This window comes from Schistocerca gregaria, chromosome 1 (assembly GCF_023897955.1).
Source record: "Schistocerca gregaria isolate iqSchGreg1 chromosome 1, iqSchGreg1.2, whole genome shotgun sequence".
NCBI lineage: Eukaryota > Metazoa > Arthropoda > Insecta > Orthoptera > Acrididae > Schistocerca > Schistocerca gregaria.
The window spans coordinates 92,718,765-92,790,853 of NC_064920.1; positions in this window are offsets into that span (position 1 = coordinate 92,718,765).

Here is a 72,089-nt window from a genome sequence, read left to right on the forward strand (position 1 = left end):
CGACATGCCCGTGACAGTGGTCACTCTACATCTGACACTGCTCATATCCATTGTATAAACTACGAGTTCTGGTATTAAAACTAAACACCAATAATACTAATGGACTCTGGTAGCCGTTCATTCATAGAGGCTTGATGTTCTAATCGTTTACATACCAGCCGATAGTGTGTACCTATACGATGATACAATGACTAGAGGTCTGCATCGCTCGATTATGCTCGCTCGAATTGCTCTGTGCATGCAGTTCCGCTTACGTACGACAGATGTCAATACAGCCGCTTTGGAAGTGGGGGGAGCTTTCATTAGCAACGGATAATAACGTCGGCTACATGTACTGTGGCAAGTGCTGTGCTTGCCTGTCTTACAGATCCACCACCACACATGTCTGCAGAACACTACAGTGTGTAAGTCCTGAAGCATTATCAGTTTCAGTGTGAACTATGGCAGATAAAATTATGTGTAGAACTGAGTGCCAGAGATCTTTGTGCATCTACATTAATATCACATGTATGGGTTCGCGCTTCATGTTAAGAGTTTGTAAAGGTCGGTTCAGCATTTGGTCATGAAGACGTCTCTAACATTTTGCCTCATCCTGCGACAGAAGTGCGAACACTGGAGGACAAGCAGGGTTGGCGCACAGTATTAACTGGGCGTGAGTGCATGCGGAAATACAGCGGTAATGTGGATCCATATTTCTCGAAAAGTGTGTTTCATACTTGCTACTGCGCAGTTTCTCTAAGAAGACTGTAAAATATGGCATTCGTGATAACTCAGTTTTCAGAGACGAAAAGTGTTGCTTCCTGCCCACTCGTCATATATGGGGTGACTAAGAAACTTGCTTTCTCTGAACGCTAGACAACAATTCAAGCAAACTTTGTTAATGAATTTTCATTGCAATAAGGTAAATGACAATACTTAACTTTGAGAATTTACAATGGTTTGTCGCAAGCAATGAGTCACAGACAAATCAAGAAGTCTAATCAGCGTAGACAATACCTAACACAAGTGAAATTATACAGTTGCTAAGGTAGAACTGGTAGAATGGCTGGTCTTCATCAACTAGGAAGCGGCAAGCCGGAGCTGCGCTTATGCTCTCTTCCCCTAGAGGCGGTTGCTGTCTAGGTATCGTCCTAGAGAGACGTCGGTGAGCGTACTGTTGGCTGACATCATCTTCGCAGCCAACTGTTCTCTACCGTGGCTGACCGTCGTGCTGGTGCTTGACTTTTACCCCAGGACATTCCTCCCCCACAAAGCGACGGGCCGTCGTCGTATTAGGAGCTCGACAATGGCGCTGGTGGCACGGGGGTGAATGCTTCAGTCTGTCTGTAAACTGAAGAGCGAGCAGCGCTTTTGGTGGGGGAAGTGGCCATACCGGCCAAAACCGTGGCACCGGCCTACAGGGACCTGTCTAGCGGTGTAGATCGGCGTGCAGTGATGCACGTCGTTTCTGTCCGTGGAATCATAGTTGCCAATGTCAGTTTGTATACTTACTGATATACTTAAGGTATCCGGAAGTGATAGATAATCGTCTAGCATTGCAATAAAATGAGCAGAATACGAAGAAGAGGAGGTATTTCCGGAGTAACGAGCGTTCGGTCGTCTCTAATGTTATTACAGCGTGTATTAAAGAGGTGACCCTAAAATAACTGTTGGCTGATATTACCACTCCCAACCAAATGGTTGCAATTCATGCAAACGTCAGCCTCGCCCAATAGGACGCATAAGGAAGGGACGCGAAAATAAACAGCATGGTTTACTGGAATCGCCACGAAGGAAAGCTAATAACCTTGGGAGGAAACCCATAGACAGTTTCAAAACCTCGTAAAACCTTTTATGCTGATGGAACACTAAATCTCTATCTCGGTCACTATTCACCTGATTCTAAGACATATTGCTTAAATCATGTGCACAATACGTATTATAAACACTGCTGAAATTTCCCTCGAAACACGAACCCCGATTCTGAACTTCGAAGCAGAAAGCTTGACATACGAAGTGCGTTTACATACTAACTTTGATTTTTTGGTAAGAATCTTATTTGTAAGTCTACAGCAATGCTATACTCTACAAAATATCCCCCATTACATACTATACGCTTATGCTACTCCTTTTACCGACTCCCGAAAAACCCTTGGGTTTCTTCGGGACAGTTTATAAAACTTTTCACCGTGCATTTTTAATCTCATCCGTACTTGTAAAACCGCTGCTATTCAGGACGTGCTTTGAAATGTTCATACCACTTGTACGTCCTTGGTTTATTCCTAAAAGGCTCACCAAAAGTAACATTTAACATTTCTAAAAATTTCATACACTTTATTCCATTCTTAAAACACTATTTAATACAGATTCTCTCATAAATTTTTATACAAAACAAATAATCGTTGATGCTACCAAAACACGTGGAACCTTTTTGACAGCTGACAACAGAGTAAATATCCGTTACGCATAACGAAAAATGGCTTTGAGCACCATGGGACTTAACATCTAAGGTCATCAGTCGCCTAGAACTTAGAACTACTTTAACCTAACTAACCTAAGAACATCACACACATCTATGCCTGAGGCAGGATTCGAACCTGCAACCGTAACAGTCGCGCGGTTCTGGACTGAAGTGCCTAGAACCGCTCGGCTACCGCGGCCGGCATATGCATCACATTGTACACATACGTTTCAGACATGTTTACGAAGACAGTGACAAAAACAAACAAAATTATAATTTTCTGCTTAGTTTTTAAACACTCTTCGTGTTGCAAGAATTGTTTAGCTTCGATACAATCCTTCAAAGAAAACTTCTACCTTTCAGTAGGAACACAAGCCTTAAATTCTACAGATTGATTGCATCATATGGGGTTCGTTTTACGAATAGCAATATAGCAACATACATTGACATGAACAGGCATTCAGTTCTATGTTTATAGTAGAATCTGGACTTCCGTTATTATGTTAATATTGTTTACTCTATAATGTTGCGTTTCGGAAGAAACTATAGTTTTTTGTATTCCTTATGGTCTTAATGCATTTGTCTAAAAATAAACGCAGCCGAGACGTATCTGTACACGACGTCGCCACAGATTTAAAGCGCGCGCCGCAGCAGGGCGGGTATTGCGTTGTGAAACAGCCTGTAGAAGCGCCTCGTGACGTAGCCGGGCAGGGAGAGAGGGGACTCGCTCGCTCGCTCTTCAGTTTACTGGCAGACTATATCCGAAAGCCGCAGGTGCAGGGGTCGTCAGGCTTCCCGTCGTACAACGCCATCTGGCCTTTGTTCTGGCGGAAACTTCCCGCGTCTACCTCCTGAGTCGCATAGCCAGATGTGGAAGGCGTCGGCTGCTGCGGTGTGGGCTGCTCCGGTGTGGGTGGGTCCAGCTCCGTCACTACGACGAGAGGAGGTGGAGACGGCGTAAATTCCGTCTCCACGGGGTCATCCCGCAGAATCGTGATCACACGCCCTGGCAGCTGCTCTGCCCGTGCGGTCCTCGGGATCCGTAAATCTGGGGGAGAGATACAGAAGGATCACTGTGCACATGACAGTGGCGAATTTGATTGTGATGTCAGCGCTGCAATTCGTCTGGGCCTGAGACACATCCATGCATCAAGTCGATGAAGGATCTCTCCTCCCGTCCACTGTCTGCTGCAGCTAAAAACTCTGAAAAGAAAAATATCATGTGATGCGAAGCGATACTTAAGGCCTTCCTTTGGCGCCGGAATCTGAGGACGATGGGCCAGGTGGAGCAGTGTGGGATGGCGGCGACCGTGAAGCGTTTCAGCCGGCGATAGTCCATCTCGTGGGTGCGAACGATGGGAGGCGGAAAACAGTTGCAGTGCTTGATCCCTGGTGTGTGAGGTGTGAAGTTTGGCTGCTTTGAGGTTCTGAAAAAACGTTCGCTTCGCCGTTTGACTGTGGATGGAACGGTGCGCTTGTTAAATGCTGTATGCCATTGCGTTCACAGAATGTTTCAAATTCATTTGACGTGATCTGCGGTCCGTTGTCCGACACTATGACTTCAGACAAAAAATAGACGATAACACCTGAATTGCGCTACGTCACGTTGTCGAAATCATTAGCACAACAAAGGGAAACTTGCTATAAGAGTCTACCGCAATCAATGTGTGTTCCAAAAAGGTCCCGCAAAGTCTATGTGCACACGTTGCCATGGTGATTGCGACCTAGGCCAAACAGAGAATTTTTGACATTAAGCATACCGATTTTTCGCAAGTGCGTGACTCTGACGTCATCTGTTCTATCTGGGTGTCCATACCCTGCCAAGTATAGTGGTGGCGAGCTAACGGTTTCGTACGAAAAATCCTTCTGTGTCGTTGGTGAAGAAGTTGCCACATTTCTTTTTGCAAAGCTTTTCGGATCAACACACGTGACTGCCCACTGTCATTTTGGGCAACAACCACACCATTCTGTATGCAAAGTATCTTCGCTCTACAGAGATCTCTATTCTATGCAATGAGAGAGGCCAAGATGTGCCAATGTATTGTAGCAAAATTTTCAAATATGAATCAGCTTCCGTGGCCTGTGCAATTTTGCTCTAGTTCAGAGGAAAGGATTGCAGCAATTCAGAATCGTGAGCATCGACGTTGCAGCAAGATGCAGCAAAAACGTCAGTGTCTGTATCTGGGTCGATCGGAAGACGTGAAAGTGCGTCTGCACTACCACGTTTAAACGTCGGATGATACACAATCTCATACTGGTATTGAGACAACAACAAAGCCCATCGGTACAGTTTTGGGGCCGTTCGTTTAGGAACCGGTTTCGGTTGCAATGGCTTGCGATCCGTTACTAAGTAGAATTTTCTACGGTAAAAATAGTGGTGGAATTTTGTGGCACCATACAGAATAGCTAACGACTGTTCTTAGTTTGTGAATAGTTGCACTGAGCTTTGAATAACTCTTTTGATGCGAAAGCAGCAGGCCTCTCTGTATCGCCATTTCTGTACGAAAGCACTGCACAGAATCCGTAAGAAGAAGCGTCAACATGCAACTGGTTTGTGAAGTATGCATCGATTTTTTAGTCTTTAAAAAGCCTTTTGACACTCATCTGTCCAAACAAAGGGGACATTCTTGCGACACCAGCGATGAAAATGAATGGCGCTTTGTGCAACACTCGATATGAAAATAATATAATCACTTTCCCTGAAACTGATTGCAATTATGTGTGAAAGCGAAGAACTGGCAGGTATTGTTCGGCTAACAAATGCGCCAGAAGAGGATGTACACCTTGACTGTTCATGACTTGACTAAAACATTGCAATCAGTTTTTAAAAAATCGCACTTGTGTGGTCTAGTCCTGCATCAGATAACACATGGATCAAAGCACGCAAATTGGCAACGTAATCTTCAGGTGTACGACTCGATACGACAGTACCGTCTAAATAGTTTCAGTAGTATTGGACCTGAACAGTCAGCAGTTCGAAAATACTGTTGGATAATGGCGGGTGCGGAGGCACCACCAAAAGGCAAACGAAAATATTTAAAGATGCTAGTGCACGCGATATATGACAGGCAAAGTACATTTTCTGAGAATGGGAATGTCTTGTCCATTATAAGCCGTCAGGTGCACGCTAGTTTTAGACCTAACCTTTTTAGAACTTACAGTTTATGTGTGTTTTAATTCAGCAATGTAACAAAGGCTCCTGTGCTCAACTATAATGTCACAGATGGTTTTCACTAATGAGCAAATCTACAAATGTTTGTTACACTGGCATAGCACTGAAAAAAAACTTTTTGCTGCTAGTTTTGCTAATGCCTGTAGTAGGCTTTGAATGCACTGCATGGATGACATGTGTCTTCTGACTAGATCTTTGTGAGTGGGCAGAACTCTTATGGTTGTTCCGTTGTAAACATAAGGATTGCACATGTCCTTTCTTGTCACAAGCGTAACACTGTGCTTATCGGGATGGGCAGTTTTGGCGTTTGTGACGTGAATAGCACGAAGAGCGTGACTTAATTATTTTCGCCCGTGCAGCCGCCCGGTGAGAAAACTGCTTACGCGGCATGAAGAACTGTTGATGCGGTTGGCACATGTAAACTGCCGCTGCTTAATGGGCCGGTCGGGAGCAAGGCTGGCTGTTTAAGTTTGTCGGCCGACACGGCACCTGAATCGTACAGATCTACAATTTGCGCTGTGTGTTGGACTTATGGATCAGACTCTTCCAAAATCTGTTTGGCATCAGTTACACGATCGCATCATGCAACATTAAATCTGAATATAAAGCACCACAAGCACATCTGAATTGGCATTTCCTCACTATACGCTGCAAATTTGTTACCCACTCGCGTTAAGTTCGTCCTGACAGTTTCTTGCAATTAAGGAATTGGTACCTAGGGGCCACCACATCCACTTGTTGGTCATAATAGTTAGCGAATCTACAACATGATCATATGAAAGTTCACTCTGAGTGGCGTTAGGAAATAACTTCTGAATGAGTCTGAACACTGCTAACAATAAATAGGGAAGTTTCACAGTACCTCGTACGTTGTTAGCAATTACATGGGCTTCCAACTGTTGCAACCACTCGAGCCATTCCTCTTCTTGTTCATGAAACAGGCAACAGTTGCTGCACTGTCTTTAGTAGGGTTGTAATTTGTTGACTCTGAAACTGAAATATCTGCATTATAGGTGGAGTGGGCATATTGGAAGAAACTAATGCAGACAAGGCAAGCAATAACAATAAGTACAAAAGCAAAGAAAATTTCTGCATCTCCCACATGAAAACATAGATTAGAGACAACGCTATAATAGACTGTTAACACAAGTAAATACAACCCTGCAAGTAACAGACAAGACAGAATTAAGGTGCCAGCGAAACACAAAAGCCCACGAAAAAGGAAAACACCGAATCAGTGGTGGCTCTCGCTGTGAAATCCGTTGACCCCCTCGTCACCAGTGTTATGTACGGCCAAATACTAAAACATGGGGTGCCTAAGAAACCTGCTTTCTCCGATCGCTAGACTACAATTTAAGCAAATTGTTTTAATGTAACGTTAACGACAATAGTTAACTTTGAGAATTTATAATGCCGTGTTGCAAGCAGTGGGCGAATAACAAAATAAGAAATCTCATCACCATAGACAGTGCCTCATGCAAGTCAAATTACACAGTTCCGAAGTCGCTGCTGTAGAACTTGTAGAACACGGCAAGGCAAAGAGCGTTTCGCGAGCACGGGCGCTTGCAGATCCCCCGTAAGGCCTGCCATCGGATCTGCCCCACTCCGCCAGCCAGTAGTACCCCCACCATCTACTCACCTAGCCACTCACGTCACTGCGCTGCGCAGAGCAACTAGGTCCGTTTACTTCCAGTTGTTTCTATCGCATTCGGTGTTCGTGATAAAACAGAACTAGTGAGTGGAAAATGGCTGAGAAGCAGTTAAAATCGTTGACACGAAAGTATTTTGATCTCTAATCCACAGTGCGAAGAAGAAGAATTCTTTTTTTTTAGTACAGTGTAAAGCGACATTATCAACTGTTTCAAGAGAAGGATATAGTCGGTTTGAACAATGACGAAAGAACAGCCAATGTTATCGAAGTGAAGCAGAAGAAGGAGAAAGACGTACGAATACATGTAGATAATTATGAGAATGATTCACATTATTACTGTTATTAATAATGTATTATGTGCATTTTCGGTCATTTGTACCTTTTCCTGTACATATTTAAAGGACAAAATCATCAGCAACAATGCAGTGATGACAGTAAGCTATCATGTAGCCCTAAAAATATCCAAAACAACACGGCTCTTCGGTGATGGAGAATTTGTAAAAGAATGTAATGCCACGCCAGTGGGCCAATGTTCGATGCCCGGCTGAATCAGGAAATTTTCTCCGCTCAGGGACTGTGTGTTGTGTTGTCCTCGTCATCATTTCATCTCCATCTTCGACGCGTAAGTCTCCCAATGTGGCGTCGAATGCAACAAGTACTTGCCCTGCTTACAACGCCATACGCTCATTTGATTTACATTCGGAACCGTTCGTCTTTGACGGAGAACGGTTTGCAGACGCGTTGTAGAAACGGCATACGATGTGGAAGTTCATACGAGAAACAGGATCAAAGATTTGCGGTTCTCTTCAATAGCATCGGACGAAAGCACTGATGTATGTGATGTTGCTCAACTTGCAGTCTTTCTCCGATGAGTTGATGTTCAGTTTAATGTGATTGAGCAACTCCTAGATTTAGTGCCAATGCATTACAAAAAAAAAAAATGGCAGACGATATATTTTCGGGCGTTCAACGTATAGTAGGGGAAAAAGAGCTATGTTTGAAGAAATTTTCATCGATTACAACAGATGGGGATCCTGGAGTGTCGTTGCTTTGATAGGAAAAATATTGAAAGCCGTCGGTGTCCAGCACGAACTACTAGCAATACATTCCGTCCTTCACCGTGTTAATTTGCTAGAAAAATGTGCCAAACTAGTTGGCGTCATGGACGTGGTTATAAAAACAATTAAAATTCTCAGATCGCTGAGTTCGGGACATAGACAATTTAAATCGTTGCTGACAGATCTCGAGTGTGAATACGGCGATGTTCCATATTTTTGTGAATTACGCTGTTTGAGTAGAGGTGTTGTTTTCAAAAGACTTTTTAATATACGTAATTATTTACTGTTATTCGTGGATGCGAAAGGAAAACCGGTGAAAGAATTGGTCACCGGCCGAGAAAGCCGAGCGGTTCTAGCCGTTACAGTCTGGAACCGAGCGACCGCTACGGTCGCAGGTTCGAATCCAGCCTCGGGCATAGACGTGTGCGATGTCCTTAGGTTAGTTAGGTTTAAGTAGTTTTAAGTTCTAGGGGACTGATGACCTCCGACGTCAAGTCCCATAGTGCTCAGAGCCATTTGAACCATTTGAAAACTACTTGGAACAAGAGAAGCTCAAATAACATATAGAAGGATTCCTGACAGTATGAGAGCCATTCAGAAATACAGCAGAAGTTCAATTGCTTGACGAAATGACGAGGGTGAGTCAAATGAAAACCTTAAATTTGTAATACCAAATCGAAATTTCGAGCTGTTTTCCTGTAAGTTGTTAAGCGTGCTAGAAACAGCGTTCAGAATGGCCTGCAGGTGGCAGCATTGTGCAGATGCACACATACCGTCGCAGTATCAGTATAACGATGGCCGCCCTACTTCCGACGTGCACCAGGGAAGAACAGCGTTCAGTTTTTTCGGTTTTTGCGTACTGAAGGTGTGAAACCTATTGAAATTCATCGATGAATGAAGGTTCAGTAGGGTGATGCATGTTTGTCACAGCAGCAAGTCTAAGAATGGAATAGGAATTTCGTAAACGGTGTGACTTCCGTGGAAGAGGCTCCTCGTCCAGGTAAGGCACATCGAGTTGTGACTCCACAGAACATTGCAGCAGTTTAGCCATAGTGAAGGAAAACCGCCGAGTGACACTGAATGACATTGCAGCATGTTTACAGTTTATTCATGGGTCAGCACACCACATTGTGCATGATTTGCTCCAGTTTCACAAGGTGTCTGCATGATGGATGCCACGGCAGCTGACTCCTGAAATGAGAGAACGACGTGTTGATGCCTGTGAAAAATTTCTTAGGTGCTTTGAACGAGAAGGTGATGGCTTCCTTGCAAGAATCGTTACTGGGGGCGAAACCTGGGTTCACTTCCACCAACCGGAAACGAGGAGAGGGGGCAAGGAATGGCGCCATTCCTCATCACCAAAACCCAAGAAGTTTCGAAGAGAACCATCAGCAGGGAAGGTTATGCCGACTCTGTTTTGGAGCGAAAAAGGCTCTGTTTAGGAGCATTACATGCCTAGAGGGACCACTGTCACCAGTGCATCATACAGAGATCTCCTAAAATATCATCTGCGGCCTGCAATCAAATCAAAGCGACGTGGTTTTGTTGTGTACATAGTTCCGCGTAGTCAGCGCGTACACAACTTTCCCACTAGAGCGCGCCCCGCTAAGCACAATAGCGTAGGGGCAGCGGTCGTTATGTGTCGCAGCCAATGAGATTGCTGCTAACGTAGAACATTTTCTCCTCGCTGATCACACTCGCGCTGTGATACCTGCACGCTCGAAGTATTATAACGAGTATACAGACCTCGGATTAGTCAGTCTGCATTAGTCGACATTAGTCTGCATTTGTCTGTACCATAGTCAAGTTTCAGTCTGCGCCTAATAAGATTATCATATTCCTGTACATAGCCATGGAGATAAATGACTACACACTTTGTCAAGTATCAGAGATATGTGAGAATAAGATTAACGTACCAAGACCAAAGGAAGTTCAGACTGTCAATTGTAAACAGCATCCAGAATCAAGTTACGTAATATCTATGCTTTTATTATTTTAATAAATGTGTGTAAAAATTAATCAAGTTCTGTTTAAATTTGGTCACCGTCAATCTGCTACTCTAAGCGTGCAAGTTGCACTTCTATCGCTTGACCTAACAGCAGAAGATAAACAAGCCATGATAAGACCACGAGACATATTGCTGACACTCGCCTACTTCGTTAGAGCGACAAGTCAAATAATCTGATGGTGTGTGTACCGAGGAACTTACAGCATGCTCCCCAAAGGATTGCTGTCAGCAGCTGTCCTTTTGCAAGATGACAATGCCAGGCCCCACACTGCTCGTACAGCAGTTGCAACAATCACAGACCTGCGTTTTGAGTGTCTTCCTCATCCACCATACTCACCAGGCTTTGCCCCGAGTGATTTCCATATGTTTGGACCCATCAAAGACACAATGGGAGAAAAGAAGTTCTGTTCTGATGAAGAGGTACGCCACGCGGTGCATGAGTGATTGCGTGGACTACCAAAACAATTTTCTTGTAAAGTACTTTATGCACTTTGTAAGTGCTGGATTACTTGCATTGAGCGTGGGGAGATTATCTTGAAAGCTGATACAGTTTTGTAGGACTTCTACACAAAAACTAATATTTAAAAAAATATTTAACGTTTTCATTTGACTCGTCCTTGTACTTTCCTCATTCGGTGCATGCCACAATAAATGGCGCTCCGAAATTTAATTCGGCATTTTGCATCTTTAGAATCACATCCTTATGTGAGTGGTCAGCCTACATGGCTGCAATATGGAAGATTTGGGCTTAATTCGCGGAATGCGAAGAGTTTTACCTTAGTAGTGGTGCTGGTGTGGTGTGACGCCAATTAAGGACTTATTTGACCGCACAATAGCGGCGTCAAAGTCTGGAAAGCATGAAAAACGACCGGGTGAGCCCTATTCTGAGCGCATGCGCCTCCATACTGCATACGCAGGACGTCGCAAGGTGGAGGATGACACGGCGGCCGGTAGACATTCTTTGGACCTTCACGGCCTGGCGAGGAACTCGTATTTTGCGTCTGTAGAGCGACACCATAGCGTTGCCAGAAGCGCGTGTTACGCCTTCTAAGTATTTGTGGAATTTCCAGAACGCTCCATGGAAGACGACGAGCGTCTGCATTCTTTTGATGCACGTCCAGCTGAACTGGCTCGAGATTGCCTGTGAAAATATTTCACACCACCTCGCTCTCTTTTTGCCACCGTATTCCGCTGCGTGTTTTTTTTTTCTTTTTTTTCGTCACCATCTCGCGAAATACAAGTTTTGTCGCTCTAGGAGGCTGCCTGGATTCTCACGCATTCACACAATTCGACGTTCCGTTGTTTTTACGTGTCCTGTCGTCACGATTACGTCGCTTTTTATCTTCCCTCTCTGCAACGCCGGCGTCCTCAGTCTTGCCATCCTCTTCCCAGCCTCATTCTAAGCCAGACACCCTCTCCAGCACACGCCTACACTCCCATCGCTAGTCTGTCCCAATTGAGTTCCAATAACTCACAGCCCCTAGAAAGAAAGCAGTCCCCTAAAAGCGTCGGTGGGGAAAAACTCAATTGGCACAGCGGGAGGAAACACTGTCGTTTCATTATGTCGACTGGAAACAACGCCACTAAAGTTGCACTGCCTTCAGCTTTAAAAGCACAAGCGCCACCGAGCAAGAACAGACGTATTTTGTTGTCACTAATTACATTTACACCAGTCCTGGATATCTGTTGGATCAGTGTCGCTGCAATTTACGCAATAAATCAATAACAGGAAGACATAGATGAAAACAGTATATTACTGAGGCCAAAATACCTTGTAAAAGACATGGTGAAACACTACAAATAGGACTCATAATCAGTGTGGACAGAATTTATTACCATCACTTCCACGATCAATAATTTTACAAGAACGGAAATAACGCACAAAATTGTTTACTCAGGTATCCGATCAAGTGGTGCATGGTGCCTATGTTTGAAGAAACCCTACAAAATTGATCACATATATATGTTACTACCAAGTAAATTCAGACCTATTTAAAGCTTCTTATAAAATCTCTGAAACACCTTGGTTCAAATCGTTCAAATGGCTCTAAGCAATATGGGACATCACATCTGAGGTCATCAGTCCCCTAGACTTAGAACTACATAAACCTAACCAACCTAAGGACATCACACACATCCATTCCCGAGGCAGGATTGGAATCTGCGACCGTAGCAGCAGCGCGGTTCCGGACTGAAGCACGTAGAAACGGTTGGCCACAGCGTCCGTCACACCTTGGTTCGACGCAGAACTTTTTCCTGATTACCTCCAGTACAGACGAAACGCTAATAACAAAAGATTCTCATTAACGTTCAAAAAACTACTAAAGTGATTTAGATGACCCTGAGACTTGTGATTTAATGTAAGACATACAGGGGCGCAAATGCCAGGGAACCCCTGAAAAGTGGATGACAAATGTAGAACATGTGACGTCACCAGATGACGTACCTCAGTGCTTTCCTGCGGTGGAGCCTATCGGACTTTCACACCTGACCATCCCACTATTCAGATCGGTGTGGCTCCTTGCCTATCTGCCTACGCCCCTCGGCGCGCGCCTTTAACGCGTGGGGCACAGGATACGAGGCAGGCAGACTTTCTTGACACTGAGTTACACCGTTGCGTGTTTTCATTAACCTAAGGTTTATTAATCCGTATATCGGTCTCATGGTCTCCGCTGGTTAGTTGTACAGTACAGTACAATAGAAAACTACCGTATAGTGTCACAATTAAGTAAGTACTAGTTGCCCCAGCAAAGTAATCGCACTCTAACCTTATCAGTCACCGAAAGGTCATGTAGTATTGGATAAATAATTACACGCAGGTACTTATCAATAAAAGACATTATACTTTAAACAGTAGTAATCAATATTTCTCCCTCTGTAAAAAATTCGACATCAGTATGTACAATGCGATTGAGTGAAGAATATAAAACAGCAGATGTTGTCTTTGTGAGATTACCTTTATTCTTTAAAATTCCTTAATTTGGAAAACTTCTTTGAAAAGAATGTTTTCAGTTATAATGAAATTATCGTTCAATCTTTGGCAACATGTGTCTTTAGCACAAACATAAACGTCACTTAATGTGCAAGCTTATGAAAAGCCGTGTATAACTGTCCAAGCGGAAAAAACAGGTTCTCGTTAATATAGTCCCCCAATCCTTGCCTGAGAAGAGTTAGACCTTATCCGGTTGTTGTTGGGTTGTTTTTGGGGTAGGAGACCAAACAGAGACGTCATCGGTCTCATCCTTTAGGGAAGGACGGGGAAGGAAGTCGGCCATGCCCTTTCAAAGGCATTAGCCTGAAACGATTTAGGGACATCACTGAAAATCTAAATCAGGAAGGCCGGACATGCGATTGAAGCGTCGTCCTCCCCAATGCGAGTCCACAGTGCTATCCATTCTGACATCCTGCTAAGTCTTTATCTGGTATTAAATGTCATAGCGAAGGCTACTTTCATTGGAAATTGTTGTCTTATCATGGCATGATTGTGACACACGGTGCGAAGTTGATGTGGGATACGAGCACAGTTTTATCTGAGACATTGAATTTAGCAGAGTGATGCACCCGCCTAGATGAGATACCACTCAACATACAACATTAATTGATGCCAGATTAGCGTTAAAATTTCAAGTTGACGTAATAATAACATTTTTCTGTAAATGCAAATGATGTGTTGGTAAACCCGACGGATCTGGGGGATTCAAAAATATACATCTACATCTACGTGATTACTGTGCTATTCACAATAAAGTGCCTGGCATAGGGTTCAATGAACCACCTTCATGCTGTATCTGTACAGCCGGCCGGTGTGGCCGAGCGGTTTTAGGCGCTGCAGTCTGGAACCGCGCGACTGCTACGGTTGCAGGTTCGAATCCTGCCTCGGGCATGGATGTGTGTGATGTCCTTAGGTTAGACAGGTTTAATTAGTTCTAAATTCTAGGGGACTGATGACCTCAGAAATTAAGTACCATAGTGCTCAGAGCCATTTGAACCACTTTTCTCTCTACCGTTCCACTCTCGAACAGCACGCGGGAAAAACGAGCACTTAAATTTTTCCGTACGACCCCTGATTTTTCTTATTTTATCGTGATGATAATTTCTCCATATGTAGATGGGTGCTAACAGAATGTTTTCTCAGTCGGAGAAGCAAACTGAACACTGTTTATTTTTTTCAAGTTAACGAATTAGAATTTAATTAGAGCATTGTATCTTCTGGTATCAAACTGGAAATGGCGTATTCATTAACTGTTGTACAATAATTGTTTTCTGAGAATAGAATCACCGTAGAATAGAATTTCGAAACATTTTATTCATTGATTTCTGCGGCATTGAATGTGGTGGTAATGAATCTATCATAGTTACAGTAACAGTGTTTGGGAATTTTGATCCAGCTAAAAGTTATTTGCTCCAACTCGATCATTTGCTCGTTCATGAAATTTAAAACTGTTTCCTGCTCTTTATTCAAAACTGAATATACTGACCTCCGTAATAAGGAGGTTGAACTGAAATTATTATTGCGAATAACGTGTCTCAGTGCACTAAAGACAAACTTAATTGGCGTTCACTGTGTAGAAAATTAAATCGTAAGTGTCACGCAAAAACCACTACCGAAATCAAATTGTGTACTGGCAAAAAAAAAAAAAAAAAAATCGAACACTGAAGTAGGTAGCAACACTATGAAATATACACTGTTCACTAACCCATTGAAAAACTGAATTATAAAGAAAATACTTTGAATTTGCGGAATGGAAACGTGGGATGAGAAAAGAAAGAACAGACAAAATATGAAACAAATCTCGCGTGAATAATTACAACATAATCAGCAGCAAACAGCACAGCGTGAAGAAATTGCGCCAACTACAATATGATAAACTACAGGGTGAAAGATTGAGGTGATTTTCTCGTACTGGAAAAGAACTTCTCCTTGAAATTAAAATACTAATCGGTTCATCATAATGAGATTACTGCATTTAAAAATCTCATTCTACAAGAACATAAAAGTCACATAAAACCAAAAAATTTACTTTCTTTGCAAAAGCGTTGCTAGGCAATGCAACCAAAGTTTAGGTCATTTTCAGTTTAATTCATTTCAATTGATCTAAGTGAGGTCGGGAGGTGGATTGTACTGCTGCAAGAATCGCTAGCATTACAAGTACGCACCAGCAAAAGTTATTACCTTAAAAACGTGTCCATAATGCAAATCCATTCTCTCTGCCATAAATGCTGCGCCTCTACGTCCTTCCATGAGATTAAAAAATCCTAACAACTTTCTTCAGAAAAATCCTCCTCGAATATCTACTACGCTAAAAGTTCTCCCAGCTTACTCCACACTCAACACTCAACAATCATGCTGTGTATATACCTGACCCAGAATTGTACAAGTTCAGAGATACTATTGTCACTGCCGTAAGTCGACTATTCTAAAGGCGTCACGCCCGAGTGCTTTCCTCTCGTAACGTGAACCTGCCACTCATTTGAAACCATCCGCACATAACTGTCCAGCCCACCTACATAAGCCACCTTTCGCAGTTTAATGGTACTTACGTTACTAGAAGTGCAACGTAGCGTGGCAAACGCTGTGAAGTAAGGAAGAATCAAGCTGTAAATATGAATATGTAGATTAATGGTACTGAGGTTGGGTAAGTGTTTTGAACCCTTTAAGTATTAAAGAATTGAAGTTGAATAAAAATAATAAATTTAATTATGAAAGTAAACGGTACTTAATTGTGATGATGAGCGTTGATGTGATTCAGTTCATTTACACAGTACACTATACTTGCTTAAAGAAAGTAAACAACTCAGTCCGCTGCTGACCATAACAGTGAACTCAGATTGTCAATACACCGTCACAGCATCAGCGTGTATAACCAAAATCGCATGATACACTACGCTTGCCTAAGAATCTAGTTAACTGCGCCAGCCGTGATGCATGTTACTTAAGATTATTTTCAATAAATGACAGCTGCTACACTGACTTTATAGAAATGCATTCAAAACAAAATTTTCTGACAAAAGCAGTAACTTTAAGCTAAATGCGTATATTTCGTCATCAATTTGGAACTATATCTTGACAATGATGTAGCAATTGTCATTTTGATTAAGGAATACGGGAGATACGTTGAACCGACAAAAACCAGCGTCGAGAAATAATTTGTATGACAAGCTTACGAATCACATCGCTACCAGTAAATGACCTTCGTGGTCTTTACTTAATAATGTCTGTAAACAAGAAAAGAAGGGATAGAAAGGGGTCAAACAGGAAATAAGAACAGCTTTTTCTTGGCTACAGCGAGAAAACGAGAAAACTAATTTTGTGGCTTCCACTTTGACAAAAGAATTCATTTACAAAAGGTGTTCTGAAACATGGTAATCCAGCGGAGCGACATGTTGAACTTCACCCTATTGGCGAGAGTAGGATAGAGAAGCCCAGTCTCTGCATTTGTGGCGAGATACGTAACCTGGTGACGTTACTCGTTCAATATTTATAATCCACGTTTGGGGTATTACGCACCATTTGCGGTCCTATGTGTCTTAGCCTCATCTACGCCGCTCCGCAGTTTTCTGAACGTTGATAAATATCACGCTGATTAAGCTCCGTATAGGCAAGCAGCATTCGAACGGAAACTTTTTGATCGGACCTTATAAGAGGACAGTAATACGTGATCCACACATTAAAAAAAAAATTGTTGAAACTTCCAAATGAGTCGTAGTTGATGATTTATGGGAATCAGATATGTAGAAGACAGCGAGTACATGCACAGTAAAAATATATTAATGAATATTACAAAGCAGCCATAAATTCTGTTGCCAAAAAACTGCAACAGAGCGTCAGAAAATAGTATTTGTTACGAGTTCTTTAGTTACTGCATCAAAGGCAGGAACATTCAATGTATATTCAGTCCTAAACTGAGCGTTGCTCCGTAAGAAATTGAGAAATATATCTCCAGGAGTATAATAAATTCATCTGTATTGCGACCACTGTGGAAGATGTAATTACGATACCAAAGAAATGTGGGTGGTTTGCGGGAGAATAAACAAGATGAATCGAAGTTAAATAGGTCGAATACTCCTCTGATGCATTTCTTTGGCATATAAAAGGCCGAGACGAAAACGTAACAGAAGAGAAATGCATGACATTAGGCGCCATTGTGTGTGTAGAGAAAATCGGTAACGGTTGGTAAGGGAGGCTATGTCAAGTAGTTGGTAGCTGATGATGATGATAAATGTCAAAGGACAGGATGACAGGTTCCTAATGCATTTATTTCAGCAGAAGATATTTCCAAAATTATAACGAATTATAATCGAAGATCGTGGAATAGACATTAGCTGAATTTCAGTGACACCCATCATGTCCTGTTCTGGGGGAGAAAGAAGCTACTTCTTGACTGGAACCTAAGGACACTGTTAAACTAATAGGAATCATTTGCAAACAACACGTAAAAAAAACGCAGTTAACGACATTGTACGACTATAAATAGCAAATGCCTGAAACAGGTGCACAGCAATTCAGTTGCTAACTAATATACTCCTGTACTCTGGATGCAGAAATTGGCAGTAAGGGAGGGAACCATCGATATCGAGTCCCCAAATTAAAAGCAGTTTAGTAAGTACCAACGTGCCACGCGGAATTAGCCGAGCGGTCTCAGGCGCTGCAGTTATGGACTGTGAGGCTGATCCCGGCGGAGTCCTCCCTCGGGTATGGTTATGTGTGTGTTTGTCCTTAGGATAATTTAGGTTAATTAGTGTGTAAACGTAGGGACTGATGACCTTAGCAGTTAAAGTCCCATAAGGTTTCATACAAGTACCAACGTGAGCGATTAGCTGTACCAAATAGCTTTTGTTATATACGTAATTGTGAAAATTTCTCTCAACATTACTTTTTAGTTGTATCACAGATAGATAGTTAACAAATATTACTCCTTTTATGTTCAAGAAAGTAACAGTAAGTGAATATGTAATGCAAAAACATTATTAAAGAACAACACTTTATTCCATGCACAGAATGAGCTGTATTTATACTGCCGTCACAACATACCCAAACACAAACCTTACCCAATTTCCCACTAAATACCTCGTTCAGGTTCAGTTTTACTTCTAGACCATTTCATTAACACCTAGGTTTAGAGAATATTAAAGGTGACAGTCACGAGCGTTTGAAGACTTGGTGCCACGTAGTGTCACTCTCAAGAAGCATCTCATTGTGGCAGTTTCTTCATTGGGGACTGAACCATCCCACTTTTATACTAGACTAGCGACCTGGGAATGATTTGCAATTACTAAATTTTTATCTGGACTGTACATACATCCTAAACTCCTTAAGCACCTGCCTCTTCTGAATTCGTGTCACCAAGCTCCCCCACTCCCCCCAACACCGCCACTCTTTGTCCACCATCACCTCCTACAACCTTGTTACTGTGTGTCACCTCCTGCCCCTTCTCTCTTTCCATTACCCTCCCCTTCTCTCTTTCCTTCACCTCCTCCGCCCTCCCCTCTCTGTCCATCTTCTCCTGAACCTCTCTCTCAGCACGTCCTCCTGCCCTCTTCTGTGTCCCTCTCCTGCCAAACCTCTCCATCTTCTGCTCGCCCTCTCCACATCAACCTCCTCTTCCTCCCTTTCTCTGGCCTTGGGTCTTCTTTGTTGTTGTCACAACGAAATATTGACTGAAAAAATTGTAGGCACAGCAATGTTTTTGCTTTCTTCCTCACCTTCGGTTTTCAAGGAAACTGTATGTCATATTGTAAAATATAACATTCTAAAATTGTCTATGCCTCATATGTAACTAGATGTGCATTAGTTGCCATAAGATGCGTACTAAGACAACGACGTCGCCCTCTGTGAGCAACGTGACGGAACTGTGCGGCTAAAAGCAACCAGAGATAATTACTCTTGTAACCGGAATTTTCAGTTTTAAACGTAACAACGGTAGGGCGAGAAATTTATGTAGAGATGAGATATTCTTGTTTAGTCTTGGGTATTAACTCGACTTTACAAATATAGCTCTAGTAACAAACAGTGAAGAAACATGGAACGGGGTAATAAGGCTATGTAGAGAAATTGTAAATATAGTGTTATGGGATTATTTATCTTCTTACATGCGAACATTTTCAAAAAATTGTATATTTGCTGTTAGTAATAAACTTTAAAAGATGTGAATTCAATTTTTGATCTTAATTCAGTTGTATCTAGTAATTAATGTACCAAGTAAATTAAAATTTCATACTTTTATTTTATTTTGAAACTTTGAAACACACCTTACAACAGAGTACGTTTGGTTCAATTAATAATGGTAAGTGTGGTATTCCAGCAGTCCATGTCGTACAAAGTCTGCTTAGCGTAATATAGGCAATCTATGAATAAGTGCAAATGCATTATATAGTTGCGTTCGTAATTTGAAGCAGATTATAGAGCAGAAACGGTATGATACATTACATGTTCGAATACGGACAATGTTGACAGGGTATTCACCTCTAACTACGAGACGCCAGAGTTCAGAGAAACTCTGTAAAACTATCCCCTAGTCACGTTAACATTGTTTCACTTAGCAGAGTTGGACGGGGTCACTAGGTAGCAGCTGGAGGTTTACAAACTTTATCAGGATTTCGGCAGGGACTTGATGAAGTGCACCTCTGTTCCACAATGGATAGTGGTGTGTGTGCGCGAGTGGTGTACTGTGGCGAATATTTTTCGTGTGAGAAGATAATTACGACCATGGGACGTCCATCCGAATCTGTATCTGCACTCCTGAAGGCATCGTGCCGCATGTTGAGAGACTCAGCTCTGGCTTACAGCTCCATTGTTGATGCTGAGTTAAATATCCCGTGACTCACCTCACACAGCGGAACACGCCTTCATTCAGCAAGACGTTACTGAAAAATTTCGAGTAGGCAGTCGAATATTTTCCTATGTGTCAAGTAATCAAGAACGCAAGCCGAGATCACTCCTGTCATGACCGCCAAAAGTTACTCACACCATAAGGACAATGACGGAATAAACATATTCCTTTAATGAAAACCAACACCGACTTCTGTTTTAACTATAAACTCAACGCAGATACTACGCGAAGTTTGAAGGAAACTAGAAATACGTCCTATAAAATTTCTCACTGTACGTCACTGCGTCTTCTGAGGTTGACTGTACTGTACAAAAATAACAATTAATATGTCAGTATACTGATCGTAACCGGCATACGAATGTAACTCTTGTGGAGAAAATTTGAAATTTTTTATTTCAGAGTTGCTATGGGATAATATTAATGCTCAACTATCGGTATCACTTCTCGTAGAGCAGATCGCAGTACATTTTTTATGTACGTACTACAACTGAGAATAAGGGTAATGTAGCGTTCACCATTGTGTTATTCAAGAAGCGTATTCTGACTTAATCTCTTGGAGCTAGTTTACGGAAACAACAACGTTCGTTTTCTTTCGTTTTTGAGACTCCTTCTCCAACATAAAGCACCGTTTTACATTTAGTGTTCTTCTATATTACGATCCTGTATTCTGCTTTTGCCGGCCACGGTGGTCTCGCGGTTCTAGGCGCGCAGTCCGGAACCGTGCGACTGCTACGGTAGCAGATTCGAATCCTGCCTCGGGCATGGATGTGTGTGATGTCCTTAGGTTAGTTAGGTTTAAGTAGTTCTAAGTTCTAGGGACTGATGACCACAGCAGTTGAGTCCCATAGTGCTCATAGCCATTCTGCTTTTACGATACAAAAATATTTCGATATTCGCTGTGTTACTCTTACTCTTTAGCCCCTAGCCCCACAAACCACGGACGGTTTTTAGTTTCGTCAAGCAGCGTCCTCCACAGCATTCTGTCCTTGACACCGTCTTCTCTTGTTCCAAGTTTCTTAAGAACCTTGGCCACCTGGTCTCTTCCTCTTATTGTCGGTCTGCCTAAGTCTTCGCCTTTCGGGTTTCTTCTCCAACAATTCTCTTAGTCTTCATCTTTCCTCTCTTCCATAGACGTGCTTGGCCCATCTCAGCCTCCATCTCTTGGCTTCTGGAACAATATGTACTTCATTAGACACGTCCCTGAGGTGCCCTTGTTTCTTATCTGCTATTCTCTCCCCTGAAAAATCGTTCCAAATACCTTCTACAGGATTTCACTTTCGAAAAACTTTAATTTTCTCTCTGTAGGATTATCTGTTCAGCATATTTCTGCCACAGAGTTTTTCCGTATGTGGTCGAAGAAATGGGTACATAACAGATAGTCTTCCATACACAAGGAATCTTATTCTTGTCGTTGACCACCAAATACAAGGTCGCTGTGGCATCCGCTTTAAGGAGAGCGCCATTTACTGCGCCCCAGACCACCGGTGAAGTAACTGAAGGAAGTCGGCGATCAATCGGATCCTGGGAATGGCCTCGCATCATACGGCAATAGAATTCTCGGGTCCTCTACTGCCGCTCACTCGCCACGGTTCGGTTGACGTAACTGAGGTCCCCAAAAACTCCTTACGATGTGATAGGGACGGGGAAACATATGCCACTGCAATTGGTGGTTCATGAAAAGCGGGGACCAACGAAATTCCATGAAGCTGGACCGGCGGTGAGACCACATCTTCATCATCGTGGCTGCACATAAAGCATCAGCTCTCCACCCATTGAACATTCCAATAACTCCCTCTGTGGAACTGAGGGTGAGCTTACTGTATCGCACTTTGAAAATCACTCCGTCACTGCCAAGTAACCAAAGACTACGAGTACACTGCATGCGATCGTCTTCGGTATGGGGAGGACAGTAGCCAGATGGGTAATCTTGGACGCCAGATAGACAATGACGTAAACCACTCTCTGGACAACGTTCAAAGGTCGCAACTAGTAGCTGAACAGGTATGTGATTCTGCTCTCAAATACCTGACAAATATTGGAAAATAGTTGCATGAATTATTGTACACTGAAGAAACAGATATACATGGACTGCTGCTTTTGACTTCGGGAATCCAGTATAGATTCTCGGCGGTTGTTCCTTTTCCGATCTTTGACATGGATAAAAATTGAAAGTGGTGTGTAGCTGATCAATAAGCCGGTATTACACTAACGTACAGTGAATAATTCACCTGTTAAAGTCCATTCCCTTCTAAACCGAGGCGCTGGAATGTTTATGCTATTATCTCGTGTTGTGTTACACAGGCTAATTCCAGAGAAACTTGCTATTACAATCAATGCGTCACGCATTTATTTCGCCACAAATACATTTTGACGAATTAAACGTCACACTCGTGGTATGGCATAATCGGTGAAATGCTCTGTTGTGTCGGACAACGATTCTTGTAATAGCAACGTTTACTTTAATCTCGCTATACTGAGCGTGAAAGTTAATTAGGTACGTAAACAAAATGTTTGTGTTAGAAGATACACGAAGTCAGAAACGAGTAATGACACTAAATAATCGTTACGTAAATTAAAAATGACTGTCATGAATGACAAAATTATGAGTGGCCAGGTAATGGTTAAGTTAAAATTTTAATACTGTCATTGTCTCTCCTCTAATTCCAATGCTATTTCCTAAGCTGTTCATCATTCGGTAGTCTGCAGTCATTTCATAGAAAAAAAGGGTACCCTATTTTTTCAAAATATCTGGGCCTCTAAAGGGCTAGCACGATGCAGCAACACAACGACAGATGGCCTTTGTAACGGCTTCCAGAATCAACAAAAATACGATTTTCAACATTTCATACAGATATTGACCGAATTTAAAACTTTAAACTGGTGTCTTAATTTCATCATTAAGAGCTATAATCTTATGTTAAAGGTTTAACACAATAAATGAAGTATTGTAGTTGTAAACTGTGTACAAGTCTTGAGGCAGCGTAACTGACAGTACGCAAATTACGTAGACTAATTTGAAAATTAGAGTAATTAGTCACTTTCAGCAAGCCTTATAAATAATTTCTCATCTTCAACATACTTTTTCTCGCTGACACGCCACATAAAATGACGCAAGAAAACAGTTTCAAGCTTACTGTGTTTCTGCTGTTCACACAGTAAAACTGCAGTATCACATGTGACAATATAACTTACTGCTTCATTGTTACTAAATCTATTTGCAACACTTTTTCAAGACGGGATCCACATATACCATTAAATGTAGCTGCATGATTACTTTACTGTGTGGCCGACAGTCCGGAAGCTATGACGTTGCATAAATTGGGTTGAAACCCTGAAGGAATCCGTAATCGTTGCAGAGTCTCGCTGGTGGCTAACTGTCCAACGAAAGTAACGAAAATAGTTTGCTTCCCATGGAGTGAGTTGTAGTTGATGATCTTGTATTCACTGTACCATACGTTGTGATGAACTGACAGGGAAATTGTCCGCAGCTCGTGGTCGTGCGGTAGTGTTCCCGCTTCCCGTGCCCGGGTTCGATTCCCGGCGGGGTCAGGGATTTTCACTGCCTCGTGGTGACTGGGTGTTATGTGATTCCCTTCGGTTGATTAGGCGTAAGTAGTTGTAAGTTCTAGCGGACTGATGGCCATAGATGTTAAGTCCCATAGTGCTCAGAGCCATTTGAACCATTTGACAGGTAAATTGAGTGTTTTTATTCTATATGCATAGTGCAACTTTAATGAGGGTAGTGCTAGAGGCAAATATGTAAGAGGGCAAATACGTAGGTCACCTGCCCTTAATTTGTGACTGTAAATGTTTCATTTGTATGTAGTCATTGATATATAAGGGAAGATACAGATGTCTCCACTGTAAGACCGTACAGTCCAGAATCGCTGTTCGATTAGGTAAACTCATCATGAACATTGAGGCAACGCATCCCACCACGTCGAACATACCTGGTTGCTAAAACACCGTGTCTTGTTACGTGAAGAAGACCGTAACTGGCCGTGTCCAACACGAGTCGTCGACGCATCCAGGCATTTTTCAAGCGACCGAAAACATGGAGGGAAATATGGACTATAGGATTGGTGTTCTCATGTCTCCAACTTGGGTTTTCTAACTTCCGCGTTATGACAATTGAGATAGGGGGCCGTGAGTTACCACTAATCAGCACGCACCGTCTTGACGCTATTTTACCGCTTTTCAACAGACATGGGCCGCATACACAGTCTCCGGTGTACGACCACCAGTGTTTGACCTTCGGCAGCCAAGAAAAAAATATCTTATAGGTCCTGTTACGGTGAATTTAGTAATAACGCCCCCATAGTTCACGTTTCTGCATCTACCGCTTGCACATCGAAAAAACACGAATGTCTCACTAATACCTCGCCTCCATGTCAGTGATTATATACCCGCATCGAAGTCGAACTGCGTTTCATGTGGAATGTAGCAGTACGCTCAAACGGGAATTTTTTGTCATGTCTTACATTACAACCTTCTCGTATACTTTCAGACGCAGCACGGTAACATGCAAGACTGCGAGGCGAACAAGACAAAGTTTATAAGCACGCGTAGATTTACAACAGTTGGTGTGGTAAGTGAGCCAGAGTGAGTTAGTTTAAACTGGTTTACTGGTTTCATTCAAGTACGTATTGGTAGCCTTTAGCTAGGTTATTTTTATATTTTTTATTTTATTTATTTATTTTATATTTGTTTTCCAAACTCATTTAGGCAGTTATTGGACTGATCCCTTCTTTCTACATAAACTATACGTTACACAATCTCCTGAAATACTATAACAAAAAGAGTAAAGTCTACTTGACTTCACACCTTTAACTAAAGATTGTGGTGACACGATGGGCATTCGGCAATAAGGTAATACGCAGCGAAACTGACCAAATCATAGAAACGGTTGATCGTGTACGACAAGATAAATGCCAAGAAAGAGAGTGTGAGTAAAGGTGCCCTTACGGTTAGTCGACAAGCGGCTGTACCTCCCCCCATACGGAAGTAGAGGCGTCCAACGCCAACACAAGTACGAAAGGAATCTCTCGTACGCACATGTTGTGGAAGAGGCTTGCAGCCACACGAGGGCCTCTGCTTGCATGTGGGAAAAGCACAATCGCACGGCGACTGAGGGCAAGGCAAACGTGTGCAAACGCTCATTTACTGTCACATGTTTCTATATTAGACTCTTCACGTTTCTTTACATCCACTTCGGAAGTAATGCCTTAGCAGTGATTCATTTGTTGTCTCCGATTTGCCAGGTGAGTAACTAGCTTTCTTTGCAAGATGTTGTACTATATAACACAGAGTAATAATTGGGAAACAGGTTGATAAGATTAAGGGAGCTTTGCGGAAACGTGTGTTTGCGAACTGTCATCATGTAGTTAGTATGGATGTCATATCTTTACTGGACAGAAGGTGACTTCTATTCGCCCTCAGGTATAGGTCATCCACTTTTTCAGCTACATTTTCCGTTTCGTGCAGAGCACAGACAGGCTGAGAACAAGTAACTTTTTAACGAGGTCCGCAACAAGTGCCGCAACATTTTCATAATCTGGGGCAGGCAAAATTTTTAGGCCTTCTCTGACTCAGTTTCTGGACAATAATCTTATTTACACAAAATTTTCGCTCAGTTGATGAAGACTGTCAGGTTTCAATAAGCTCTGCCTAGTGAATAATGGCGCTCAAAAGAGATGGATCTTTTCTTCGTACCTTAAAGGAGCTTGTAAGGACTCAAACACTATTATTTCTAGTAAAATAGTTATTCTGTTCCACGAGCAAGACATCATATTACATCAGATGATGGATGAAACAGCAAAACAGCTAATACAGTATTTTAGTTGAATTTGCTTTTTCTTTATAAACCATGAGTGTTTTGTTTCGAACATGCGAAGTACTTTGCATTGTAAATGAAGTGAGATTGCCTATGACAGTGTTCTCCATCGTAGACGTAACGTATCTAAAATGAAAGTGAAGACGTGTGTCATACTTTAATCTGTCTAATTTTTTGCTGTATAGAGAACTACCATATGTCTCAGAATCAAGTTGGTTGATACTTATTATTTAAAAGTTTAGAAGAAGAATGTGGTTTCACATTGCCAGATATGGCTCAAATAATCTTAAGCGACAGGAAAAGGCAAAGAAAAATTTAGTTGATAAGGACTCAGATGTCTCAATCATTATAATTAACAATGAATATAAAAACATAGCCGATATTATAACCAATCCTGGTGAGCATTTAATATTAAAAATATGGTTTTTGTTATATTCCAAATGAAATCAGTAGACATAACTTACTTGAATGCCTAATCAACAAATCCAGAATGTTGTCACATTCACCTGTCTCTTGCAGTTGTAAGAGTCTTATATAGACTACTTTTTCGCCTATCCGTTTCAGTATTTCATAGTTTCCTATTGTATCTCCCAGCATGATTTTTAACATTGCCTGATAGCATCACATTTAAAATGTTTCCAGTTCTGCTTCTCTGTATTTCGGATTGCTCGCATACAATTTATATTTAATAGTGTGTGTCAGACGTTCACTTTCAGTAACGCATTCACTTCATTATGCAGCACTGTTATTCCTTTTTTAACTGAAATATGTTTCCCTCACCTGCCCCATTTTGCTTTTGTCTTTGTTTCTTTCCCTATCCCGTGTAACTTTGCTTTCATTACATTACAATTTGTTCACGTCTCACAGTCCCGTGACGTTCCTAATTTTGAGTTAGACATGTCATTACTCTTACCCAGACTGCTCTCCATCCATTCCTCCTTTGTCTTGTTTATTAGTAAAGTACTTACTTTGTTGAATACAGAAGGCACTTTCAGGTTGATGTAGACTGCAGTTCTTCTGTGGGAAAGAAACGTCTTTCACAGAATGACCAAGCGCAGATAGTTGCATCAAACCAATCTTCGAGCGTGAGGTCAGCAAACACAGGAACAGCTAGTACAAGAAGTTCAAAAAATACTCATAAGTAAAAATTTATAATAAGGAAATATTAACTCGAACTCCCTACAGCACTATCCATGATCCGGGTAATTTTCGCTCTTTTTTAAGAAAAGCTAGTTTTTTACACTTCTCCATGCTTACGACGTCGTATCTCGCAAACCCTGTGTCTTCGAATGATACATTTTAGAATGTGTGGTCAATGGTATATGTGGATACACCCTGTATAATGTCTTCTCTTTACAGGAGTAAAGAAATAATAAATTAAAGCGTCATGACTGATTCTGAAGTTTTACTGCATCAAACCGAAATTTGGTAAGCAGTAATTTTTTTTCCTTTTCTAATATTGTAGATGCTGACAGCGACAAAAAATTACGAAAGGTATGACGTAATGTGTAAAGTCTGTTCCCAATGGCTAAGTACCCTAGCTTTCAAATACTGGATGTATACAGAATGAGATTTTCACGCTGCAGCACAATGTGCGTTGATATGAAACTTCCTGGCAGATTAAAACTGTGTTCCCGACCGAGACCCGAACTCGGGACCTTAGCTTTTGGCGGGCAAGTGCTCTACCAACTGAGCTACCCAAGCAGGACTCACGCCACGTCCTAACAGTTTGGAAGTTAGGTGACGAGGTACTGGCAGAAGTAAAGTTGTGAGGACGGGGCGTGAGTCGTGCTTGAGTAGCACAGTTGGTAGAGCACTTGGCCGCCAGAAGCTAAGGTCCCGAGTTCGGGTCTCGGTCCGGCACACAGTTTTAATCTGCCAGGAAGATTCACTGGATGTATACATTGTGGGTTATGTGCACGCCGCTATGGCATCGCATCCAGATTCAAAAGATTTTCCATCTTCATCCAGATGAATTTCTACGTAATCACAATACTAAGCGCGAGTAATTGAAATATGTTCTGATAATTAGTCGTCTGTGAAATGCATATACGACATATCAATGAAAAAAAAAGAGACAATTCTTCTGTGTCACCTGATCGATGCCTATTACCACTGATCTGCATTATTTAAGAATCTTACTTTCTAGTGCTGATCAAATACGCATTAAAACGTCTAAGGATATTTATTGCATTATGAATACGTCATTTAAGACACGTTTTCATTGCTGATTAGTATAAAAATTAACTACTTTCAGTAAAAGTGAAATAATGGAACACAGAATCTTTCGTTTGTTTGATGATAATTTCAAACGCCTTTTTGTGCTTAATTATCATATACATATTACAGTCGTTATAATATGAGGTAAAAAAAGAACTAAGATGACGCTGTAGACTTACCCAGTAAGTTGTTTTGAAGTGACAGTGGGCGGGGCATGCCGCTATCTTAATTAGCCCAAAACATTATCAGACTCCTGTTTGCGATTTCTTCTTATTAAGATTTTCTTCCGTGTGATAGATATTTTCGTTTAACATGTATGTAAGTCGTATTTTTAGCAATGAGAGTCCTGCGTAACATGCAGACCTACTTTTCCACCAGTAGCTATTTCATTCATTTCGCAGAATATTTCTCGCCAGTAACACTTTCAGTTTTGAAGAGTAGCCGAACATATCATAACTGGAATGTACGTCTACTTAGATCATCTGATTCATTTTACTTTTGAATTTAATTTTGAGGTTTTCATAGTTTAAAAGTCAATACAGTACTTTGTGATACACGAGTAGTTAGTTAGTCTCATGTTCCATATGACTTGCATGGTAGTGATAATATGAAACGAGTAATTTTACATTATCATCATTGCTTTTTTGTAAGTATACTTCCATGCAGATCATGTATTGGTTATTTTCGTTTTTTATTTAAAGGCATACAGTTGTTTGTCAGTACGTCCTACCTATCACCATTTTCACATCACAAAAATTGGTAGTGTTCAGAGGAATAGTAGGAGTTGTGAAAGAGAAACGTCTTCAGTTTAGTTTGAAATTTTATTTTGCTCTCTGTCAGACATTTTATTTCACTGTTAAGTGATTAAAGATCTAGTTGCGGCGTTGTGAATATTTATCCTACAGGTAACCTTGACGTGGCGTAATGAATGTAATTTTTTCTTCTAATGTTGTTATTACGTAGATCATTTTTCTTGTTGAAGTGCTGGCTCCGGCTGTTCTAGCCAGAACCAGTTTTGAAGAGGCACGAAATGTAAACAATGAATAATTATCAGCTGAAGGAATTTAGATCATGATGTGCCGCATCAACATTCAGAGCCGCCACTAAATTGTGTGTTGTATGGGAACGAGACCTTCGATACTGAGCGACTCGCATTTCGGAGCGTCTGATGTTTGAAAAGCAACGAACACAGGAGAGACTGAAAGCAAGTAGCGCAACTATAATACCAGTATACAGAAAATATTTCTTGAACGGCTTCACCTACCAATGAAATGTGATCCCCATAAACTTTTGACTACGGTCGAATCGATTAGGACACCCGTAAACAACACAAGCCGACATATTTGACGAAAACAACTACGTCTCCATACAATCATAGCACCAGAAGCTGCTTGGGATACGACCACAAAAGTAGACAGATATCCTCAACGGTCGCAACTGGGCTCAGGCATAACTTAGTGACGTCATATAGAACTCTCACCGCGGTGAACCATGGAGCTGTGTTAAATGGCGGATGCAGGCTTCAAGTCTGTGAATAGTGACAACTCCCTTACTTTTTTACCTCCATGCACTGAATTTTTCTTCAAGATGTTTTATAGCTGTTCTTTTTTGGCGTCAAGGAAGATGCGCATGATGACAACAGCTGACATCATTATCTGCAAATATACACATATCTGAAAGACTTTCTTCATAAGTAATTTGTAGCTTATGTCATTGAATCAATGTGATTCGGCTTGCTTTAGCCTACTTGTATTTCACGATGCTTCATGTCTCTTCGTAATTTTCTAACCCATGGAACGCAGAAAACGTAACAACTATTTCATTAATTAGGTAGCAAACGCTTAAAAACAAACATTACCCTTATGACGCGGTTGACTGTTTGCTATCCCAACTCCTGGAGCGCTAGCGTCGCTCCATCTGTCAAACGGTAACCACTTTTGCACCAGAGAATGTCGTTACTGTGTCTGTTACACTGTACTACAATTCTCTCGAAACGAAACTTCATTTGTTTCCGCTGGCATTCAAATTACCAAAAGATATGTTTCCAAGCTAACTGTGGGCCCTAGCTACATTTTTCAGTCTTATGGTAAGCAAAAATTAACAAAATTATTAATCACGCTTGATTTTTATTGTTTAGGAAAACAATTAAGAATAAATCAGAGGTAAATTTTGGTTTCAGTTTTCTGATAACGTTACCGCCAAAGACAGAGTTTTAGGTGATATTCAATGCTTTTGATTACAAGTTAATGAATTTTAAGTCCGTTTCACTACAATTGTAGGCGATAGTGTTATAATTGGCGAACTCAGCCGAGGACTGCCAGTAGAATACAAAATTTTATGAGTGTATATATTGTCTATATATACTGTACAACTGTATGCTCTATAATTTTATGTCTTTCTTTTACATGCATCTACTAACGGACGAGCAACTCCTAACAGGTACAAATAACACAATGGAAAGAAAACCAAGGACCACACCAGAAAAAAAAATTAAGAAAAGTATGCACAATTATAGATTGCAGTCCTTCAGTGAGGATGCCACTGACCCCAGAAAAAAACACTGTGCTCAGAAATCAGGAAATCAATAGCAGATGAACATGGTCTTTCTTCATTTTTTGTGTATTTAGAAAGCGAGAGAATTTTTAATTGCCAGGTATTGACAATTAGTGTTAAGCACCATAAGATGGAGTAGCTTTGTTGACGCTAGGCCATCATCTACAGTCAATATTAGATTGCTTTTTTCTTTCTTTTAGTGTTAAAAAGAAAAATATTTTTTTCCCTTTGCGATACATTTTGTAGTGATGAGAAGTCAAGTTTTTAAATTCAAATAGAAAGTCACAGTTAATGGAAATGGGGAAAGGGGGAGATATGTTCACAAGTATGGAAGAGATGGACACGTATGATCAGAAATTAATGCTGAAAATCAGAATTCAGGATCAAGAAATAAAATTAACGAGTGCCATCGCAAGTAAGGTGAACTGCCGGTGTAATACGAAATGAAAGTCGAATTACTGTGTCCATTATGACGTCAGGGACAGACAGCAAATATCAATGAAAATTTTGTTCACCTCACGAAAGCACGAACTCAAACGTTGGACAAAAATTTTGGACGTTTTACAAATGAACATATATCGGAAAATTCCACAACCGTCCAACAGTGAAGGAGCAAGAATTTCAAGCGTTTGTCAAACGAAAAATCTGCTGAACTCGTCAGATTAAACCGAGACTTCCAAACAGTAACGATGGAATTAACTGATTTAAAAATCGGGTGCGAAGGCTTACCGAAAGCGGTAACGAATTTAAAAGCGACAATCAGTGTCAATTATAGAATACCGTGTAGCAGATAACTTGTCTGACTAGCCACATGTGTACAGAATTGGTTAGCTTGTTGCATGAAAAACACAAACACGTTACAAAATGCCTAAGCGCTCAAAGTAACATCATCAGTAGCGAATTCGTTATCTAGTTACACAAGAAGGATGCTGAATTTAAAGAATCATTAAAGACTGAACTACTATCGGTAGAACAGAACGTAGGAGAAAATATTGTAGCTAATCGTAAAGACGACAGCGGAGTAGATAAACCGGAGTAGATGACCGAGTAAGGTCAGCTCCTCTCTGTGTTTTCACATGGACTTCCGAAATGGAAAGAAAACAGGTAAGCTCACTCGAGGACGTTGCTGCGGGAGCTATCCAATTGTGTGGAGTAATGGAGGACAGACTTCGGTGGCTACAGCTGGTATAAACATTGAATAATATACTTCGCCGCAACCTGAAACGTTTTACCGGGAGAATAGTAATAATAGAAGCCTGCATGCAAAATACACACAATGTGAGATGGCGAAAACCACGGGCAGTTCAATGTCTACTTCCCCGGCAAAAATGAACCACATCCTGTTGTATTCGTAAAGGGTTTTCCTGGTATCCTATCTAGATCTAGGACAGACACCCAGAAAAGACATTTTCTGCTACCAGATATCCAGGGTAATGCCGCCCTTTTTCCATCCTGGTTTACAGACCGATGCATTTCTTACGAACAATATGAGAGAGCTTTTCTAGCTATATAGTGGTCTCCTTGATATTACGAAACCCCCGAGAAAGGAAGCGCAGAGCCCAGAATGCTTTAACGATAAACTGAAGAGTTTACGTTGATACTTTGAGAAATATCTAAATAAAACTTGGTATTGGCGTGACCCGATATCTACTAAAGAGGGGATACGTATTTTTAAGGACAAATCGCCTCAGTATTTAAAGGAGAAACTATTACACGCACAGTAGACAGGAACTGACGAGTTTATGTGAACAGCTCACTATACTGAATTGCTTCATGAGGATACGAAACGCATAACCACGGAAATGATAATGATAAAAGCAAGGGAGCTGTACAACTGTATAGTTACCAAAAAACAATCATAACCGTAACAATAATGTCAATGAAAACGATAGGTCATCACGAAAATTAAACTTTAGGCACAATCATGCTGATGATGGTAGCAGCGGGCCGCTGTGTAACGAGAATATAAAATATGATGACAGATTAACCCAGGTGATAGAAACTATAATAATAATAATAGTTTAGGTACTTTGCAGGTCAGTCCGCAAAGTAACTGATAACAATATTCTGTGATGCACAACGTTAGAAAAATTCCTACATAGGTCAGTGTGACACTAATAATAGTAACAATCCCAATTGGAGATCACAGAACCTATAGGTTAGGCTAATAAAAGTAACTGAAAATAACTACGTAATAACCAGCAACTCGACGAATTAATGTCGGCTACATTGTGGTCTCAGACAGTACTCGGGAAAGGTGTAGCGAACAATAGAAGTGGAGCACTCTCTGTAGGCAAATTAAAACATCCCCTGATGAACCTCCTACGTTATATGATTTTCAAACAGCTGAGCAGCACTGAACGTACACAGACATTTCTCACTTTACTTATTCTGATCAACACTAAACTGACACACAATATTTTTAGCGCAACGAAATCTGACTTTCAATAATCCCTACAAAAGAATGGCCCTGACTAACAATAACCTATAACTTTCATGAATCACTTACCTCACAAAAATCTCCGTTACTCGAACTACTGCAATACAGTGAGCGCCAATACTGCCAGCTAAATAAAACGTTCTATCTACTGAAGGCACTAACTACTGATAGGCATACTTAGGAAATGAAAGATTCTGATAGAGAACAAACAATGTGTTTACCTTAATGATATTCAAAAGTCATCATTTATATCATTTATATAGCTGTTCATGATGTACAGTATACAAATTTACTCTTTCTGATGGACACACGTCCAGATCGTCCGCTCTCAAAATACTGCTATCTCTGTCTCCACATCAACCACTGCTGGCGGCTCACCTCCAACTGCGCAACCCTACGCGCTGTTCACACACAACTGCCCAACACTACAATAGCGAATATTCCAACAATGCCAACCAGCCACAGACTGCACACAGCACAGCCAGTTATTTACATACAGAGTGCTACGTGACGTTACCAACACGTCAGAACGTGTGTGAACGTGGAGGTAACGCATAAAATGCTGTGTCAACCGGCCCCTTGCGCCCAATCCACCGGTCGGATCAACGTCGTTTAACCAGTCACGTACTGAGTTAAGCCAGTGACGCGGCACACCATCTTGCCCCCTAATAATGGTGTGTTGTTCAGCTTCTTCCCATTGAGGCACGGTCGTAGTTGTAGCACATGAAGATAAGAAAAATTATTTATAGTTGATTCACCGAATAAGAAAGGCGCATATACTTTACGCGGGCATGTTTCTTGAGGCTAAAAAATGATGTATATTGTACTTAGTTGGTTGTACAGGATTTTTCTTTGGTCCGTACATACACTCCTGGAAATTGAAATAAGAACACCGTGAATTCATTGTCCCAGGAAGGGGAAACTTTATTGACATATTCCTGGGGTCAGATACATCACATGATCACACTGACAGAACCACAGGCACATAGACACAGGCAACAGAGCATGCACAATGTCGGCACTAGTACAGTGTATATCCACCTTTCGTAGCAATGCAGGCTGCTACTCTCCCATGGAGACGATCGTAGAGATGATGTAGTCCTGTGGAACGGCTTGCCATGCCATTTCCACCTGGCGCCTCAGTTGGACCAGCGTTCGTGCTGGACGTGCAGACCGCGTGAGACGACGCTTCATCCAGTCCCAAACATGCTCAATGGGGGACAGATCCGGAGATCTTGCTGGCCAGGGTAGTTGACTTACACCTTCTAGAGCACGTTGGGTGGCACGGGATACTTGCGGACGTGCATTGTCCTGTTGGAACAGCAAGTTCGCTTGCCGGTCTAGGAATGGTAGAACGATGGGTTCGATGACGGTTTGGATGTACCATGCATTATTCAGTGTCCCCTCGACGATCACCAGAGGTGTACGGCCAGTGTAGGAGATCGCTCCTCACACCATGATGCCGAGTGTTGGCCCTGTATGCCTCGGTCGTATGCAGCCCTGATTGTGGCGCTCACCTGCACGGCACCAAACACGCATACGACCATCATTGGCACCAAGGCAGAAGCGACTCTCATCGCTGAAGACGACACGTCTCCATTCGTCCCTCCATTCACGCCTGTCGCGACGCCACTGGATGCGGGCTGCACGATGTTGGGGTGTGAGCGGAAGACGGCCTAACGGTGTGCGGGACCGTAGCCCAGCTTCATGGAGACGGTTGCAAAAGGTCCTCGCCGATACCCCAGGAGCAAGTGTCCCTAATTTGCTGGGAAGTGGCGGTGCGGTCCCCTACGGCACTGCGTAGGATCCTACGGTCTTGGCGTGCATCCGTGCGTCGCTGCGGTCCGGTCCCAGGTCGACGGGCACGTGCACCTTCCGCCGACCACTGGCGACAACATCGATGTACTGTGGTGACCACACGCCCCACGTGGTGAGCAATTCGGCGGTACGTCCACCAGGCCTCCCGCATGCCCACTATACGCCCTCGCTCAAAGCCCGTCAACTGCACATACGGTTCACGTCCACGCTGTCGCGGCATGCTACCAGTGTTAAAGACTGCGATGGAGCTCCGTATGCCACGGCAAACTGGCTGACACTGACGGCGGCGGTGCACAAATGCTGCGCAGCTAGCGCCATTCGACGGCCAACACCGCGGTACCTGGTGTGTCCGCTGTGCCGTGCGTGTGATCATTGCTTGTACAGCCCTCTCGCAGTGTCCGGAGAAAGTATGGTGGGTGTGACACACCGTTGTCAATGTGTTCTTTTTTCCTTTTCCAGGAGTGTATAATTATAAACAGATAGCTATTGAGGCCTCACTTAGGCTATACGTTACTAATCGTCTTGTTAGATGTTGCTTCCTATTAGCTGAAGTGTATGCTACGTTACTACTTTATGTCCCGATAAAGAGTGGACGAGAGCTCGCTGGAAACTTGATACAAGCCGCTGAGCTGCACTAGCGGCGCTCGTCGCGATTCGTCGATCCAACGATACTAATACAGACGGCGGTCGATAACTGCAAACCCAAACAAGTGTTGCATCGAACGCTGTTACCACACATTAGACACTACAGTTAAATGATATGACCACATAAAAAGCATGTCACCTGGGTGCCTGTCACTGAAAGCAATACATTTCACGAAAACTACAAAACGATGTACGGGGCTGCCAATGCAGATAAAGAGACATCAGTTTTAATACACTCCTTGAACTGGAATAGAAATATGAACAAATTACAGCTTGGTCTAATTAATAGGCTCATAAAAGTACATTTTCTTCAACACTTTCAACATGGGCTGAAAAGTTTGCTAAAACCACGGAAACATGAAAATTGGGTGTATGGAGACTCCTTACTTCAGCTGCTTGATCACGGAGTAGAAGCGACTAGTGAATGAACATTTTATTGCTGTCAGAACATATAAAAAAGAAATTACTCATAGATACTTATAAACATTGTAGTCGATCTTAAATGTCACGCGGTGCACTGTTATTAATCTATCCATTATACTAAAACATCCACAGATTACTAGATTTTGTAGATGGTTTTCCTTTAAGTAATGAATTATGAAACTTGACAAAGACATGATTTGAATGAAGCTCTCCTGCTCAATAGCCAGATGTACTATCCCCTTAACCTCCCTGGCTTGTCGCTAAAACAGCTGCGTGGAATACCCTAATCCAATGCCCGCCGTAACATAAACTGGAATCACAACTCAATCTGTCTTCATCTTCCCCTGACGACTTAAGAAGGGGAACCTTGAGGAGGAGTGAGGTGTGTATCAGTTTTGTGTTAGGGAGGGCTTTAAAGTAGAGTATCCCGTATAGCAATGTCAGTTGTAGTTGTAGCGTGGTGTAGTGTAAAGCGTTTCTGCCTAGTAAACGGGAAACTAGAGTTCACGTCCTGGCCTTCGCCCAGAATTTAATTCATTACTTCAGCTTCTATCCTTATCGAATATTTTACAGTCACGAAAATAAAACCCGCATTACTTCGTAAAATGTAATATGATGGAACTTTGACGGTATGTATAACAATGACGAGGTACAGGTGGAAATAAATAGTGTAAATTACTTAGATACTACTAATAAGAAGAGATGCAGTGTAACAGAAACTGAACTTTGACGGTATGTATAACAATGACGAGGTACAGGTGGAAATAAATAGTTTAAATTACTTAGATACTCCTTATAAGAAGAGATGCAGTGTAACAGAAACTGAACAGAATTATCATGACGATGTGAATGGCGAAAAGTCTATTTATTGTTGGTTCCAGCGATAGGAACTATACACTGTATGGATACGAGTAAGTAAAAGTATTACTTTAATAGTTACCTTAAATGTCCCATACTCCTAGATCTTACACATTGTTAATGCCTCAACATATTTATCTATGATCTCTGTGTAATCCATGGCAGAAGGTACATATTATTGTACCATATATTTAGATTTCTCTCTAAGAAGGAGGATGGAAGAACGTGCCTGTGGCATCCTCTGAATAAGTTGTGCTAAGTATAAAACTTTTTCCTTGATGATCAATGTATAATAGGTATTTAGGGATGTGGAGAATATCCACAGTTACTGACCTGAAACAAGATACTTGGTGTTTCCTAACCAGCTTCATACTATTGCCCATGGTCTCCCGGTTACGATTTTTAGACATTATTTCTCTCCCAAGTCAAACAAGATTGAAATCAAACATGCATCCGCTCGATGTACAAAGTTAGCCTGTCCTGTTAAGGGAACTATAAAGAAAATGGTTCCACAGATAAGGATCTATGTGACATTATTCCGAATTTCAAGTTCGAAAATTACTTCGGAGGTACGGTCATGCACCTCCTTCCTACAAGAAAACCGCAACCTTCCGAATAAGCTAAGGAAGATGCGTACATCAGTGATCGTGAGACGGTGGCTACAACAGTGAGTCCTACAAACAATTTTAAGAAAGATAGAAAAATTGATAAAATTCAAAGCCATCGTTCAGTACACTTTAGACAAGTATGTTCGGAACAAGGTTTTAAGGAAGGTTTAATAGCTGTGTTAGAAAGTTGACGCAGATATTTACGTGAATTCAAAGCCTAACTGACAAACAAAAACTGATCGAAGAGAGAATGAGTGTAAGGGAAGCCATAAGAACAGCCTTCAGTTATTTTGAAAGTAATATTTTACCGCCCGATCTTCCTGAAAACGCAGAGAAAGTTTTTTGATCTTGTGTGAAATCAGTAAGCGGATCAAAATCAGCTATTCAGTCGCTCAGTGACCATATTGCCACTGAAACGGAAGCTGACAGAGAGAAGATTCAAATACTAAGATCCATCGTCCAAAGTGACTGAACGCATAAGATCGTAAATCTGTTCCTTCATTTAATCATTACACCGACGCCGAAAGAAAAGTTATCGCGGAATAGAAAAACAAGTGCAATAGTTCAGTATTTGAATGTCATCAGGACACGATAAGTAACCTGTAAAATTAAACAGAGGTTATGCGAAAGAGCTGGCTCTCCTTATTGCAGTAAGTAGTAGGTTGCTGGGATATGCAGTTAGTAGGTTGCTGGGATAACCAAAGGTAACTACATGCTGGGAAAAAGCGCAGATCATTCACTTTTCCTAGAAGGTTCGTCAGACAAATGCACCTGATTATAGGCGCGTCCCTGCAGCGTCAGTCCGTTGCAGAATTATGGAACTTGTTTTATGCTCACGTATTATGACGTTCTTGGAAGATAAGCTACTCTTTATAACTCATGGATTCCGCAAACAGAAGTCTAACGAAACGCACCTCTCTCAGCCCGTCCATGTAATTTAGAGCGTAGTACTCATCGCCACTCAGGTTGATACCGTGTCCCTTGACTTTCGGAAGGAATTTACTACATTTCCGCTCTATTTTAGAGTAGAAGAAATACGATCTCATCTAGTATCAGGCATGTTTGTGACTGGATTAAAGATTCCCGCCCAGTCAAAACCGATCTGAACAAAACCAAACCGACAGAATTGAAGACAATTTCTAGGATATCACTCGTGTCGCTCCTAGGAGTCGTCACCCGTATTTTCCTGGTGTTTCATCACATATTTGCCATTTCGTAGTGGTGGACTGCAGCTGGAGTCAGAAGTCCGCGAAGCCCAGCGTCCGGGTAAAGTGTCGGCTTGCTTCCCAATACATCATCATCATCATCATCATCATCATTTAAGACTGATTATGCCTTTCAGCGTTCAGTCTGGAGTCCCCCTTATAAAACTCCTCCATGATCCCCTATTCAGTGCTAACATTGGTGCCTCTTCTGATGTTAAGCCTATTACTTCAAAATCATTCTTAACACAGTCCAGGTATCTTCTCTTTGGTCTACCCCGACTCCTCCTACCCTCTACTGCTGAACCCATGAGTGTCTTGGGTAACCTTCCTTCTCCCATACTTGTAACATGACACCACCATCTATGCCTGTTCGCCCTTACTGCTACATCTATAGAGTTCATTCCCAGTTTTTCTTTGATTTCCTCATTGTGGACACCCTCATGCCACTGTTCCTATCTACTAGTACCTGCAATCTTTCTAGCTACTTTCATATCCGTAACCTTAACCTTATTGATAAGGTAACCTCAATCCACCCAGCTTTCGCACCTATACAACAAAGTTTATCGAAAGATTGAACGGTGTACAGATAACTTAGTCTTGGTACTGACTTCCTTCTTGCAGAAGAGAGTAGATCGTAGCTGAGCGCTCACTGAATTAGCTTTGCTACACCTCGCTTCCAGTTCTTTCACTATGTTGCCATCCTGTGATAATATACTTACTACCTACTTGACGCCGTCCACCTGTTCTAACTTTGTTCCTCCCATTTGGCACTCAATCCGTTTATATCTCCTTCCCACTGACATTATTTTCGTTTTTTTGGAGATGCTAATCTTCATACCATAGTCCTTACATTTCTGATGTAGCTCTGAAATATTACTTTGCAAACGTTCAATCGAATCTGCCATCACAACTAAGTCATCCGCATATGCGAGACTGCTTATTTTGTGTTCACATATCTTAATCTCACCCAGCCAGTCTATTGTTTTTAACATATGATCCATAAATAATATGAACAACAGTGGAAACAGCTTGCAGCCTTGTCTTATCCCTGAAATTACTCTGAACCATGAACTCAATTTACCGTCAACTATAACTGCTGCCTGACTATCTATGTAAAGACCTTTTACTGCTTGCAAAATTTGCCTCCTATTTCAAAATCTCGTAGAACAGACAATAACAATAAATTCCTCCTAGGAACCCAGTCATATGCCTTTTCTAGATTTATAAACTAGTAACCCCTCTCCATTATTTGCCGTAAGCTAAAGATCTGGTCCTGACAACCTCTAAGAGGCCTAAACCCACACTGATGTTCATCCAATTTGTCCTCAACTAAAACTCGCACTTTCCTTTCAACAGTACCTGAGAAGATTTTACCCACAACGCTGATTAAAGAGATAACTCTGCAGATGTTACAATGTTCCCAGTACAAACAAAGTAATTTTCAAAGAGGAATCTTGAGTTTCCATTAGAAAGAGCAGACCGTAATTAGCCTAAAGCGATGTTAGTTTTACCGATGTGTGTTGCAGTAAGGTACGAAGAATAACCAGTAATGCAGCAGCGAATGAGCAGCGGTGCTGCATGGCGGAAGCGGTCGTTGCGGGCCAGTTCGGTGCTACTCGTTCGCTGCTAGAGTACTCGTTCTTCTTTGTGTGTTACTGTCCGTGTTAACACGTATCAGTAAAACAAATGTGGCACTAGGATAATTAGGGGCTCATCTGTCGAATGGAAACGCAAAATTCCACTTTGAAAATGATTCTGTATGTAGCGGGACGCAAACCGACTCTTTATATTAACACTTGGCGTCGCATGAAAGAAGTGCTGAGAAGTGTTGTTTGGACTGACTCCAACTGTACACTGCAAAAACGGAGTTGCAACTATCTTCTCGTCCTGTTCCAGGAGAACGTCTCAGCCGTCAAGGTCTGGGCATTCTCGGAGCACACGTACGGAGAAACTTACTACTTAATGATAACAGCTACAAAACATGACAAATTAGAGATTATAGAGTATTTTGTAGATAGTGTGCAAGAGATTCTTTTCGTCTAGATCGCAATTTAGCTGCACATGTGTTCCTCTTTTCATTGAGTAAGTTGGGTGTTGCGGAATTTCTCGAATTTGTCTTTTTCAGAATCGATTCTTTCTTTCCAACGACATTATCTATTACGGATTTTACCCAGAGCCTTTCGGTAAAGTAATAAGACCGCTAAAATGCCCGCAACGTGTTCGTGTGAATGTAGCCTTAATATGAAGTTCCAACGTCAGTCAACACCAGGGCCACTATGGCTACATCCATCTACATCCGTCGCAGTACTAAACCAATAGGTAATTCGGTTATCCTTCATAGCTGATGCCTGGGAAAGGTGGCTCACTGCCAAATTTTGATCGTGTTGAATTGACTGAAATTGGAAGCTAGGCTAAGCAGAGCAGCAGCGTTCACATCCTACGTACTGAGCCATATGGGTTGTTTGGAGGAAGAGACCAAACTGCGAGGTCATCGGTCTCATCGGATTAGGGAAGGACGGGGAAGGATGTCGGCCGTGCCCCTTAAAAGGAACCATCCCGGCATTTGCCTGGATCGATTTAGGGAAATCACGGAAAACCTAAATCAGAATGGCCGGACGCGCGATTGAACCGTCGTCCAGCCGAATGCGAGTCCAGTGTGTTAACCACTGCGCCACCTCGTTCGGTCTGAGACACATTATCAGATATCTGTTTCCTAGTACCACACTACCACATGCCATTAACAATGCAGAATCTTCAGAATAGGCCTCCGCTACAACAGGATACCGAGTATTGTTTGGGATCACATCCTAAGGTATTACAGGAGATACTGAAAAGTATCTCAAAGTATCCAATATACAGAATGGCATTAACTGTCCGCCACTAACTGCCTAAATATGTATGCGATATGTAACAACATACTACCCACTGACTAATTCGGTTAAATTTATCTTTCACAGTCTTATTCAAAATGCTGAAGAATCTGCTCCTACAGCCACTAATGGAAGGGTTGCAACCAGCTGCAGTTCATGGACTACGGGAGATAGTTGCACCGATCCAGTGACAGACAGAGAAGGGTGAGAAGACCACCTCGACTACAAAATTCCAAGGAAACTTAGAATCTCAGAATTGAATGTGCCACCATAGTTCTGAGCCAAGTGGAAGACCTCTAGGCATTCGTTAGAGGGCCTGTGAGGAGCTTGGCTGTGACATAATAAACTTTCACCATACAGTTGACGACGCTAGTTTCATCTTAATTTAAAGGGTCTGTTGGGTACTGCACATCCGAAGTTGCTATCCAACAATAAAGACGATACAGTTTATTTATTTCGTAAGACTCTGGACAAACTTGTGTTAGGCGGAGATCTTAATTGTGTTTTGCGTCCTGTGGATCAGCCTCTAATTTTAATTTCAGTATGGAACTAGACAATTTGGTGCACTCTTCGCAATTAGGCGCTTACGTCAGGTGTACGCATTTTACAACAGCTTCCAGCAGTAGACTCATCGCTTTTATCTTATTCATTCTTTATGTGAACAGCTGTTGGCGATAGACGTGGTATCAACCTGTTTCACTGATCACTGTACCGTAGCTGCAACTTTATATCATGTGCCACAAGCAGTAGAACTGTATCGCCTCCACTGGATGTTGAACACATCCCTCCTAAAGGATCCTTGCCTCGAGACTGTTGTTCGAGAGGTTTGAGCCAGCGGCTTTCGTTCTCCGAACCGTTATACTTCTCTTATGGAATGGTGATTAGGGCATTCCAAACATTTGTCCGGAGAGCGTTAAGGCACTAAGGCACTGAGGGATCTCCGTCGGACCCTGGAATTTCATAATTCCATCTTGCGACAGCTTTATGACGGTGCCAGAAGCGCTCAATAAGAGATTGTGGATGGGCGCCGTGTCAAGGCGAAGCTCCTTCAGTTAAAGAGACAACAAATGCAAGGCCTCGGGGAGGATTCTAAATCCTGCTCCTTCCTACACGATGAACGGATCTCCTTATATCACCTTATTTGGTTGCAGACTCGTCGAAAAAGAGCATGCTCACGTTTCTGAGTAACTTTACTCTCGATGATATATATCGCCTTGTTATTGGTCCATCATTGCAAAAATCGCCGGTACTGGATGGTATTCCTAAGGAATATTTGTGTTCATTTTTAGCCTCTTGTAGGTGATCCTATTACGTCATTGGTAAATGAGGCGAACCGTGAGGGGGGGGGGACGTGTTTTTATTTCCGACGGCTTCAGAGTTGGTAAAATCTTTCAATTCCGAACGTCCGGATATTGATAAATTCCGCCCGATCACACTAATATAGATTAGAAAACAGTTGCACGCGTTCTTAATAGTCGTTTGTCGATGCTGCTAGAGAAAAACCTGCCCATTCTTGAAAGCTGTGTGCTTCGTCGCACGATTCTGACTTCTATAGTCTAATGCCAGGTCGTCGTGACGGTGGCTCCAACGACTTCCTTCTCCGGAGACTTGGTTTTAATTGGTTTTAATAAGGCATTTCACCGGGTCAGCCACGATTTCTTGACGCAGGTGCTCAAGGCCTGATCTTTATCATATTGCGTCAGGTATTATCCAATATTTTTACTCGTATTCACGCAACAGTCGTAATGAATCGGTAACTTTCTCCCAAGATCACCATCCGGAAGGACTTAGCGCAAGGGACCCCTCTCTGCAGGAAACTTTTTGTCTTGTTCTTAGAACCTCTGCCTCGCGGTATTGGTAATCCATTATGTGGCTGGAGCTGTTAGGACAAACGTTCTTGGCACAAGTGTACGCAGATGATGTTATGGCATTGCTTCGTCATGTTGATGACATATCCTTGCTCAATGACACATTGTATTCCTTTTGCCCTCTCTCTGGGGTCTACATTAGTGAAAGGAAATGTACACTGTTACCTTTGCAGGAATTTCGACACCTTGTCATTACATGGGCAACGGTGGTTACTCGCCACTAATCATTGTCGATTACCGTGGATTGCTGTCCCATGAAAATGGTTGCACTGAACTGGGTGGAGGTGCCGAATCGAATATAAGGGCAATTTGTGAACACGAACGTCGTTTTCGTAGCCAGCTTCACAGAGTATAGGTCTTAGATTCCTACATTTTCCGCAAAGTGAATTATGTTGCACAGATATTCTCACAAGCCGCGTAGATGGGGCGCAAATTCGTGCACTCGTTCGGTCGTGTCCTTTGAAAAGGTCCTATTTTGCGAGGTACTGCCCCGTTGGAGGGTTGGGACTTACCAGTATCAAGTGAAGGTGGCAGAGGACAAGTTACTTTCTCACACATTGTTCATAAAGATTTTGTTACAACATTACATAATTGGTGTGAGACTCCAGAAAGTTCACGACCTGAGCAGATGTTTATAGAGCCTGGTAGGACGCTAAAGGTGTGAGGTATTTTTATGGATCGTAGCTCGTAGAAACGGCATGTTTGGAAGTTGAAAGCAAGTGGCGTCGAGCCCATCCCTCAGTAAACATTTCCGGACATGCCCACGGCCACATAGGGGCGACAGAGCATCGCCTAGTTGGGACGGGTCTACAATGTGACAATGCCCACTATTCCTGCATCGAAGCCAGCCGAAAGCTCTGGCTGGGAGAGACGAAGGAAAGCGTCTACACACTGGGGTTGTAAACAGAGCATTGTGGACTGCGCTACGCCTAATTTACAAATTTTTGTGTTCGTCGAAAACTGCAAATGGGCCGGTGACCCACCTCCATCGGCCGCTTTGGTCTTAGAGGAAACACTGGCGCCTGGGAAACGTTTAAATATAGAATATATATTACACCACATAGCTGGGGCTAACTTGCTACAAGGTGTAGGCAGTTTTGATAAATATCTTCGAGATTGTATCTGTTCGCTTGTTGCCGTGGGAAGCAACGTAACTTAGGAGAAAAACATCTTGTCCTACCGCGAAAACTTAAAAATGTCAGTAATTGGTGGTTACCTTTTTTTTTTTTCAGAGATGCAGGTCTCTTAACTCTTGCGCTGGGTCGTCGTGAGTTTGTGCTGTCGTGTAGGAGAGCGCCTGTAAAGCCTTATAATTTGCTGAAGATGCGGAAAAACGGGAATTGTTCTGGTCTGGAGAGGTGTGAGACACTCGGGTTCAGGTCTTCGGTATAGAAATAACTTCTGGTCGAAGTTCTGGCAGTGTGGTTGGTACTTGGGACATGTGCTAAGACTGACTTCATTTGCAATTAGTTAGAATGGGGAGCCTGTGGTGAACTTACTGAGCCGACAGTGTGACTTCAAACGTCTCAGACTACTCGTTTGCCGAGGGCACACTTATTGGTTTTTTGGTTTACCAGCCTTTATGTTTGGCCAGCCTTTATGTTGCGCTGTGTCGTATGAGAGACCCAGATTGGCCTTGGGACGGCGAGCGAACGGGTGTGTCACTCACTCAAATCTACCGTGATTTCAGTGCTCTGGTAGAGATTAAAATGCGATCCGTCTGCCTGATCGCAAGGTCGTGAAATTTTGCATTTGTTTCGTCGCTGCGATCGATTCACAGGCGCCACCTTACTCCTCGCCACTGCCGCACACGCCTCGCCAGCTGCAAGTTACATCGCTGCACGGAGCAGACAGGGTGACGTACTGCTGCTCGATCCTTTAAGACGTACATATCCCAACCACCGCTTGCCCTCAGCTGCACCAATAGAAACTTCTTTAGATCATCGATCAAAGTCTGCTCATCGTCACATTAACACAGAAAGCGTTATCCACATTTCTTAGGGCCAGATTACTTGACTCACTTTTACCACCCAGGATCCTTGTCCATTGTGGTCTGAAATCAACTGTTAGTTGTATTCGATATTCTAACAGAATTTATTTAACTTTAATTATGTCTGCCTTGTTTTGTTCTTTGGAAAATAAATGTAAGTAAACTAAATGTTGCTTACCTTCTCAATCAAATCTCCACTTGTATATAGTCACCCTGCTAGAATTAACTTGCGTTGTGTAAGACCCTTTCAGGACAACTTTCATTGTGTACGACCCTCCCTTACTCGCAATCATTTTTTATACAGCCCCAAACGGGCTCCTTACACTATTGGGTCCCCTGCCAAGATGATCTTTCAAAGGCGTTAGTATTGTTTATACGACGTAACGTTTTAACATGTATCCGAGCTGCTCATTCTACTGTATTTCACTTATTTACATTGTCTTCGCCCACTCAGTTTGACTCCTCCTGCCGTTGCTGGCCAGACCTACTCTAAATTGCATCACATACGAGAATTTTACATCATAATATGTTTCCTGGGAGCCAACATTTCATCGATGACACACCTTACCTCCAGATCTTTGCTTTCTAATCCCCCTTCCCTGCGTATGTAGCTGCGCCATTGATATCGTGGAAAACAGTTTGGTTTCACTTTAGCCTTCCTGTCCTCCTGATGGAAGTCACTGCATGTCATGGCACAGGGTCCTTCGAAATCTGATCCGGACCGACAACCGCCGCCATCGAATAGGTATTAGTCCCGCTGGTATTTGCGACATGTCATCGACCTGATACATTACGATACAGACTTGTTTCTTGTAGATCAGATCACTGACACTGGATTTGCCTGCAACTGGTTTTCCTTATCCTATCAGCTAAGGGTGCGTTTCCGGCTGAACTTCATCTGTGTCCGGACTTTCCCTTCTTCCCTCGGACGAACACTAATCCAGTCGTATGACTCCTAGGAAATTATGTTGGGTGTGACAACGATCATGAACCCTGCAGTTTTCTCTAGTATAAGGTGAACGATCATTGGATGCGCAAGAGGCTCTGATATTGTAGTGCTTTATTTTCAAGTATGTAGCGCCTTGTCTTTAATCGTCAAGGAATTGGATACCTTTATTCTTTTCCCACATTCTTGAGCCTTCTGTCATTCCATTCTGCGTGGAGAAAAATTTGTTTCCCTTTGAGTCCTGCAATCATGGAATTTATGTCTATCAGGTTTTCTTTTCATAAAAAATAAACGCAAAGATAAAGGGAAGATGAAAAGTATAGAATAATGAAATTTAAAAAACAACATTAAATCTAAACTATTCTAGTAATACGTCCATGTGAACAGAGGGAGGGAGACATCGTGGCAAAATCGCATCAGCGTACTAGAAATTAAGAACTGGGGATCACGAAGTCTCTTGGGCTCACACACATCCCCTCATAGTGGGATGGATGGAAAAGACCGTACTTTACCCAATGTCCGGCCAAAAGCCAAGTTATGGTCTTGGGTGAGGACCACCACCATCGCTCTTCCATGGCTAGGAGAGACTGTACTCTACTCAAAACCAGCCCAAAAGCCGAGTCATGTGCATGGGCCAGGCTCGACACCCGTGCATTCCTACTCGCTTGGCAGGGAAAACCATTACTTAAAGACATACCAAAACCCAAGTCATGGGCTTCAGCCAGGCTATCCCCAACCATCTCCTAGTGGCTCTGGTACGGTGCACTGTCCTCTACCGTAAGTCCGGCATCAAGCGAAGTCATGGTCTGTGCCAGGCTCGCCACCAACCAGCTCCTAGTCACATTGGTAGGATAAACCATACTCTACACAACGTTAGGACAAAAGCTAATTCATGGGCACTAGCCATTCTAACCACCCATCCCCTCCTGGTGAGAGCTTACACTGCTCAAAGTCTTTCCAAAATCCAAGTCATTGGCTTGCGCCAGGTTCGCCACCAACCCCTCCTTGTGGCTTTGCTAGGATAGACCATACTATATTCGAAGTCAGGATTGAAGCCTAATCATGGGCTTGGGCCAGGCTCGCCACCCGCCCCTCCTAGTGGCGTGGCTAGAAAAGATCATATTCTAACCTGGCAGACCAAAGGTCAAGTCATTGGTTTTGTCCAGGCTTGCCAAAAGCCTCCTCCTAGTGGCGTGGCTAGGGAAGACCATACCTTACCCAGTCTGGCCAAAAGCTCACCACCCGTCCACTCATGGTGGCATGGTTAGCAAACACCGTAATCTATCCAAAGTAATGCAAAAACCAGAGTTATGTACTTAGCCCAGAGAATTTAGTGTGTTCTGAATTTTTGTTAAAACGTGTTTTACTATCTTTTAGCTTCACTTAATCAGAATAACGGAAGTAGGGTTTAATAATCAATCTCTATTTTATTAGCAGTAAAGATTCTAGCTATCAGACGGTAGTGAAGATTTTAAAAATAGTGGTCAGCATGTCGAAAAGAGTGGCCAGTACGTTTTGCGCAATTAAACGGACCCTGCTTCGATTCCGTGCTGTTTTGGAGATTTTCTCCACTTATGGACAGGGTGTTGTGTTTCTCTCATCATCATTTGAGCATCACCGATATGGAAGTCTCATACTGTGGCATCAACTGATAAGATTGGCAACTCGGCAGCCACACTTTAATAGGTGGGAACTCACAGCCATCTATGCCATACAATAAATTCATTTCATAAAATTACAGCAGTTTCATAAAAGACGAATATCTTCGGCTTTCATTGAAATAATCCTTACCTTTAACTATCCAGTTCATGTTGTGTAACTTTTTACTCCACATCTCGTTAAGTGTTGTTAAGTGACATGGTGATTTCAAGGTTGTTGGTAATATTATTCATACCATCATGACCCATGACACATGATTTCAGTTATGGTCAATGCCAAAGATCAAATGCCATTGGCCCGTACTCTGAATGTTGGCAACCCAAGATTCGAAGGTGAAATTTGTCTCTGAATTGGCATAACGCTGCATGCATATTTAGAGGAATTGTAAATTTACGCATATTTGCAAAAAGATAAATAAAAGTAAATAATAAAACAGTTCATTATTGTTCTTAATGAAAACACTGATTTTGAAAAGACTAGTTTTATCCAATATTTCAAAGACATGCTCCGAAGCATGTAGTGATTCCAAAAAGAAATATCCGTGCAGACACTCTTCAGTTTACTGCCTGGTTGCTTCTGCATTGTATAACCCATAATATTTTGGTGCCTTTGTTTTTATTCACTGTAAATCGTTTATAAAAATAATAGCCCTATATGCATCGCCTTATTGCCTTCGTTTTAAATATGTTAACCACAATCAAACTTGCATTATCTATGTATCTGATTTCATATAAATGTAGTAAATTGTAGTGCCGAATCTGTCTATACTGGAGATCAAATTCCATCTATTCGAGTGTGGGACATTCAGTCAACTTTCATGACTTGCACGGTCTGTAGCACACAGTTTTCTTCAGCCTTTTTATATTGGTAGTACATTAGATGCCACTACTGTTTTATTCGATTATGTGAGATAGGGAGTAAATCATGTATCTAAATAAGCGAACGTTTTACATCTGTCATATTTTAGTGTAGCGAAACAATTCATTTACACATTCATTGTATGTATCTGGTATTTTGACAGTGAGTTCACGCACATGCACTTATACAAATTATGTCAAGTCACATTAAGTTACACTCTCTTTTAACCAGTTAATGTATGTGAGCTATTACTTAGTAAAATAAGGTAGTCGCGGTGTGCCTTGTATAACTGACAACATACTTTTAACTAAAATCCTAAATACTGTCATCTCACTTTGCATCACTATGTTACTACTTCCATTCTGTTATTGTAACTTACATTTCCATTAATTTCATATTGTGCTTAGCATGTCACATTCATTTCATCAAATTTTCTTCCTTGTTGGCCCACCTGCCTTTGGTTGAAGTATGGTTGGAAACTTAAAGGTCAGTGTTGGAAGAAGACAGCATCCATGGTGAATGTGGACTTATTGGTTTTCACAAACGTATATGTGCGTATGTGGAAATTCGCTTTTGCTCATTTATTTATTTATTTTGCTTAAGTCACCGCAGCGATTTTTGTAATACAGTTAAGTTTCGTTTGGATTAAACGATCAGAATGTTAAACTTGTGTCCCATTTAGCTATTTTAATGTATGACACACGAGACATATCTTCGCTAGGTACTAGTCGCTTGGAATATTATCAGTACTATCAATGTGCGCAGACCACTAGATCATCTTTAGTTCGTCTGGTAAACAGCGATCAGCTGTGCAGAAGGCAGTATATCTTTCATGACGTGTACATGCTTGGCATGACGCAGCAGTAGGAAGTTAAAAGACAGAGGTGATCATGGTCGTTGTTTGGCTGCAATCGAGAGAGACGTGCAGCTTCTCATGTAACATAGTCAGTCTAACTACGTACTAACGCAGGATTTTCACGTTGTTAAAGATTGCAGTGTGAAGTGATTAATGTTGTATTTCTGGCATACAGAATATTACAAAATCAGAGTAACTGAATTTGTCGGGAGCGAGTAAATTTTAAATCTCCCTAACTCTGATCCACCCTTAATTGTTATCAGCTGAACCTGTGATAATCCCCCTCCTAAAATTACCAGCAGAAGACAACATATAATAATGTAGAGGGTTGCCTTCATCAGGGGCAAGAATACATTCAGGTGCAAACCTATAGTTTTGACTGACACGTCAAGCTATTATTCCGCTAAGAGGATTATGAACCCCTGCGGATAATGCAACCTTTCGATTGACAGGTCTTTAGTCTATTGTGAGAGAGGAATTTCTCGGGTTTCAAGTATCTAAGGGTGCCACCACCTGATGCTTTTGTTTGGGGATTGGCGTGACATATGGTTTTCCAAGTCACCTCCCCCTTTCTTCCTTCTCCTTCCCGACCCACTGTTTCTCCCGCACACATTCGGGAACTCCACTGGCTGGTATAAGCACATTTTTGGTATCAATTTAATTGACTAATTAACTAAATCTCTCCTTGAATTAAGCTCTCCGCCTATGGGAAACCCTCCAAAACTTCCACTCTCGTCCACCTGGAAACTGGTGGGAAGCAGACTGAATTGATTAGTTATTTGCCAGGAAACTGACAGCAACGTGTGTAATACAGTTTTAAAAATTTTGACATGTCGAAAATTTCTTATTTAAAAAAAATTAATGGAATACAAGGTGGCGTACGGAAAATAGTTTATTCAAAGAATTTATCAGGAAATGAATAGCAGTGTGAGGAATATTTAAACAATTGCGGAACTTTTTTCATTCCGACTGTAAAGGAAACAGGTAATCACACCGTCAAGGGTCACTTAAACGTATTTGAAAAACTCTCATCGGTCTCGCACCCATTGTCGGTTCGTGTCACAGTATGCGCAGGTCGCTCGGGGTCTCGCTAAGAGAGACGTCCGTCAGAGGCTATGCCACGAGACACTGGTCAAGAGTGCCCCCTCGCGTCCTTCGACTGACAGACCGGATGTCACCCTAATCCCCGAACGAGAGCATAGTGTATCGGCACCCTTCTATACTTGATACCCGAGGTATTCCTGCCGAAACACCTGCTTTCTCTCTTATCCTGTAGCGTGCCACTGCCGGGACCGCAAGAGCGGTCGGTCACGGTCGAACTGAACCGCAAACAAAGCAGCGTTTACCCAGTAAACCCCTGAGGAAGACCGACGCACGCGAGACCCTTTCCTTCCAATGCAAATGCCTGACTCGGAATCGTGCAGAAATAATGCTGAAGTTAATAATTAATTTCTGATCGTGTGATTGTGACATAGTTAACGTCAGGCATATGCGACTGCTTTGTTACACTCACACAAATTGACGATCTCACAAAACTAGCCACTGGCTGACTCGAAATGCACTTTAAATAAGGGACATTGCAGATGACGTAGAAACTTGCATGAGACATTTCATTCCACCATGGACTCTAAGCCGCCCCAGTCTAGCTGTGCACCTTTCTTGAGGTTCACTTCACAAATCGCTTCAGGAGTTACTGAATCTGGTGCAGAATATCACATCTTTAAGTTGTCACCAATGGTGCTTCAGAAGATGTGCCATGGGAAATATTAATTAAATTGTTGACATACCGCCAGCATCTCTGCCCGCATCTCGTGGTCGTGCGGTAGCGTTCTCGCTTCCCACGCCCGGCTTCCCGGGTTCGATTCCCGGCGGGGTCAGGGATTTTCTCTGCCTCGTGATGGCTGGGTGTTGTGTGATGTCCTTAGGTTAGTTAGGTTTAAGTAGTTCTAAGTTCTAGGGGACTGTAGACCTCAGAAGTTAAGTCCCATAGGACTCAGAGCCATTTGAACCAATTTTTTTTGTTGACATACCATTTATACAATATGTCCGAAACGCTTGTAGGGATGCTGTGGGTAGGTCGTACTGAGAGCTCTCTGCTATACAGTGTGGCGAGAAAATAACTGAAAAGCTTGTAGGGATGTTGCTGGGTAGGTAGTACTGTGACTTAAAAGAAAAAAATGGATACGTTGCGCCGTTTCCGAGTTAATTAGCAATGTAGTTAGGCAACCGGGGTGTCACACACTCACATTCAAGAGGCCTTAAAGGCCTTTGTTTGTTTAGCTGAAACTGCCTAAAACGGCGCGATTTCCTGACTTCAGATCTCCATAAATTGGAAACGACACAACAAATCGAATTTTCTTCTTAACATTTATGTGTCAGTAAAAACCGCACTGCAACGTCCATGCAGGCGTTTCAGACCTTGTCTGACAACCCTGTACATATACCTGTTTTATTTTGTTTGCACGTAGTAAAAAAATTTTTTTTAATTAGACGTCAATGAATGTTCACAGTGCCTCGTGGTATGAAAGTGTCATCATACGTTCTAGATACCACCAGTTGATAATACAATGAGGTCATGCGATATCGATATGCACGCATACATATGGTGGCAGTATCCCGTACATGAGTATATAAGGTCAGTACATTGGTCGAGCGATCACTGGTACTCAGGTGACTCTCGTGAGACTGTTTCCGACATGATTATGGCCTCATGACTGGAATTGACAGACTCTGAACGCGGAATGGTAATTAGAGCTAGACGCAAGCGAAATTCCATTTCGTAAATCTTTACGGAATACAAAATTCCGAGCTCCACAGCGTCAAAAATACCAATTTCAGGAATTATGTCTCAGGAGGGACAACGCTGTGGGCGACGACATTCACGTAGCGACCGAAAGCAGCGGCGTTTGAGTAGAGTTTTCAGTGCTAACAGACAAGCTACACTGCATGCAATAACCTCAAAAATCAATGTGGGACGTACAACGAACGTACACGTTAGCACATCGAGTCGAAACTTGGCGTTAATGGGCTTTTGCAGCAGACATCCGATGCGAATGCATTTGCTAACATCACGACATAGCCTGCAGCGCCTCTCCTGACCGTATCCTTGGACCCTAAAAGACTTGAAAACCGTGGCCTGGTCGGATTTCAGGTAGTAAGAGAGGATCAGGTAGTACGTGTGGAGCAGACACCGCGAAGCCATCGACTCAAGTTCTGAACAAGGCACCATGCAAGTTGATGCTGGATCCACAATTATGTGGACTGTGTTTACATGGAATGGACTGGGTCCTCTGGTCCAAGTGAACCTACCATTGACTGGAAATAGTAGCGTTCAGCTACCTGGAGACCACTTTCAGCCACTGATAGACTACATGTGGCCAAAGAACGACACAATTCTTAAATGACAGTGCGCCATATCACCGCACCACAATTGTCTGCGATTGGTTCGAAGAACATTCTGGACAATTCGAGAGAATAAATGGGTCGCCCAGATCGCCAGACATGAATCTCATCGAACATATACGGCACATAAATGGGGCGAAATTAGTCGTTCTCCTAAGGTATACATGAAGGACAGAGAACTTATTTCTTCCTCTTCCAAGTACCAAATCGTAATGGCGAACCAGTCATTCAACATTTAAATTACAATTTTAGAAAACTACCGTTTTCCTTGCGACAGACCCTTAGATAAACTTAAATGTGACTAGCGGTGGAACAATGTGGAGAGCAAATGGAGATGCTGACGTTATATATAAGATCATACTGTAAAGGCCAGTACATAACCACCAACCAAGAAAATCTACGAATCTTCACGGAACATCCTGAAGTTTCAGCAATGACAATTTAAGTTGAAACAAAATCAGATATGAGCTAGGTTTCTGTCTCCTTCATTTCCTGTTTCCTGATTTTGAGACCGGCCTCCTTATTTCCTGGCCCACAACTCAAGTAGTTCATTGTCTCTAACAATCACTGAATATTTGTTTCAATTGCGATGTGTTTCTTTATTTTTCCAGTAATCCTTGTTGCTTGAGGTATAACATTTCACGTTCTAAACCTTCGTCTTATTTTTATACCTCAACAATTGCAATAAGCTGAGAGCATGTTATTTACAGTACGATTGTGTGCGTATCTCAATAGTAGAATGAACTATTGGTGTTCTCCTCACTGTATTTACTGACTGTCAAATTACTAATAGCCAACTGGTCTTTCGAACCTCTTCAATTGCTACTATATCTTAGTTATGAGACAGATTTTTTGAATTTTTCTAAATACGGTACAGGAAAATATGAAGTAAACGATTGCTACTTAATTTTCTTTGGAACGACAAAATATTTAGCCTTTTTGTATTATATAATTCGAACAGTGGTCTTTAAAGGAACGTATGAAAGATAGAAAAATGTTGAAGGATTATGACACATAAGTATTGTGATAAATTCGGCCAAATAATAGAACTATCTGGTTCACATTTCTCGCAGACGTGTCCACCGTTGATTCCGAGCATTAATTGAATTGCGTCCTAGACAGGGAAGGAGAGCCAGATGAATATCCGATGTTTCACTTCCACGAAAACTAATTTTCTGGGGCGACTGCGCTGCTTCCCTCAGCAGAAGTGACATGTCTGATGGCTAATCGAAGTCACGGAGGAAGTAATTGGACTCGACAGCAGACAGAACTCCAACGCTACACACAAACACTCACGCGGGCGCATGCGTGCGTATACAGGAGATGACCCAGCAGTAGTCGAAGTCAGCGGTTCAGTTTTCAAGTAAGGACCACTGGCTGTCGCTCCTTCATGTTGCGTGGGTCGTTATACCAATTATAGCCCTTTCCACCTCTTTTTCAAACTCCATGCCTGGTAAATGGAGCTCAGATTTTGAATATCAGTTGTGTATTGATTTATTTATTATTATTTTAGAACAGTTCTCTAGGGTTCGACATTAATATCAATATTCTGCCAGCCATGCTGCGGTGTGTCGCGGAGGGTACTTCTAATAACATTACTGGTCTCCCATCCCTGCTCCATTTGCGAATGGTGTGTGAGAAGAACGACTTTCGTATCATCATATTAAAAACTGAAATACACAGATTTGACGTTCCACAGTAATTTTTATTTAATAGTTCGTTATGAAGCGAATTTGATTTCGGCTTTCTAGGAAATTCTCAGGTAACTTCACACTCGCCAGATAGGTCATTCAACATCAGTGAGACTTCATAGCTGTACAAAGATATTTCTGAAACGTATGTGACATTTTACATCTACATCAATAAACATACTTTGCGAGGCACCCTACGGTTTGTTCAGTGGGTAGCCTGGAATAAATGTAAACAACCTCAGGTAGGCGGATGATACGATCCTGTTGGCAGAGAGTGAAGAAGAATTGAGAACACTCTTGCTGAATGTGAAAGACGAAAGTGAAAAGGCCGGTCTTAGACTGAATGTGAAGAAAACAAAAATTATGGCAACTACACCTACCAATTCGTGGGATATCGCAGGAAAAATAAGAGAGGTAGTGACCACATTCAGTTGTCTCGGTTCCCAGATATCTGCTGATAGCGACTGCAGCCATGAAATCCGGAGACGCCTGTGGCTCGGTAGACAGGCGATGTCAAACCTTGACAAGAGTATAAGGTCCCGAGATATAACACTAGCAACAAAGATCCGTATTGTGATGGCTATGATCTTTCCAGTCGTGATGTATGGATGTGAGACGTGGAACATTAGAAAGGCTGAACTGCAAAGAATTGACCCCTTCGAACAGTGGTGTTGGAGGAAACTTCTTATATTTCCATGGACTGCAAAGAGAACCAACAGATCAATAAAGGAGCAAATAAAACCAGATTTCTCCCAGGAAGGCCTAATGTTAAAACAAAAGTTGACTTACTTTGGACACACAATGCGAAGGCATGCCTCGCTGGAGAAATCATTAATGCTGGGGAAGATTGAAGGAACTATAAGAAGAGGACGACAGAGGATGAAATGGATCGATGGCATCACAGAAGCAATGTGTTCCAACCTGGAAGGTGTACGGGAGAAAGTGCAACACAGGAAAAAGTGGCATGATTTGGTTCATCATGGGGTCACGAAGAGTCGGAGCCGACTAAACGAATAGAGAGAGAGAGAGGGAGAGAGAGAGAGAGAGAGAGAGAGAGAGAGAGAGAGAGAGAGCCTGGAACAGTTCTAGTAATTTCCTTTCCTGATCCACTCACGAATAGAAGCAGAGGAAAATAACTGCTTTTATGGGTCCATATGAGCCTAAAATTTCGCGCATCTCACCTTCGTGGTCGACATGTGACGTGTTCGTTGGCGGTAGTAGAATCGTTATGCAGTCAGCTTTAAATGCCCGTATTGTTCTTCGAAAAGGGCGTCTTCTCACTTCCTCCCCCCCCCCCCCCCTTCCTCAAAGGTATTACAATTTGAATTCCCGAAGTATCTCGGTAATACTTGGGTTGTTCGATCCCACTGGTGACAAATCTAGCAGCCCAACTCTGATTTGCTTTCACGTTTTCCTTTAATCCGGCCTGGTGCGGATCCCAACCACTCAATCGATACTCAAGAATGGGTCGCACTAGTGCCCTGCATGCGACCGTCTTTACAGATGAGCCAGATTTTTATATAATTCTCCCAGTAGCCGGAAGTTGATCACTCAGCTTTCCTACTACAAATGTTACATTCAAGTTTCATTTCGTAATGCCTTTTAACGTTACGACTAGATATTCTGCCGATGTGACTGTGTCAAACACCACTCCACTAATGCTGTATGCGAACATTATGACTGTTCTTCTTACTTACTGAATTAACTTTTATTTTTCTACGTTTAAGGCCAGTTGCCACACATGATATCAACTAATAATTTTGTCTATGTTACCTTGTATCCGGCAACAGTCAGTAAACTACTACACCTTCTTTACACCATAGAATTATCTTAAAACAACAACAGATTGTTGCCCATCCGGTCCACGAGCTCATTTATGTATATAGCTAATAATAGTCGTCTGATCACCCTAGCCTCCGCTTAAAACTCGCCGTTGAGATGTGCTGGGTTTTGTTAATTAACGATGGCAAGTTTGTTTCAAACTCTTTCTCTTGTTTGATACCAAATGTTACATACTTTCGAAAACTTTAGTGTTGGACATAAAAATGGCAACTGATCTGTACATTCACTTTGATTTGCCTGGAAATGTATTATGGAAATGTAATTTTCCATAATGCATTCAGCCACAGCACTCGGTAATTTTTCTCAACATCTCTGCCTATCATGCATGTTAGATCTCTCATAACAGATAGAACGTTCCATCTCCTGGTTGCATAGGCTAGATAATATCATGAGATAGCTTTAAGAGTCTGTAGTTATCTGTGTGCACTGAAATAAATTATGCTTATTGCACGAAGCAATTGTCATCACTACTAAACAACAAAGATACTATGCCTCCTTGCCCACCCTTGACATGTAAGCTTTCTCACTAGTGTATTTTGACTGTGGCATGGCTTAAGAAGGAACTCAAACTACCGTTACCCTATTCTTATATTGTGATATGGTCTGGAGATTTTAATGTGTGGATGCAAGTGCCTATATTTTTCGCTGTAAAGGTAGTTTTTTGACAACAAAGATGGCAGGAACTTTGGCTGGTGTCGAATTGTCCTGAGTGGCTGAGGGGGAGGGAGAAGGGCTTTGGTTCATCTGGGCGCTATTCTCTTTGATTTATCCCAGAATCAGTATTCGATTCCTAAACATATGGTCAGATGCTTATTACAATATAAGGGATGTATGGTACATTGACTTCTGTAGTACCATACATTGATACCACTCCACTGGCATCTTCAAGTGGGCAAAGGAATTGAAAGCTTCCGTCAGACGGCGATAGTGGTCGTGAGGTATCCGACAGACCCAGTGGAGCATGGCCAGTGAGCCACGCCTCCACCGGCTCAGTACCACGCCCTCTGCAGCTGCAATATAGGACAGCAAGTAGCAGTGACTCAGGCACACTTGCACAAGGAGCAATTTCGACTCGAGTCGCAACGCAGACCCACTTAATAGCGGCTGTGACTACACCACTTTTGTAATATTACAGGAAGCCTTATCCTTGTAGAGTTTGAGAGCTGGACTTTATTTCCTGCTACCGTTGTGTACGAAGTTGTACACAACAACTTTTTGACTTGCAAACTGGTCACCCTACTATCCATCCAGTTGGTAAATGAAGTGGTTCGAATCTGTCTCGATTGGTGGGAAAAAAATTCTCAAGCATATGGTGATATATGTTTCCAATAACAGTGTTCAGCACATATAGAGGTGAGGTTCGAGTCTGATGGCGCATTAGCACATTTTCTCAGCAATGAGCATGTCGATCTGATGCTTACTCTTCGTGACCACTGAGGACCTACACCCTGGCCTCCTTGTTTCCTATCCTCGAGTCAACTTCACCTTATTTTCGAGCAAACTAGAAGCTTCAACACCACACCTGTGATTTGCAATGGATGGGAGTAAAACTGAGCACCTTTTGTAAAGAATTGTCAAGAATGGAAGTTAGTTTGGGCATCGTCCTCGCCTCGCTCCCCATCTACAAGTGTTCATATCGTAGAAGATATGAGTTTTCGTACTTGTTTCTCCAGAGCGAATGAGTGTTACAGTCACTGTAAATATTTCATAGCTATATTGTTACCCTGTGGCTACGAAATGACTTTTTGATGTGCACACAAAATGGAACAGTGTACAGATCAAATGAAGCGAACAGTCATTTACCATTTTTCACATAAACCAATATTAATGGAGCTGCGACACTGTTGTATAGCACATAAAGGACAACGAAGAAGAACATAAGTATTACTAAACCACTTCTAAGAAATATGCATTGTAAATATCTCATTGATCTGCTTCGAATAAATGAAGTACAACGGTCGTAAATTGATTGAAACGTAATGAAATAACCAAAGAGAGTGGTGTTTTTAGCTGCAAGAGTTACTTGGCTGAAGTTGTCTAGGGAATGTTGCATAATTTAACTTGCATGCATCTGTTATGTATTGGCAGTATTAGCAGGAATGATACCTTTGTGGCTACTTCTCGGACATCCGTGCAAAGCACCTACTCTGGCCACAGAGAGACTACTAAATTAAATCTTGTGAACTGAAAAATAAAAAAAGGGATTTTCATTTTAAAGTATGTGCACTCTTTGCTGGTAATGTTTGTGTACACATCGAAAATTCGTAACCAGACTCACACACACACACACACACACACACACACAATCAGTATATTTTACAGACGGAAAAAGACTCACAACACCAAGAATGAGCTGTGAGTCATAAAAGAAAGTGAGAAAGCTTGTTTATACATCTCAAAGATGATGTCTATTCCAATTTCGTGCCAGTCGCCTAATAGTGCCACTATAAGGATTGAAATCGTGTTTCCTTTAAACAGACGCTGTAACGGTCGTAAGCGTTAGTTATACAGGGGCATCAGAAAGAATCATCCAGTTTCGCAAGAATACATTTCTGAAACTAGTAAACGTACTGAATGAATGTAGTTATTTGATGAATGGGAAACTCAAAAGGCGTTTTAATGCCTTCTCACAGGTGTTCACTATAACTTCTTGACTTGCGCGGCATATGTCAACGCGGTATTGAGCTATTTCCATACTGCAGGGAGCATGTCTGGAGTTACAGATGCCACAGGTGCTGTTACGCGATATCTGAGTTCATTAATTTTGGTTTGTAGCGGAGGCACATGAACAGAGTGTTTTATAAACCCCTGCAAGAAATAAACACAATTAGTTCCGGTGACCTAGGAGGCCAGTAAAGTAAAGCTGAATATTTTGTCCTGTGCGTCCGATCCATCGTTCAGTAATCCTTTGATTCGAAAATTCCCTCACTTCCAGATGCCAGTGTGTCGCTCCTCGATCCTGTTGATAAATGAAGTCGTTCGAATCAGTCTTCAACTGTTGGAAAAGAAAGTTCTCAAGCATATGGAGATATATGCTTCCGGCAACAGTGTTCTTGGCTAAGAAAAATGGACCATACACCTTTTCCGGTGAAACTGCGCAAAACACATCAAATTTTGGGGAATCCTCTCTCATGTTTTACAAGTTGATTTGATTGTACCGTAACCTATATTCCCACATTATAACGGTTCACCTTTCCATTTAAATCAAATGTTGCCTCGCCACTAAACCCTACGTGTGGAAGAAAACTGTCACCTTCCATCTTGATAAGAACGAAGTTACAGAGTTCCACTCGTTTGTCACCTTCAAAAACGGGTTGCAGTAGCTGAATTTTGTATGGTTTCATGTGTAAAAACGTCGACGCTGCACACTGGAAAGGCCCAGAGATTTTCCTTTTGCACAAACAACCTTTCCTCGGATATGGTCATGCCCTCGTCTAATGCTCTGTGCTGTAGGAGGATCCATACCATACCTAATACGAAAGTGACGCTGAACTGATATTACTAACCCGCACTACGCAAAACGTAGAACACAAAACGCTTTCTGTCGTCCCAACACCATTTTTACTAGAACACATCCAGCCTCGGGAATGGATGCGTGTGACGTCTTTAGGTTAGTTAGGTTTACGTATTCCTAAGTTCTAGGGGACTGATGACCTCAGATGTTGAGTCCCATAGTGCTGAGAGCCATTTGAACCATATTGGTGTTTGTTGTACTAACATTACTCTATCAAAAAGCTACATCAGTTCAAAATAATGGAAAAAAGATAAGAGAAGAGAGGTAAACATAGGGAGTGAAATGCAACGGTTTCTTAGGTAACAATCTGCAGACTGGAGTTTGTGGTGTGCATTGATGTATGATAGTTACAAGCTACCTCTACAAATACATGATTACCCTGCAGTTTACCCTTAAGTGCCTGGAAAAGGGTTCCTCGAACCACTTTCAGATTATATCTCTGCTGTTCTATTCTCTGGCAGCACGTGGGAAAAACGCAAACTGAATCCTATCGGAAAGAGCGATGACAGTTTCTCTCTATGAGGTTAGCCACAGTAATATACACTCCTGGAAATTGAAATAAGAACACCGTGAATTCATTGTCCCAGGAAGGGGAAACTTTATTGACACATTCCTGGGGTCAGATACATCACATGATCACACTGACAGAACCACAGGCACATAGACACAGGCAACAGAGCATGCACAATGTTGGCACTAGTACAGTGTATATCCACCTTTCGCAGCAATGCAGGCTGCTATTCTCCCATGGAGACGATCGTAGAGATGCTGGATGTAGTCCTGTGGAACGGCTTGCCATGCCATTTCCACCTGGCGCCTCAGTTGGACCAGCGTTCGTGCTGGACGTGGAGACCGCGTGAGACGACGCTTCATCCAGTCATAAACATGCGCAATGGGGGACAGATAAGAAGATATTGCTGACCAGGGTAGTTAACTTACACCTTCTAGAGCACGTTGGATGGCACGGGATACATGCCGACGTGCATTGTCCTGTTGGAACAGCAAGTTCCCTTGCCGGTCTAGGAATGGTAGAACGATGGGTTCCATGGCGGTTTGGATGTACCTTGCACTATTCAGTGTCCCCTCGACGATCACCAGAGGTGTACGGCCAGTGTAGGAGATCGCTCCCCACACCATGATGCCGGGTGTTGGCCCTGTGTGCCTCGGTCGTATGCAGTCCTGATTGTGGCGCTCACCTGCACGGCTCCAAACACGCATACAACCATCATTGGCACCAAGGCAGAAGCGACTCTCATCGCTGAAGACGACACGTCCCCATTCGTCCCTCCATTCACGCCTGTCGCGACACCACTGGAGGAGGGCTGCACAATGTTGGGGCGTGAGCGGAAGACGGCCTAACGGTGTGCGGGACCGTATCCCAGCTTCATGGCGACGGTTGCGAATGGTCCTCGCCGATATCCCAGGAGCAACAGTGTCCCTAATTTGCTGGGAAGAGGCGGTGCAGTCCCCTACGGCACTGCGTAGGATCCTACGGTCTTGGCGTGCATCCGTGCGTCGCTGCGGTCCGGTCCCAGGTCGACGGGCACGTGCACCTTCCGCCGACCACTGGCGACGACATCGATGTACTGTGGAGACCTCACGCCCCACGTGTTGACCAATTCGGCCGTACGTCCACCCGGCCTCCCGCATGCCCACTATACGCCCTCGCTCAAAGTCCGTCAACTGCAAATACGGTTCACGTCCACGCTGTCGCGGCATGCTACCAGTGTTAAAGACTGCGATGGAGCTCCATATGCCACGGCAAACTGGCTGACACTGACGGCGGCGGTGCACAAATGCTGCGCAGCTAGCGCCATTCGACGGCCAACACCGCGGTTCCTGGTGTGTCCGCTGTGCCGTGTGTGTGATCATTGCTTGTACAGCCCTCTCGCAGTGTCTGGAGCAAGTATGGTGGGTCTTACAAACCGGTGTCAATGTGTTCTTTTTTCCATTTCCAGGAGTCTATTTTCACGTTCAGAGGAGGAAAGTTACAGAAAGTTCGTGAAGAGATCTCGTCGCAATGAATGAAACGCCTTAGTTTTAATTATTACTAGCTTATTATATCCGTGACACACTCTCCCCAATCTCGCGATAATATCGAAAGAGCTCTCCTTCTTTGGAGTTTTTTTGTGTCCTCCGTCGAACCTAGGTGTTAAGGATCCCATACTGCTCAAAAATAGTATAGCATAGAATAGACAAGTGTTGTGTATTTAGTCCCTTTCGTACACTTGCTGCAACTTCGAAGTAGTCTGTCAGTAAAACGCAGTCTGTGGTTGTCTTTCCACAACATCATGTATGCGAGTGTTCCAATTTAAGTTGTTAGTAATTGTTAACTCCTAGGTATTCAGTTGAACTGAGGGCCTTTAAATTTATGTGACATAACGTATTTTCGCACTCACATGGATGACCTCCCTAATTTACGAATTTATAGACAATCGCCAGTATTTCAAACGTACAAATACCTTACCTAAATAATTTAGTAATTCGTTTTGATCTTCTGATGACTTTACAATACGGTAAATGACAGCATCACCTGCAAACAGCCTATGAGGGCTCCTCCGATTCTATCCTAAGTCGGTTATATAGATAACGAGCAGCCGACGGACTGTAATACTTCCTTGAAGAACCTTGCATATCAGCTCTGTTTTACTCCATAATTTTCCGTCAGTTACTGTGAAGTTTCTAACAGGAAATCACGAGTCTAGCTACACAACTGAAGAGATATTCCAAAGGCATACAATTTGATTAGAAGTTGCTTTCAGAAGCCTACTAGAACTCTAGAAATGTGGAATCAGTTTGACATCCCCTGTCCATAACAGTCATTAGTTCGTGGGAAAAAGCGCTTTGTTTCACAAGAGAAGTGTTTTATTGAAACCCGAAAACCTATGTGTCGATGGACAGCTTTTTTTTCAAGGTACGGTAATTCATAATATTCCATAATCATACTGCAATTCGACGTGAATGGTGCATTGCCATGTTAAAGATGCATATTGTGCTGGTTCCGAGAGAGGATATTTTCTGCTACTTTCCAATGCCTCCGATGGATGGAATAATAGCTAGAACGACTCTGGAATCGGTATTCATCATCGCCACCACGGAAGGCCAGAATCCAGCAATTCTGTCTGCAAATCCGCCTACCGACTTGCAGTTGCCTTCACATTGCGCAATCACTGTAAAGGAGTACTATAGCAATGTACAGTGAAGGATCAGCTAAGTGGATGTATTAGTGTGCTAAAATATAAGGTAATTTATAACTGAGTTTATGTACCTACCTTGATTTTTCTCCTGATCATAACACCTCTCAGGTTCCTCTCCGTTTGAACTAAAGTGATTTCGGAGTGTCCCTAGTGAAAGAACATTAAAGACCGGTGTTTTTGTTAATTAATGCCTCTTGAACATAAAAAATTAAAGTTAATGAAAGTAAGTTTCCTAATAAAACTGCTTATTAATGTATTGTTGCCAACTTCAAATGAAGAGTTCGTAAGACTGAGGCTTATAAAGTTTTGCTTCGTAAATAATCTCATTACTGCCTGTTGTAAATTACAGAAGGTGTGTCAGTGTCTTACATATATGTTAATTTGGTCTCTCAATGTAGTAAGAGTGGAAAACTGCAGTATGAAATGTTATATACTCATGTTGCTAAGTGTTTGTCTCTCTTGTCGATTAGAAGTGCATATGAATAGTATACCAGGATCCACAGTCTGTCTATTGTGTTAATGCTCGGTAACAAGTAACGGAAAGAACATTAATTATGAAAACCATAATTTCTTTATTGATAGGATAGTGAGAAGCAACCTGTTATTGGATTCCAATTAACTTTCATTTTAAATAGTAAAGTATTTAACTGAGAGAGACTTAACGTGTATCCAATTAATGATTCTGTAGTGAATTGTAATAATAACGTTATAAAGACCATCCAGTTTGTGTAAGCCCTTAAAGTAATTGTGTGTTTCGGTATCTGTTATAATTTTGCAAATAGTTTGTGCTGCTTTAACTGTTAGTTTTAATCTTACCGTACACATATGTATGTGTCAAGAGTTCAATGCACTCGCGTGTGACAAAGTATAGGTTGTGTTTATCCATTCAAGTTACTAATAACTATTTTCTTGAACGAGAATGTTAATCATTGTCTTGCCTAGTTAGGCTGGCGACCGTTTCCTTTACCTATTAAACAGTGCAGATAGGCAAACTTTTGTCTGTTACTGTTCAAATATTTCCGTAATTCTGACTTTCATTTCCGATAAGCGACCTCCGTTAGGTACAACACGGTCAGCACAACAAAACTCCTCCCAGAGGGTAACACTGCTCTGCAGCGTTATACCATAATTGCTTTAATAATATTGTTTTATTTCACAACCTGCTTTAAGGTTGTGGTACAGCAGTAGCAGACAGAAGTGTTATAACTCCACAGTAGAACCCCTTCCGCTGTCAACCAAACTCCCCAGACATGAATATTACTGAGCACATCTGGGCTGCCTTGTAACGTACTGTTCGTGCTGTTCGTACTCTTACGGATTTATGGACAGCTCTGCAGGGTTCCTCCACCACTACTTCAGACATTAATCGAGTCCATGCCACGTCGCGTTGAGGCACTTCTGCGTGCTGGCGGGGGCCCTACACGATAATAGGCAGGTACACAAGTTTCTTTGGCGTTCTAGTATGGTAGGTTACTCTTACCCCGACACATATTTACTTGACAGTAAAGGATATGTGTACTAAGTTTGGTTGAAATCGCTGAAGTGGTTTAAGAGGAGATGTAGAACGTACGGGGTGGCTCAAAGTCAGTGGACACTGGACACTGATTTAAACAAGGCTTCATTTATGTTTCATTATAAACACACAAAATTGCAATAGTTTTTTATGTCAAATCGTTTTCGATCTTCATTCATATATGCTTGAAGTCTTTTTGTAACACTTTTACGTACTCTATGGCATAGTGTGTTGTGTTCACAGAATGAAATGCATCATGTAGGTGGTCTTTTAGTTCAGTAATGATCTGAGTGCTTGACGACACCCCATAGGTGAAATTCATGTGCGTGATACCTGGTGACCGTGAAGGCATGTCACTATCTGGCCTTAGGCACATCAGTTTTCTTCTGAAACTTCCGTTTAAATAGTGGTGAACGACAGTGGCATAGTGTGGTTGAGAGCATTGTGTTGATCGTAAATTTATTGAAAGTTTTCACTTTGCATCATAAATCCTGGTACCTCGTAATCCCGAAGCATATGTAAACAGTCATCTTCTGTCACTATTCCTTCAGAAAAAATATGGTCGATGTATGCCAAATGATGATACTGCCCCCCCCCCCCCCTCCCAAACACTCACAACACGTTGTTATACTGGTTGACCTAACGAAAGGTTTCTATTGTCAGTATGCTAGTAAGTGCAATTATGTCTGTTAGCTGGTTCGCTTAACTTAAAACAGGCTTCGTCTGACCATACAATTTTGTTAAATGGGTGAGGATCATGTAACTCTTGGTCAAGCATACATTCACAAAACTGCAGACGTCGACGTGGATCATCTTCAAGTAACCCATGTAGTAAATGTGTAATATAAACTTTAAACTTCGGATTTAAATTAACCTTCGTTATAAATCCAGGTCGTTTGCTATTTGTCTGGCTGACTTTAAAGGATTTTGGATCACAGCTAGGCATACCTGCAATTCATTTTCCTCAGCTGTGACTGTTGCTAGGCTGCCGATTCTTGGTGCTTCCATTACAAATGCATGTTCTTCAACTTTATCTCGTATGTCATACACCACTGGCCGACATGGCGGCTTTGATCTATAGTGACTTATCGTTTATAAAATGTTTTTGAACGCGAAAATCCTTTCTTCTTTCGCTAACGCCGCAACAATGCGGGAACAACAGCTGTAAACATGTGTCACAGATCACGCTTTCAAAAATTCACTAGTTTTATTATTGTATTTGTTTTGTTTGTAATTACATTGTGTACCAACTTAACAAGGCGTAATTATCACAATTTGGTATTAAAATCTCAACGGGCTAATAGTTTCTACACTACTAAGTTTCGTTCATACTTTAGTTTTCTCAAAACTAACTGTCCAGGGACCTATGCGCCACCCTGTATATATGTACACACATGCACACATATATTTATCATAAATACGGTTTCGGTATTAATCTCTCTATAGCCCCACATTATATATCCTTGAATTCAGTACACATCTACTCTACAATTAAATAGGTAGTAGGGAAAGAGAGGAAACTTTGTGTGGAAGGCGTGACGTGAATTATCCCAAAACAAAACATCCTAATTAAGAAATGTTATATTATTTGATGTATGTTTGTGAACAAAGGTAATATAGGAAAGTATAATCTCTGGAGTTTTACAGGATTCCTACTAGGTAGCAGCATTGTGCATCCACTTCAGTTCTATTAAAAATGGAGTCAGGACCACAGAAAGCATTTTGTGTTCCATGTCTTGCACAGTCTGTGTCAGTAACAACTGTTCAGTGTGACTTTCCTACTACGTATGGTGTGAATGCCCTTCAGCACAGAGCATTAGTTGATAGTATGAACAATTCCGAGAAACGGGTTGTTTGTGTAAAGGCTAATCGCTGGGCCGTCCCCGAGTGTCTGAGACGGACGCCGATTGCATTCACCACGGTTTAACAAGAAGGCCGTGAAAATCCATTCACTGTGCACCTAGACACCTCAACATGACCCCAATGTCCGTCTGGCACGTGTCGTGATGACGTTTAGACACGAAACCATAATAATTTCAGCTACTGTCAGATCTTCATGAAGATAAACCAACGTGTGGAATTCTGTAATTAAATTCTTTGTAAGAGAGAGGATGGTAGATTTCTTCCAAGCTTAGTGTTTACTGAGAAGGCAATATTCCATTCAAATGGAAAGATGAAACTTCATAATGAGCGAATATGGGTACAGAACATCCACATGAACTTGGACAACATGGGAGGGTATCTCCAAAATGTAATGTGTTTTTTGCAGTTTAACAGGAGGAGGCGTATGGTCCACCTTTCTTTGCCGAGGACATTGTAGCAGGAAGCACATTCCACGATGTGCTTCAGTCTTTTCCTGCAGTTGGAGACTGATTCGAAAGACTCCATTCACCTACAGGGTAGGGAACCATGACACTGGCATTTGGAAGTGTGGTAATTTTTAAATCAAAGTACTATTGAACGCTGGATCGTTTGCACTGGACCGAATGATTCAGCTTTATGTTACTGGTTTCAAGGCCACCAGACCTGACTGTATAGAATTATTTCTTGTGAGGATTGTAATTACCCGACCGCGGCCACTTTCGCCAACGCACCGCGAAGGGCCGAGGAGTAGGAGGAAGCAGGACACCTTGGGCGAGACCTCGAGAAGAGGACACCGCACTCATTCAGCATGAACATAGTGGAAAGCCTAGAGAACGCCCTCTCCCCGCTCAAGGAGAGACACGTTGCGAAAGGTCCCAACTGAGAAAGAGAAGCGTGCCAAGAACTGATGGACACCTGCAGCCATTAGGACGGAACGCGAAGAATGTACGCCTCAAAGCATCTGTGTCCTTCTGGCATGGCGGCAAGCCATTTTACGTGTCTTAGTAAGTAGAAATGTACCAACATTCTACCAACCCACAGGTACAGCGATGTGCGTTCACAAAGCGCGGGGAGTTGGCGCAGGGATGCGTGTGAAAGAAGAGAGCGTTCTTAAGATGTTTTTCTCAACAGTGAGGACATTCCTTATATATCACGAACGCCGGCAGGTTTTGAGAAGGACCCGAAACATACATCTGTTCAGGGCTCACGCAGGGAGAGCGGCTATGAAGAAGTGTTGTGTACCTGCTCTCCCAACAGCCTGGGAATCTACAAAAACATCTTAAGAATGTGAAATCCTGAGAAAGATACCGATTCCGCAGCCCAATCCAGATAGGTAATTTCTACCGCACATGCAGAGGCATGGATATGAAACAGCGATCTGTCGGAGGGCTGCATTGAAAGTTTCGCCCGCCAATCACATCGCCGAAAGGAAGAATATTTCGACGAGCAGTTGAGCTGAAAGAGGGAAGAGAAGCGGAAAGAGGCCCCGTGGAGACACTGACGAAGCGATAGGACTTCGGCGCCCCTCCACCCAAGGGCAATGTCTTTCATCTGCTCGTCTTTTCACGTCCGACCGCAGAGAGAAGAATTCATAGTTCACTGCGTTTTTGGCAGCCAGCGTGGGGCGACCTGATCGGTAACTTTCATGGTATCTAATGTCACAAGGTAATTTCTTGAGTTGACTACAGGGTTTATAAAAGACTGTTTATGTGCCTCTGTTACCAAGAACAATGAATGAACTGAGTCATCGCATAACAGCTGCCATGGAAGTTGTAATTCACGAAATGGTCACTGTAGTGTGGGAAAAATCTGAATACTGCAACTCAAGAGCGGCATATTAAAGAATTATGAAATGATACGAAAAAAAATTAAGTTTTTCGTTCATCAAAAAATAAAATTCATTGCATATGTTAATTAGTTTCAGAAATATAGACGTCTTTGTGCTTAAAACTGTTATTAGGAAAGCAAAAAGTATGTGCTATGCAGATAGAATAGCAAAGTCTCAGGAAAAAATTTAAACCATATGGTCAGTCGTAAAGGAAGTGGCTTTTCTGCAGAGAGAGGTCGAGGATATAGAATCAGTGCGTAGTGGAAATGTCCGTGTTATTGATAAGTCGCATATATGTACAGTATTTAATAATCACTTTCTGAATATAGCAGGTGATTTAAATGGAAACCTAGTGCCAACAGGGAATCATATAGCTCTCTTAGACAAATGTGTTCCGAGACTGTTACCTGAAATGCTTTTCCGTGATACTGACAAGAGGGAGATTGAGTTAATAATTAAATCACTAAAGACCAAGAACTCTCATGGATATGACGGGGTATCTAGCAGAATACTGAAGTATTGTTCTATGTATGTTAGCCCAGTACTTAGCCATATCTGTAACTTTTCCTTTAGAAGTGATCGGTTTCCTGACCGATTAAAGTACTCGGTAGTGAAGCCACTTTATAAAAAGGGAACAGGGGTAATATTGACATTTATACATCTATTTCTATGCCATCGGTGTTTGATACAGTTTTCGAGAAGGGTGTATGTACAAGGTTACTGGAGCACTTAAATTCACATAATTTGCTGTCAAATGTTCACTTTGGTTTTAGAAACGGTTTAACAAGTGAAAATGCTATATTCTCTTTTCTCTGTGATGTTTTGGACGGATTAAATAAAAGGATGGGAACGCTAGGTGTTTTCTTTGATTTAACGAAGGCTTTTGACTGTGTTGACCACAAAATATTACTGCAGAAGCTGGACCATTATGGAGTAAGGGGAGTAGCTTACAATTGGTTCGCCTCTTACTTTAAGAACAGGAAGCAGAAGGCAACTCTCCGCAATATTGAGAGTGGTAGTGATGTTCAGTCCCAATGGGGCATTGTTAATTGGGGCATTCCGCAAGAGTCGGTGCTGGGGTCACTGCTGTTTCTTATTTATATAAATGATATGCCTTCTAGTATTACAGGTGATTCAAAAATATTTCTGTTTGCTGATGACACCAGTTTGGTAGTGAAGGATCTTGTGTGTAATATTGAAACAGTATCCAATAATGTAGTTCATGAAATACGTTCGTGGCTTGTGGAAAATAATTTGATGCTAAATCACAGTAAAACTCAGGTTTTACAGTTTCTAACTCAAAATTCAACAAGAACCGATATTTTGATCGGACAGAATGGTCATATTATAAGCGAGACGGAACAGTTCAGTTCCTAGGCGTTCGGATAGATAGTAAGCTGTTGTGGAAAGCCCATGTCCAGGATCTAGTTCAGAAACGAAATGCTGCTTTATTTACAATTAGAACAATATCTGAAATAAGTGACACTTCAACACGAAAAGTAGTATACTTCGCATATTTTCATACGCTTATGTCGTATGGTATTATTTTTTGGGGTAATTCTTCTGATTCAAAAAGGGTATTTTTGGCTCAAAATCGGGCTGTTCGAGCTATGTGTGGTGTAAATTCAAGAACCTCTTGTCGACCCTTATTGAATAGTCTGGGAATTCTGACATTGCCCTCACAGCATATATTTTCTTTCATGTCGTTTGTTGTTAGTAATATTAGCCTATTTCCAAGAGTTAGCAGCTTTCACTCAGTTAATACTAGGCAGAAATGAAATCTGCATGTGGAATGCACTTCATTGACTCTTGTGCAGAAAGGAGTGTAGTATTCTGCTGCTTCCATTTTCAATAAGCTACCACAAGAACTCAAAAATATTAGCAGTGGCCCAAACTCTTTTAAGTCTAACCTGAAGAGTTTCCTCATGGCTCCCTCCTTCTAGTCTGTCGAGGAGCTCCTGGAAAAGCTAAAAACTTAAGCAAATTCCAGTGTTACATTGTTGATTTTATTTATTTAAACGTACGACTTGTCACCTGAACACTTTTTTTATATTTCATTTTATCTGTTTCTAATATCGTGATATAATTTCATGTATTGACTCGTTCCATGACCATGGAGACTTCCCTTTAATTTGGTCCCACGGAAAGATAAATAAATAAATAAATAAATTAAAATATAGACGTGCGAATCGGATGATTCTTTTTGATACACCCTGTATTTTGCATTAACTTTTGGTGAATCTGGATGTTACGGCATCATATCTTGTCACAGCGACCTAGCTATTTCTGCTTTCATGTAATTAACCTTCAGGGTTAATATGTATTTCGCAATTCTATACCCAACGAAGGGGCCTTCAAATGCTGGTCCCTTCGTTAACACCTTTATAGCCTTCCTATTTGGTGTAGTCTTACGCTCATTTCGCATAAGCTTCCTGGTGCACACGTTGTAAGGAATCAAGTCAAACTATTGGTTACTTCGCTGAAGCAGTTATTTGTGAAAGCCACATATTATCTACTTGGTAATTTTTCTTAACTGAAGGTGTTATTATAGAAGGCCTGCCGGTTTTCAATTTGGTAATTTTACTGAAGCTGTTACTATTGAAGAGCTTCATGTTGGTATTTGGTAATTTTTCTTTAACTTAAGCAGTTATTATCGGAGGCCTGCCTGTTTTGCATTTGCAAACGTTGCTTAACTGAAGCTGTCATCATTGATGGTCTGCCTGAGTTCTATTTGGTAATTTTTCTTGACTGAAGGTGTTATTGGAGAAGGCCTGCCTATTTCCTATGTGGTATTTTTACTTAAGTGAAGTTCTTATCATTGAAGGCCTGCTGGTTTCCTGTTTGGTAATTTTACTTAACTGAAGCTGTTATTATTGAAAGCCTGCCTGTTCTCTGTTTAGTAATGTTAATTAGCTGATAGAGCTATTATTGAAAGCCAGCTTCTTTTGTATTTAGTAATTTTGCTTAGCTGAAGCTGTTTCCTTTTAATTAAATTAAGAGCTGTTTAATAATTTAGATTAGCTGAAATTCTTATTAATCAGTACCTACCTGTTTTTCTTGGGCTATAACTGATATCTGATATCTACATCTACATCCATACTCCGCAATACACCAGTCTGTGTGTGGCGGAGGGTGCCTTGAGAACCTCTGTCAGTTGACCCTTCTATTCCAGTCTCGTAATGTTCATTGATTGAAGGATTGTCGATATGTCTTTGTGTGGGCTCTAATCTCTGTGCTTTATCCTCATGGTCTCTTCCGGAGACATACGTAGGAGGGAGCAATGTACCGCTTGACTCCTCGGTGAAGGTATGTTCTGGAAACTTGCACAAAAGCCCGTGCCGAGTTACTGACCGTCTCTCTTGCAGAACCTTTCATTGGAGTTCATCTATCATCTTCGTAACACTTTCGCCATTACAAAATGATCCTGTAA